Consider the following 69,698-nt stretch of genomic DNA (forward strand, 5'->3'; position numbering starts at 1 on the left):
TTGACAAGAAGGAATTTGAAGAGACCCAGTTCTCAGGGCTAGGAAGGAAGGTAGTTTCAGGTTTCTGTTAAGGGTGCTACAACGGAAAGTTGGAGGCTTGTCGCCCTTTTTTCTGTGTAAGTTGTAAGTAACACCACCCAACCCACTCTTTTTCCATTTTTTTTTTTTTTTTTTCAGAAATTTTATCTGCTTTTCTGTCTTATTTTGTCCGACTCCTTGTAATCACATACAAGGTCCTTTAACTTCCCATGACATTGAGCGACCTACTTTTGTCCCGCAGATATAGAAGTTCACAGCGGAGTCAAGAAATGGCAGCTTAAGGTTCATGTCCTTCAAAATTTAGAAAAGCCAACTTATTACAAGTCAAAACCATATGCATCCAAGAGTCGTAGAAAACGATGGCATAATTTGTTATGCCAGCTGCAGTCTGTGACATGGACACAAACACTAATTTTACGAAGAAATTTTAGGCTTGGGAAAACTCATCAAAGAAACTAGAAAAACGTGGTGAAAGAGAGGGTAGGGAAACAAATTAATAGTACGGTAAACATATTTGGTGTCTGATAGAGATTTTACCACATGTAAAAGTAGGGATAAAAATACTTGCAAGAGAACAAGGTTGTTGTAATATAAATGGCTCAAGTCGTTTTCTGCAAGGATTGAATGAATAATATGTATTTAAACTAATTCTTAGCTAATTATTTGAAAACAAAGATCGGAAAAGGTTGATTTTGAATTTAAAAATAATGAAAACAAATTTAATTAAAATGATTAAATAAATTGACACAAAAAAACTAAAGAAAATAGTTTTGAAAATAAAGTTAAAAGCCTAGGGTTCCGCCGTCCCCTTAAGAATCCTACGTAGTTTTACCAATTACTTTTGAATTACACATGCAACTTTGAAGGTTAGGTTTTCCTATACATATTCTTCTCGTGATATTCAAGCAAGAACATATATTTAACATGCAATCCGTCTGTGATATTCAGATCAAATATGAACATGTAAGACTCATTAAGTTTTATGAAAACCTTTTGAAAAACCATGCAACCCCTAAGAGCATGATATTCGCCTTAACTGAAATTACAATTATTAATCACAAGAAGTAATACTCAATCCTCCAATGATATTCCAACTGAATTGCATCTAATTACTTATCTAAACATCCTAATGGTAGCTAAGCATTAAGACATAGAGACAGTTCAAGCACAATGATTAATAATTCAAAGTAAACATGCATAATATCATAAGCAATTGAATAAAGACTACATATTTATGCTAAGACTAAATGCTTGGCCCTAGCAAACGGAAATTAGTTACGAACAACTATAAAAACTAAAGAAAATATATTAACTAGAAAAAGGATTGAAAACACTTTGTAGGTAAAAAGTCTAGAGTTCTCTAAAATAATGCGTGCCTTCTCCCCCCAAACCCTAATGGCTAAAAAGCCTTATTTATACTACTCCAAATTAAAACCCCATAGAAAAGGTTTTCTAAAAACTAGGAAATAAAATAGTAAAAGGATAATTAGGAATTACATTTCTATTATGACTAGGAAATAAAATAATAAAAGGATAATTAGGAATTACATTTATATTATGACTAGGAAATCTGCCTAACACAGAGATAGTCATGTTTCTAGACCTTCAGGACACCAAAACAGGCCCAAAATAACTCAAATAGGATCTCCTCTTCAAGTTCCAAGAAGAGCCCAAGTCCAAAATCCATCATCTTCCAACCGAAAAGTTGCAAATAAGCTTTGTAGCCCAATCTGCAGCACTGCACATTGGGCATAAATTAATTCGCCACGATCAAATGCTTCGGGATAAAATTATGAAATTTTGAGACAACCTTCTTGACAGATTCATGAACCCGCTTCAATTAGAATCACTCAAAAATTCCACAGTTTGATCACTTTATGCTCAAAACAAGTTCTCATATTCTACATTAAAAATACATAACAAAACATCAAAATCTCACCAAAATATACCAAGAATAGGAAATAATATATCGTATAAAATCGACTCATCAGTGACAAATCCAAGGGATAATTCCAAAGTGATGTATCGAAAGTCGACAAATAGCAGCTTAAGGTTTCAATGCCAATGTATTGATGATGATGTTTGCCCTTTGGATTGTAGTAACTAGCAAGATAAGTAAGTGACACTCACTAGCTAAATACCATCAGCAGCATCTTGTTAATTTGTGTTTACAATATAAAGAGCAGAAAAACTTCAGAACAACGGACTCCAACTCGAAAAGAAATACGAAAATATGGGTTCTTTCGGAGGTTTAGTAATCATTTTCGCAAGCTTTCTGTGTTTGTTTCTTATCTTAGGTCTAATCAAGATCCTTTACAAGATATGGTGGACTCCGACTCGCATTCGGAAGCTGATGGCTTCACAGGGGATCCGAGGCCCTCCTTACCGACTTATCCATGGAAACACCAAAGAAATCTCTGACATGAGAAAGGAAGTCATGGGAAGGCCACAGATTTTATCACACGACATACTTTCTGTTGTTCAACCTCACATGCACTCATGGATCAAGATATATGGTGACAAGCGAACTCTCGCGATTTTAGTTGACTACTACTGTTTTTGAATCTTAATTCCGTGGTAAATTTTGATCATTGTTTACATACTAATTACAGGGAAGAATTATCTTCAATGGCATGGTTCTACGGCTCAGTTGGTCATTACAGAACCCGAGTTGTGCAAAGAGATACTGAATAACAAAGATAGAGCTTATCCGAAAGCAGATACCCCAAACTTTTTTAATAAGTTACTGGGAGACGGCCTAGCGGCAACAACCGAAGCTGAAAAATGGGGAAAATTGCGTAAACTGGCCACCCATGCCTTCCATGGAGAGACTTTAAAAGTAAGTCTTCAAGGTTACTTGTACTTTAGTGTAATAAACTGAAGGAGAATCTGCTAATATCATGATGGTATTGTTTCACTAGAGTATGATTCCGGAAATGGTAGCTAGTGCTGAGGCAATGCTAGAAAGGTGGAAATTTTTTGAAGGAAAAGAGATTGAGGTGTATGAAGAGTTTAGATTGTTCACTTCGGAAGTGATTTCTAGAACAGCATTTGGCAGCAGCTATATAGAAGGAAAGAACATTTTTGACATGTTGATGAAGTTAAGCTCCCTGTTATTCAAAAATGCTTTCAAGGTCAGGGTTCCCGGCATCAGGTAATCCCTATTATTCTTTTTCGTTTACCCATCTGCTATGCAACGGTGGCCTACTCAATATTCACCACAAGATTTGTTGACAATTACTTCGGTCCTCACGGGTAGTCTTTTCATTTAATGCAGTATGTTCTTCAAAACCAGCGATGAGATCGAATCGGATAAACTTGAGAAAGAAGTACATGCCACCATAATAGAGATTGTCAAGAAAAGAGAAAACAAGGCAGGGACTGAAGAAAAGGACAGTTTTGGAAGTGATTTTCTTGGATTACTTTTGAAGGCTCGTCACAGTGCCAATGACAACCAGAGGATTTCGGTGGATGAGTTAATTGATGAGTGCAAGACGTTTTACTTTGCTGGACAAGAAACCACTAATACATTGCTTGGTTGGACCGTCTTTCTTCTAGCACTCAATACGGATTGGCAAGAGGAAGCAAGGAAGGAGGTCATACAATTATTTGGCAAACGAACTCCAAATCATGACGGCATTGCCAAAATGAGAACTGTAAGAATATCAAGAACTCTTTTTTTCTTTTGTCTGTTACAACGTTTGAAAAGTGATTATGTTATCAATTTTCCATTTCTATACAGATGAACATGATCATCAATGAGTGTCTGAGGTTATATACCCCTGCGGTTTACCTTACAAGGAAAGTTGAAAGGGAAGTGAAACTGGGAAAGCTCATCGTTCCTGCTAATCTTGAATTGTTTATCTCGACCATTCCACTTCACCATGATCCTCAAATCTGGGGGAAAGATGTCCACCTTTTCAAACCAGACAGATTCTCAGAAGGGGTTTTAAAAGCAACTAATAATAATGTAGGTGCATTCATACCCTTTGGACTGGGACCCCGAACTTGCGTGGGCTTGAATTTCTCGACAACTGAAGCGAAGATTGCTCTGTCGATGATTCTACAACGCTATTCCTTCACCCTTTCCCCGTCTTACGTCCACCTGCCCTTGCATTATGTTACTCTTCGTCCATATCATGGAGTTCAGGTGATTTTACACTCGCTTTGAACGGCGAAGAGCAGAGTTTCTCATGGTTCTTGCATTTGCGGTATCTGAATCACCTACACATTGATGCCTTTGATAAATACAATAAGTATAATAAAGAAATCTTGAACGTCATAAAAGTAGTTGTACACTCCCTTGTGAACTGCCCATGAATTCTGCACTAGGGCGTCAGGACTGTACGCAGCCTAATATGAGCACTGCAACATAAATAAAATAGGGGAAATTTTATTTAAACCCATGTAATATCTTTTTACACCCAACTTAAAATTTAAATGTTAATCGTCTATTTTACTCTATTGCATAATTAGTATTAAGTATAAAATGAAATTAATAATAAAACTCAAATTTATCAATAAACCCAAACACTATAATTAAACCCTACAATCACTCTTTGTTTATCCTACGTTCATTTTGGCTAAAACCCTAATAGGCTTCAACTCTTTAACATGTACATTCTTTAAATTTTATGTACTAAACTAGTATTTACGATTTAAAAGGTTGAGGGATTGTGTGAAGTTGCAGCTAAATTAAAAGATTGAACTAGACATGTATCATTTAATTCTTTCGAATTTTGAAATGTGTATTTGTTTGTTAATGCTTTTGTCAAGTTTGTTTCTTTTGTGTTCTTGGTTCAGTTTTTGAATAGGATTATAGGACTGATGAGAACTAAACTCAGTTTGCTATCTACAGTTGTGGGTTAGACTAGTTGGTTGGGACAGTGCTTCCACCTCCTTGTACCTAAGTTCAAATCTCCTCCCCGTAGATTATAGTAGTTTTAGATATATGGTTTGCTCCTGGCTCTAGTTTTGGTCACAGGCTCATAGTTGCTGTTATTGGAATCGGTTTTGTTGAAAAAAAAAATATTATTTATGGCTTAAGAAAGCAGAACTAGAGACATGCATGCTTGTTCTGTATGAGTTCAATTTCAAGGAGGAAGAAGAAGAAGAAAATAGTGTAATTAATCAATCTTAAGACTTAGTTTTAAAGAAATGGTGTTCAATATTCATCTCTCAGCTTGAAGAGATCATGATCAGAGCTTTTAATTGCCAAAATTCAATGGTTCTATAACTTAACTTGGGAGAGACCAACAATTATGGGTGTAAAAATAAATCTACATATTGAATTGGGTTTATGGGGGTATATTAGGCAGTAAATTAAGGTTTAAAGGGATATTAATAGTTTAGTTAAAAATCAAATGGGTTCAAAGAGAAGTTGAGTGTAGAAATATATTACATGGGTTTAAATAACACAGGCATCCGTTTCTTTTTAAAAGTTTTGTTCCTTTAAGTCAGAAATTTTTTTTTTTTGTCAAATTAGAAACTTTTATTAGTTGAAAAAGCTATTATATCTATATAGAAAGCCAATGGAAAATGTGAATAGTGATTTTGGTGTCACCAAGTTTCAACAAAAATATTTGGACAAAAATCTTCAAAGGCATCCCAAAATAATGCATCAAATAAGGCAGGATCATTTTCATCATTTTAACAGTATTTTTTTAATAATTAATTTTTTTGTGGTTTTTTCTTTTTTTAATTAGTACCTCACAATAGGCTAGCAATAATGTGATTCAATTTCTCTATTTTTAAACACGTTCAAAACATCCTAAGAGGTGTGTAATGCGGTTATAAAAAAGATCATTCGCACACGAATAATAACGTGATTAAATTAGTTATCAAATGATTATTTTTTATTTTTTAACAAACGATATTATCTACACTAAGGGGGAGTGGATGGGCTTAGCCTCACAATGGGCTAGATGTCACATCCCGACCGGGGTCCACCACATCCCGGGCTCGCTCCACCACCGTAACACGATATTGTCCGCTTTGAGCCCCGACCACGCCCTCACAGTTTTGTTTCTGGGAACTCACACGAAAACTTCCCAGTGGGTCACCCATCATGGGAGTGCTTTCGTGCGCTACTCGCTTAACTTCGGAGTTCCCATGGAACTCGAAGCCAGTGAGATCCCACATCGCCCAGGGGAGTGATCCTTATATGTATATTCTCATCCCTACCTAGTGATCTAAAATCAAAGCGTGCTAGCTGTCACGCCTTGATTTTAGATCGGGGTGTGTCACTAGGAATAATGTGATTCGATCAAATGTTTATTAAATGTTATTTTCTCTATTTTAAACACGTTTAAAACATCTTAAAGAGGTGTGTAATGCCAGTTATAAAAAAAAATCTTTAGCACGTGGATATAAATTAGTTGTCAAATGATTTTTTTTTTTTTAAACAAGCGAATTATCTACACTAAAGGGGAGGGGATGGACTTAGCCTCACAATGGGCTAGCAATAATGTGATTCAATCAGTTGTTTATTAAATATTATTTTCTCTATTTTTAAACCCATTCAAAACATCTTATAAGGTGTGTAATGCCGGTTATAAAAAAGGTCTTTCACACGCATAATAATGTGATTAAATTAGTTGTCAAATGATTGTCATTTTGTTTTAACGAATGATATTATCTACACTAAGGGGGGGTGGGCTTAGCCTCATAATAGGCTAGCAATAATGTGATTTAATCAGTTGTTTATTGAATATTATTTTCTCAATTTTTAAACACGTTCAAAATATCTTAAGTGTCACATCCCGGCTCGGGCCCCCTCACGAGCCTTACCCTGGCCGTGGTGTGCCGACGAGGACATCGGACCCCTAAGGGGGGTGGATTGTAAGATCCCACATTGCCCAGAGGAGTGGATCCTGTAAGCCTTATATGAATATTTCCATCCCTACCTAGCATGAGGCATTTTGAGAGCTCACTGGCTTCGAGTTCCATGGAAACTCCAAAGTTAAGCGAGTAGCACGCGAGAGCACTCCCATGATGGGTGACCCACTAGGAGGTTGCTCGTGAGTTCCCAGAAACAAAACCGTGAGGGCGTGGTTGGGGCCCAAAGCTGACAATATCGTGCTACGATGGAGTCGAGCTCGGGATGTGGTGCAGCCCCGGGCCAGGATGCAACATTAAGAGGTGTGTAATGCCGGTTATAAAAAAAGGTCTTTCGTACGTTGATAATAATGTGATTAAATTAGTTGTCAAATGATTATTATTATTATTATTTTTTAACAAATGATATTATCTACACTAAAAGGAAGGGGTGGGCTTAGCCTCACAATGGGTTTGCAATAATATGATTCTATTCAATATTATTTTCTCTATTCTTAATGTAAATTCTATAAAGATCGATTTTATTATGTGAATTTAGCTGCTTTAATTGGTTTATGAGGGTTTTCTTCTAGCTTGATCTAAGATTATTCATTTACTTCAGTTGTTTATTAGTTAGCTGCTTTCGCATGCAGATAATAATGTGATTAAATTAGTTGTAAAATGAATTTTTTTTTTTTAACAAGCGAATTATCTACACTAAGGGGGAGGGAATGGGCTTAGCCTCAATATGGGTTAGCAATAATGTGATTCAATTAGTTGTTTATTAAATATTATTTTTTTCTATTTTTAAACATGTTCAAAACATCTTAAGAGTCGTGTAATGCTGGCTATAAAAAAGGTATTTCGCACGCGGATAATAATGTGATTAAATTAGTTATCAAATGATTGTTTTTTTTTTTTTAACAAATGATATTATCTATACTAAAGGGGTGGGGGTGGGCTAATGTGATTCAATCAATTGTTTATTAAATATTATTTTCGCTATTCTTAATGTAAATTCTATAGAGACCGATTTTATTATGTGAATTCAGCTGTTTTAATTGGTTTATAAGGTGTTTCTTCTAGCATGATCTAAGATTATTCATTTACTTCAAATATTTGACTTTTCTTTTGTCAATTTACGTATATAAATACATTTAAAACGTGCAAGTCGTGCGTAGCACGCCGTAATTCAAAAAAATACATTCTGCACGCGCTTATGTGATTAAATTAGTTGTCAAATGATTGTTTTTTTTTTTTTTTAACAAACGATATTATCTACACTAAGGGTGAGGTTGGTGGGCTTAGCCTCACAATGGGCTAGCAATAATGTGATTTCATCAGTTGTTTATTAAATATTATTTTCTCTATATTTAAACACATTCAAAACATCTTAAGAGGCGTGTAATGCCGGTTATAAAAAAGGTATTTCGCAAGCGGATAATAATGTGTTAGTTGTCAAATGATTGTTTTTTTTTTTAACAAACGATATTATCTACACTAAAGGGAGGGGTGAGCTTAGCCTCATAATGGGCTAGCAATAATGTGATTCAATCAATTGTTTATTAAATATTATTTTCTCTATTCTTAATGTAAATTCTATATAGACCGATTTTATTATGTGAATTCAGCTGCTTTAATTGGTTTATGAGGGGTTTCTTCAAGCATGATCTAAGATTATTCATTTACTTCAAATATTTAACTTTCCTTTTGTCAATTTACGAATATAAATACATTTAAAACGTGCAAGTTGCATGTAGCACACCGTGATTCAAGTGCATGCATGAAGTATAGTGAAATAGAAAGTCCAAAGGTAGTTCAAATACAAACATAGCCTAAAAGAAAATACAACATAAATGCTCAAAAAGAGCAAGCCCACAAAAATAAAAACTTTAGATCTGAAAGATTGCTACCTCCATCACAGCAGTTGCGCCGCCATCGCTAACCCGCCGCCACCGCCAAGAAGACGAAGCCACGAACAAGCTGGACGAACAGAAATGGGGGTGAGCGAGCCACCCGCGCAAAAAACGCTCCCATAATCCTACCAATTAGTGCTAAAGCACTTTAACAACCACCCAACACCAAAGTGTGCGGCCAATGGAAGATAAGTGATGGATCGAGTAGCAAAGGTCGGTGGTGAAGAACTAACGACAGGGAGAAGCAACGAAAGAACATAATTAAACATTTCAGTTTCAATTAATGCATGATTGTTAGAAAATAATTAATTAATCTTGAATCTTCTTCATGATTGTAGCATGTAATATAGGAATGTAATTTTTAATTGTAATTTCTTTTTTTTTTTTTTGAACAAATGATAATATCTACACTAAAGGAGTGGGGAAGTGGGTTAAGCCTTACAAGGGTTTGCCATAATAATGTGGCTCAACTTTCCCCTTGATGATAATCGAACCTAAGACCTATTATTTACAAGTAAAGATGAATATTATTAAATCGTAATACTAAATGGCTTTCAATTGTAACTAGTGTAGGATTTGTACCTCAATAGTCAATAATATAACCCTACACATTGTACTATTTTCCGATTATTAATACAATTAGTCGTAATTCGACATGGCACCACGCGTTTAACTTTTTCTTTTGTCTTTTCTTTCATTCGAGTTCCGTCCTCAGCACGCACCTAATTTCAATTGCTGGTTGTTTGCCTGAGCCGGGGTCCTGTCGGAACTGGTGTGTCCTGGTCTTAGTCGACAAGATTACATGATACAATTGAGGTTGACTCTCAAATCAAATCATGTTTTTTCTTGTCTAACGAGAAGTAGGTTTATCTCCAAGTATTGTTCATGTCTAACGAGGAAGAGCCTTATTGAAAAGACGTTGAATATCTTTTACTTTTTCATAGAAGCACGAAACTGTTGATGTTGATCTCGAATAAACAAATTAATATAAATATATACCACTTCATTTTCGAATTCATTTTAATTGGAATATCAAAATTGAATTATTGGAGTTACATATTATGTTGTCATTATTTTTGTCATTCATTAACTGTAACTTATCATAATGTCAGAATTTTTTTTTTTTAAATTCACACAGATTCCACAACTTCCTCCTACTATTAAAATTCACAATTTTTTTTAAAGTTGGTGTGGGGGCTTAATAGCAGAAGTTGAGCTTGAATTCAATCATTCAAGGCTACCATCTGCAAATCTCCTCCCCACAGAAATTGCAGTGATCGAATCGATCAATTCATCATTATTCTCTCTCTCGGATTCATTCCTCCCGATGGAGTCCTCGTTCTGATGGGGATGAAAAGGAAGTGGAAAAGTAGCGGAAGAGAAGTCGCCGGAATTGCAGAGGCTGTAAAGGCCGCATTTTCAGAAAGAGAAGGGCTTTTTTTTTTTTTTTTTATTTGTGGGAGGAGGAAGGAAATGAGTTGATGTGCAATTAATCAATAGTTAGTGGTCATTCCAAATTTTCTTTTAGAAAATGGGTTTATTACATTTAGTTTTTTTTTTTTTTTTTTTTTGAACAAGTGATATTATCTCCATTAAGGGGAGGGGGTGTGCTTAGCCTCACAATGGGGTAGCAATAATATGATTCAAACTTGTCTTTGGCGAGAATCAAATCTAAGAACTTTCACTTATAAGTAAAGAAGAATATCATTACACCGTAGTACTAAGTGACACAAATTTAGTTTACTTAGCATTACTCTTTGTAAAAAAGGCTATTCCCTGTTTTTTTTCCTTATTTTTTATTTTTCAAAAGCAACCGTTGAAATATTTTTATTTATTAATTTTAAAAGTTAAATTCAGTATTACTAAGATTCGATAAATGGAGTGCTGTTGTAAACCAACTGACGCCTTCTCCCTTCTTTTTTCGGACTGCGGACCGGCATAAGAAATAAACTAACACGTGTGGGGTTAAAATAAGAATTTACTGTTGTATTATTAATTTGAAAAGCTGGCAGATGGCAGCCTAACATTCCAACGAGTCAGCATGGACGGCGATATTTGCCCTTCAGGTCGCATTAAATGGCAGTAGTACGAGAAGCGAAAGCAACAATCCAGTAGGGTCAAACGGACATTTTAATTATCTAACCTTTCTGCACACAACACGTTAAACAACAAAGCCGAAGTGAAAACTCAGCAGCTTCAGAGAAGAGAAAACCAATCAGTACCAAAAATGGTTACTCTGGCAGTGGGAGGGGTGGCAGTCACTCTCTCAAGCCTTCTGTGTGTGGTTCTCATCTCCGTTCTGGTGAAGGTCCTTCACAAGCTATGGTGCACTCCCACTCGAATCTCGAAGTTGATGGCGTCTCAGGGTATCAGAGGCCCTCCTTACAGATTCATCCATGGAAACACCAAACAAATCGCCACCATGAGAAAAGAAGCCATGAGCAAGCCGAAGGATTTATCCCACGACATACTTTCCGTTGTTCAACCGCACATGCACTCTTGGATCATGATTTATGGTAACGAAAAGCAGTTTTTTTTTTTTTATACTTTGGTTCGAGATTATTTTTGGTGATATTGGTATGGAATTGCTTACAGGGAAGAATTATCTACAGTGGCACGGTACTCGGGCTCAGTTTGTGATAACGGAGCCTGAGTTGTGCAAGGAGATACTGAATAACAAAGATAGAGCATATCCGAAAAGAGAGGTTCAGGGCTTTGTGAGGAAGCTGTTGGGGGATGGGCTTGTCTCAGCGACCGACGGTGAAAAATGGGGGAAACTGCGAAAGATCGCGAACCATGCCTTCCATGGAGAGAGCTTAAAAGTAAGTTTTTGCAGCTAATTGTAATGTGGTAAATGCTTGTGTTAAGTATTTGAATAGGAAAAAGGAGGGATTTGAGGTGAATTTGATGATGGGATGATGTCATTGTTTTACTAGAGCATGGTTTCGGAAATGGTCGCGAGTGCTGAGACGATGCTTGAAAGGTGGAAAGACTATGATGGAAAAGAGATTGAGGTGTTTGGAGAGTTTAAGCTGTTCAGTTCAGAAGTGATTTCAAGAACGGCGTTTGGAAGCAGCTATATTGAAGGAAAGAATATTTTCGAGATGTTGAATAATATCGGCTTCCTGATATTCAAAAATGCTCTCACAATCAGAATTCCCGGCATCAGGTAATTTCCTTTTAATTGAAATGATATCCATTTAGTCACTTCTCTTTAGTTATTGAATCTCTGATTGATTCGTTAGTGGGTTTTAAATCTTCGATGTTTTTTGTATCAAATGATCTTTTGATTGATCAATTGGAACTTTCAATTTGCTAGAGTCTGCTGATGGAACAGCATTAAAAATTGAATATGGGACAATACATTCTGTTCCTTGCGATGTTAACTAGCACATAATCATGTCTAAGCTGTTCTCACAACTTGATTTTCGGATGATTGCTTCTGTCCTTATCTGTAGTCTGTCATTCAATATGCAGCAAGTTTTTGAAAACTAGAGATGAGATTGAAGCAGAAAAACTTGAGAAAGCAGTACATGCCTCCATAGTAGAGATTGTTAAGAAAAGAGAAGAGAAGGCTATGACCGGAGGAGAAGACAGCTTCGGAAGTGATTTTCTTGGATTACTTGTAAAGGCTTATCATGATTCCAATGACGAACAGAGGATTTCAGTGGATGATTTGGTCGACGAGTGCAAGACCTTTTACTTTGCTGGACAGGAAACCGTTAATACTTCGCTCGCTTGGACTGTGTTTCTTCTGGCACTCCATACGGATTGGCAAGAGGAAGCAAGAAAGGAAGTCATACAGTTATTTGGCAAACAAACTCCGAATCACGATGGCATTGCAAAAATGAAAACGGTAAGAAAATCAAGAACGCAATCACATGTTTGTCTAAGTGGAAGAATCATGTCTTCGATTAAGCTTGAATTCCTGATTTATTGTCTATATCAATTTTCATGCAGATGAGTATGATCATCAATGAGTCTCTAAGGTTATATACCCCTCCAGTTTCAATTACAAGGAAAGTTGAAAGGAAAGTTAGACTTGGACAGCTCATTGTTCCTGCTAATGTTGATTTAGTTATCTCGATCATAGCAATTCACCATGATCCTCAAATCTGGGGGAAAGATGTACAACTCTTTAAACCAGACAGATTCTCGGAAGGGGTTGCAAAAGCAACTAACAATAACGTAGGCGCATTCATACCCTTTGGACTGGGACCTCGAACGTGTGTGGGCTTGAATTTTGCAACCACTGAAGCAAAGATTGCACTGTCGATGATTCTACAGCGTTACTCCTTCACCCTGTCTCCAGGTTACATCCACTCGCCCTTGCATTATCTGACATGTCGTCCACAACATGGAGTTCAGGTAATGCTGCACTCACTTTGAACTGCGAAGACCAGAATTTCCATGATTCTTGCACTAGGTGGATCGATCAAGCACCGAGACTAGTTACTAGCAGGAGCAAGCTTTTTGTGCACTTATCTTATTTGGTATTTTTAGTCTGAGCAATCTTCCATCCACTATCATTTAACGTCAACAGACTCAACACAACTATGTTAATCCGTTGTCATTTAAGCTTTTCAAGACAATTGTTCTCCTTTGTTTGCAGTATTTTTAAATAATCCAAAGCTTTAATCTTACAATTGTAAACATCTGTCCCAACAATGCTAACGTCGTAAGATAAGCAAGAATTGCTTATGAAGAATGGATGGATATCAACATAAAACAAGGAGAACTAAACCCCATAATTTTCAGTTTAACTCATCATCGAAGTATAACAAGTGTAAATAACGAAACAGAAAGCTTAACCACAATGGTAATTTTAATAACTTAACATAGATAGGGACACAACCGCGATGACTAGTACTACTACTCTTTATTCTATGTAAATTTTAACATCTCATGCAGTAGCGAGTGGTGAATAGCAGGAGTCGTTTATTTACGCAAATATTTGACATTGGCAGTAGGGTTGCTCTCAAAGCTGTCCTTGGAGATTGTAGCATCTCTTTCGGGTGCTTTCGTTGTTTTGTCTTCGGTACCAGTACTCCCTCCTGCTTTAGCTCCTCCAGCACCATCAGGTGCCACATTGGAGGAATAAACCTCAACCCCAGCATTTTGATTGTCTTCCACCGGGATATTAGTATTCGATTCTTTGCTGGCTTCCATTTTCTAGTCCAAACTTCTGGGTTTAGGTGTTTCGGGTTTAGTCAGATAATCCGTAGTGCTAGCTTTTCTGGTTGGTTTTGTAAGTTATTTGAAGGGTGCATGGCTATATCTATATAGATGGAAAGATAATGCAGTGCATTTATTTGGCTCTGGGAATTTGAAGAAATCATGCATCAAATAATTGAAGCATCGAACTGTACCGATATTGACTGTTTGTTCATTCACTTGACTCTTTTCAATTATGTTAAACTAACCCTTCTGCATGCGCATGTGTGTGCGAAAGGCTTTTTTACATCACAACGTGCTACACGTGACATACAGAGTTTTTATCCCTTCCACATTTATGCATGCATAAAAACATGTTTTCTTCATTTTACATGCATTGATTTTATATGTCCATAATTTCCATATTAAGGGATTGATAAAATTAATTTTGATTGGGGCCTATCTACTCTCCAACTTTTCCAAAGGTTGTTGCCAATAAGAATTTGTGTACTTCACGGCAGCAGAGTTGATAGCGGCCTCTTTAGCAGCCTATAAACTTCATTCCTACATGGCTTTATATTCTGGACAATGCAAAATGCAACTTAATAGAATATAAAACAGTAATTTTCTGCGAACATTGTCTGAAGTATCTAAGACAGTTGGAACTTTTGGCTGCCACATCCGTTCGGTATCAAAGTGAATAGTTGATTCTATACAACTACACAATTCCTCGCACAGAGTAAGGGAACATTATAAATTATCAAAAGAATATAAAGAGTTTTTATATGTGAAATAAGTGAAGAGACAGAGGAATCATGCATACTCCAATGAAAATAATGTACCATACAAATTAGTAAGCAAGTCAAGAAACTACCAATGAGAATAAAATGATTCCACTTTTATCTTCCAACATTCTGAGAACCTATAAAATAGAAGATAAATTTTCAAAATTGTTAGGAATACAAACTCCCAAACCTGTACATGCTGATTGAACCAACTCACTCAAACATTCGACTTTGATCGAATTTGGATCCTGATTTCTTCCTTTTGCTGCAACAATTTTCTCACCACGTTTTATATTCTTTCTAATTCCTTGTGCCAAAGAATCTTCCTGCAACACATTCGTTTATGGCTTCAAAAAGACGATTTAACGTAATCAAACCACATCTCTTGGTGTTCATGCTTCAAAGGTGCCTGTGCAATAGAATAGCATTAGAAATAAGTGAAGAGACAGAGGTAGATTGCCTACAGGCGGACAAACAAACATAAAGAAATCCAAAAACGATCATCCCAAACCTGCACTAACCGAAATAGAATTGAAATTAAAACTATGATTCTGATTCGACAGAGAACTGAGGAATAGCCAAGCTAGGAATACCATAAGTGCTCAACAGATAGTCGAATTGATGAAAACACAAACGAACAACATCAGTAACGAATCATGGTATTCTTTCGACTACAGATCAAAAGGATAGAAGACCACTCTTGTGTGAGAAGTGCTGAAGTGATAAGCAAATAATATAAGCAAGGGAGAATGGTTAAGTAAACCAAACTTAAGCAAAACTAAAGGATGCTGATCAGAAAGTCCAAGCAACAAATAACAAAATTTTCGAGCAGTGCAACCATGTAAATGAACTCTCCATCGACGTCCCTCCACCAACTACCCATTACAAAATATGCATAAAAAATAGATGCCGATCAAAAGTCCAAGCAACAAATGAGAAAATTTTCGAGCAGTGCAACCATGTAGAAAAAGAAAAAGACCATGATCAATTACTCTGCTGCTCCCTTTTTGTGATCCACTGAATTTTTCAGAGCTTCGACTTTGTAGTCCCAATCCTTTTCACGAATCTGCAAGAAACAAAGAAAATGAAAAGAGTGAAAAATTAGAACTGGACTTGGGGATTTTCTGTGGCTTTGTAGATGCCTAATCTCTTAATCTCACCCATTGCGTAAGATAGTCACCATTCGCAAATTAATGACAGACAAAAAAAAAAAAAAAAAAAAAAAACCCCTAGTTTTTTAAATTGGGAAGTTGGGTACCTGGAGAAGATGGCAATGAAGGCGCCGGGGCGTAGGTGGAGGAGAGAAAATTGCTAATATCACTTCTTGTTTTGGGTAGCAATATAAAAAAAAAACTTCAAATTTTGCGTCCAAAATATAATTTCCTGCACGAAAACAGAAAGATGAAAATTTAATGGACAGGAAATCTAGCAATGAAGGTAAACACAGACTCACAACTACACGTTTCTCACCAATACATTTAACCAAACACCCACTGTGCGACAGAGTAAGCAATTAATGTGATAGTCGACCTTCTCAATTCAATTAGTGTGATAGTCGACCTTTCTCAATTCTTCGAGCTTCTGCAATTTTCCCACAACAAAACTATTTCAGTTCGTTCAATTGAAAAAAAAAAAAAAAAAAAGGAATCACCAATCAAATATCCACAAAGATCCAACGATAATTAATTTGTATAAAATCAGTTGCAGATTGTCATAAAATATTAAAGGAAAAAAAGAAGTAAAGCAGTTACCTGTGACCTGAACAGCAAAGTAAGAATGAATGAATGTAAAACTGTCATCTGATTTTCAAATGTGCGGGACAACGACGCTTTCTTTTCCTTCCATTACGCGGGTTCTTCTTGCAAGATAGTGGGAAGAAAACTGCTTCTACTATTTTGTTAATTTAATTTTTTTTATCACAAAATTATCTCTGTTATTTTGTTTTTATTATTTTCAGCTAGTTGTGGATTTTTTTTTTGTTTGAGGAGCTTTATAGTCCAATTTTTTTTTGTGAAGCCTTGAGACACCAAACTCTTCTTTTGACTTTCTAATATTAAAGATAAATTTTGGACCAAAAAAAATTACTTTGGGTAAATATTTTACTTTGAACGTGGTACCTTCAGTCCCAAGTCTTAGCGCCATATTCTGAATGCAAATACTCAATTGGCATTTGTTAATTAGTAATTAGTTGGCATTTTATTTTCTTCAAAAATAAGATGCCTTACCTTGGGTTGATGTTTCATGAAGCCATTTGACCGATTCGATTGTGATAAATATGATGTAAATAAGACTAGCCTCTCTGCACGCACTAACGTGCGTGCGAGAGGCATTTTTGCATCACGGGCGCTACGCGCCCCTAAAGGTGTATTGTGTTAGTTTTTCCCATTGTAATTGTCAAGATATACTTTAAATGTATTGTGCAAAGAGGAACTTTTTTTTTTATCATGCACGTCCTAAAAAGTTATCATGTTTTTCGTTTTCACTTTGCGTAAAGTAATGATTTAAATGTTATTAATGCAATTGTCAAACAACATGGGATTTTGGATGCAAGTTCCTACCTAAAGTCCTATCACTTTGGCATCCTTGGGCCTAACTAACATAAAGCCCAATATTAAATATTAACCCAAACAGGAAGCAAGAAGTAACTTTAACTAATAAATCGCAACCATCTGGAATTCATCATCCATCATCCCAAATTGCACACTTTCGACAAAGATTGAAACTGTAGCCCACACAATTGGTACCTAGTGCCCGTACCTTCCAGTCTTTAAATATAATGAAACTGCAATGACTTGTTGCGCTATACATACATGCCTTTTTTCTGCTTCTTCAATACCGTAACCATTACTAATGGCCTCCGCTAGGATATCTCTGCAGTTCGGGAAAAACTGATGGAATGGCCTCTGCCTATCCTCCTCGGCAAGGCTATATGCAGTTTGAGAAAAACTTTGTAGACGTGGTTGAATTTGTCTCTTCCACGTTTGATTTCTAAATTGTACAATATTACTACTTTGTTGGGTAGTTGTTAATTATTTTCTCTATCAAAGTAAGAACATAAATGGAATATTAAAAGCATAGATATAGATTAAGCAAACCAGAAATCAAAACACACTTTGAGACGTTTTCGCAAACACTTTGTAAACTAATACAGTGATATGCAAATATGATATTATTCTCTTGCATGGAAACCAAATTAGAAATACATAGCACAACTCTATACTATATATCGTATTTGGCAGATCTATGAATAATCAAATAGCATCAATATGATCAGAAATGAATGATCGATGAGAAACAGTTAATTAATGGCAGTGAATTTGATTTGAAAAGAGACTAATAAACATACTGCTAAAGAAGCCGCACTTGTCGTTTATGGTGAGTGAAAGGCTACTTCAAGAAGCTGCAGTTGTTGATCACGGCGAGTGAAATGGGTCTTCCTGTAAAAGAAAACTAACATGAAGGCTTTCCTGTTTTCCTTCCTTCTTTGTTCCTGCGTTCTAAATTATCTGACAATTCACTTTGTGGATATAATAGTAGAAAAAGAGAATATTGGAGAAACCAAAAGTGTAGACGAAATACGTAAACGATGGCTTCGATTTTCTGCAAAAGGAGAGAAAACTGCATAAAAACGATCAAACAAACCTTACCTGAAGAAAAATTTAAATTAAGCAATAGATTCTTGGGCGTTACCTTTAAAAATGGCCATATGATGCTCCGCCTTCCTACAATGCACTTTGCACGGGAATAAACAGGAAAAAGATTGGGAAAAATAATGGATAAATAGAAGCGATCCCAGAATCTGAAATTAAAACGCAGGATAAAAAGGGAGATAGAAATCAAATGCCAAAGAAGACAAAAGAGAAGAAAAGGGTGGAAGCAAATACCTGAGAGATTGGCGATCAATTAAATGTGGAATCAAATGGCAACTGCCCATAGCAGTTTGAAATCTGATGCCACGTTCATTTTCTCCTCGTGTCAAGTTGCACGATGGTGTCGGTTTAATATATGCTTCAGATACAGTTTGAAACCGGGGGGACTACTGACAACTGCATATAACAGTTTTTCCTTCTTCACGTTCTAATTTCTTTCCTCATCTTTTTCTGCTTCCCACGTTTTTGTCATTCCTCACAATGTCTCGCTCACACATACACCATATCACATTTAACTTCACTGCCTGCACCGAATGCAAATGATTTGAAAACCTAATGGAAAAAGCCTGATAAATAATCGGAAAATGGATTAATATAAACAAAAACTCCCCAGAGCCAATAGTTTCCTTGTAAGCATAAGAAACTCACCAATGGGCACTTACATGGAGAAGAAACAAATCCAGTTTTTCACTCAAAAGAAAATAATCAACAATCATGCATGAAAACGGAAGGAAATTAAAAAGAATTTGATGAATAGTGGACAAACGCTGGAAGGAATACAAAGAAAATGGAGAATCAAGATTGACCTGCGATAAGAATTAGTCGATGTAGAGGAAGAGTCTTTGTCAATCTGTATCTTTGTTTCTCCCTCCCCTTGTTCTCTTCTCCTTGATTTATGCACGGTTACAAATAAACTACCGAAATTAATATGAAACTGAACTTACCTAATGAAATTTGAACACAATGAATTACTTCTCCAGTAGAGTTCACTTCCAAATCCTACTACTTCGAGAGGATTTTAAATGCCCGTTTTCTAAAAATTGGAATCTTTAATAACCGAAGAATCACATTATATAGTAAACAAATGCAAAAACTAAGTCATTTTAGGACCAAGAATCGCAACTCACATGGCCGTCTGGATTTCCAGACTGCTCCCAATAGATTGTGTGGATATCCGAAACCTTCAAAAACTGAAACTGTAGGACTCGCTCTCAAAGCCCACACTTTGCCAAGGCAAAACTAAATTCCGAGAATTCCTCTTCCCTGCATTCACAAACACGTCGTCAGTTTCCTGTCAATTTTGGATTTTAGAGAGAGCGAGCAATCGAGCGAGAGAGAGAGAGTGAAGAGAGAGAGAGAGAGACCAATGAGCTTGTTGGAAGAGAATGAGAGGATGGAAGGTGAGGGAGTGGACGTTTTTGATCTAGTTGGTAGTCGTAGAACGTGGGAGGGTGGTTGAATCCCATGTCACGGTTCTAATTCTTCATTCAGCAAAACTTTACGGTTATGATGCTTTATCTTTTTTCAGTGATGGTTTTTTACCAGTTTGTCCCCATTTCCCGATTTTTGTGGATTTGGATTGTGAAGAAAACAAAGGGGTTTTCTTGGTATTTCTGAATGCTTCACCAAACTGACATTCTCCCTTTATATATATAGATGATGATGGGAAAAATGGTCGTGTTTTTTTATTTCGAATTTCGTTCGACTTGTGGATTTATAAAATTGACCTCGAGAATTTGATCGTGAAAGTCACGTTATTGAACTTAATAAAATTGTGGATAAAATTTGAATGCATGTGGAATGCACTAAAAAACTATTAGTAATCTGTAGGCCCAAATAAAACACATTTGGAAAGAGAAAAGAATTGCAAGGCCCAAATAAAATGAAATCAAACAAAAGAAAGTCCAGGGTACGCAGGCTTAGAAAACAAAGATATCAAAGGCCCAAAGAATATTCCTCTTCATTTGTAATTTAATTTTTATTTTAAGGGTAAATTACCGATTTAGTTACCCAAATGAAAATTGGGTCCCTAAATTTTTTTTTTTTTTTTTTTTTTTTTTAGAAAAATCAGTCTTTAAACTAGTTCAAATCTGCCGATTACATCCCTAACATTAGATTCGAAACTATTCTATTCAATTTTTTGTTAATTTAAATCACTTGACTTACATATGATACATTTAAAGGGTAGATTGATAGTTTTTCATAGTTTTAGGACCTATTTTTTTCGAAGACCTAGTGTACGCAATAACTTTGGAGGGTAAATAAAATGTTATATTCACAACCTATATGCAATGTTAAGGTCTTATAGGCAAGAAAATAACATCATTATCCTCTACATGTGTCATGTGACTTAATTTGACGAAAAATTGGATAAAATAGCCTCCAATATAATATTAGAGATGAGATTAGTAGTTTTTATGAATTTAGGGACTTATTTTACTGAAAAATAATTCATGGACCTAATTTTTACTGAGGTGATAATTTAGGGACTAAAACGGCAGTTCATCCTTATTAAAGATCAACCTTATGTAATTTGATCTTTGATTTAAAGATGGTTCTTTATAGCCACCTAGTAATACGTTTAGTGGTATTCTTCTTTACTTATAAGATATGTCTTAAATTTAAATCTTGTGGATGAAGAGTTAAATGCCAATTCACCTTTTGTATCGTTGCATCAGATAAAGATGAGGCTTATTTAATACAGACGTAGATTTACAACATACTGAGGTAACCACTCGCTAGGCTCTTGCTAATCTTTCACTTCCTATACTTGTAATTAGAAGGATGTTGATATTGTATACAAATATACCACTTCAATAACACGTCTTGTATGTGTTTAGACATACATTTAGCAGCATCTACATGACATATGTTGGCTCAATTCATCAATAGTTTGCATGCTCGATTCATACGTCTTTCTTCTATATGTATTCTTTTAAATTTGTTTGAGTTAAATAGAAGGCGGTGAACGTAATTGACTTTTTCAAGTGCCCACGTAATTTGGTTTTCTAGGCAGTCAAGTTGAAAGGTATGCGTATGCATGATAAGGACAAGCACATTGAGTACGTCATGTCATTTATGAGGTTTTAGCTGCTCTAACTTGCAGTCACCATGTATGGAAAATAATGGATACACCACCAGAAATGTTGCTCACTTATTTGCAAGCCAAAAATCTTTTCACATGGAAATAATTTATATACTTTAATTTCCGAAAAGCTGGAGCTATATAAGGCGTGCAAGAATGTACCATTTCCCAACAAGGATAGCCATTGCTGACAAAGCAAGGAGATATACATTTCCAAATATAGAGCTCCATGACACTGATATGTGTTTTGATTCAGAAAATACTTGGCTCCTTCCGCGGACGAAATCCTAGCAGTTTCTGAGTGACGGTTCGTGCTATAAATACGAAAGAAATATACAGTAAGGAAACCTAAGTAGCTAGGAAACTTAAAACCACAGTAGCTAGGTTTAGAGAGCTATAAGAGAAAATTATGAGTTCTTTGGAGGGCTTTCTGTGCTTCTTCCTTGTCTCAGTTCTCATCAGCATCCTTCACAAACTATGGTGGAAGCCGGCTCGCATGCAGAAACTGATGGCTTCGCAGGGAATCAAAGGCCCTTCTTATAAACTCGTTTATGGAAACACGAAAGAAATATCCAGCATGAAAAAGGAAACAATGAGCAGTCCCAAGAGTTTGTCACATGACATATTATCTCATGTTCTACCTCATTTTCACTGGTGGACGAACGTATATGGTAACCAAAATCTTAACTCTTAACTTCATTCATTAATTATCTTATCGTTCTTGGTTAAATTTATTTAGTTCCGAATATTTAATGTTGGTCATTTTTTTGCACACAACAGGGAAGTATTTTCTTCAGTGGCATGGTTCTCAACCTCAGTTGGTGATTAGAGATCCTGAATTGTGCAAGGAAATACTCCAAAACAAAGATAGAGCTTATCCAAAATTAAAGATCAAAGACTATCCCAAGAAACTAGTTGGAGATAGCGTTCTGACAACACCCGAGTATGAAAAGTGGACAAAATTGCGAAAGCTCGCAAACCATGCCTTCCATGGAGAGAATTTAAAAGTAAGCTATTATTCCCTACAATTTGTGGAAACTCTGATACAATTTTTTGAATTGTGTGTGTGTATATATATATATATATATATATATATATTTTTTTTGTTTTTACTAGGGTATGCTTCCAGCAATGGTAGCTAGTGCCGAATCGATGCTAGAAAGGTGGAAAAACTATGAAGGCAAAGAAATTGAGGTGTTTGAAGAATTTAAGTTGATGACTTCAGAAGTGATTTCCAAAACAGCTTTTGGCAGCAGCTACTTAGAAGGAAAGCTCATTTTTGAGTTGTTAATGAAGCTATGCTTCTTTGCATTCAAGAACTTTTATACAGTCAGGTTTCCCGGTATGAGGTAAATAATATACTCTGTTCCCTAATCATCATATGTTTGGTCTAATTTTTATTTTTATTTTTTTTTAACAAACAATATTATTTATACTAAGGGGGAGGGGTTAGGCTTAGCCTCACAATAGGCTAGCAATAATTTGGTTCAAATTCATCTTTGGCGAGAGTCGAACCTAAGACCTCTCACTTAAGTACCACTAGACCGTCTAATTAATTTCACTCAAATATTACAGTAAGTTTTATAAAACCAGTGATGAAATAGAAACGGAGAAAATTGAGAAAGCACTGCACAACTCGGTAATGGAGATTATTAAGAAACGAGAAGAGAAGGCAATATTAAGGAACGGAGAAGAAGACAGGTTCGGGAGTGATTATCTTGGACTACTTTTGAAGGCTCATCATGATGCCGATGACAAGCAGAGGATATCGGTGGAAGATTTAATCAACGAGTGCAAGGCGTTTTACTTTGCTGGACAAGAAACCACTACTGTTTTGCTTGCTTGGACTGTCTTGCTTCTGGCTATCCATGCGGATTGGCAAGAGAAAGCAAGAAAGGAGGTCTTACAAATCTTTGGAGAACGAACACCGAACGCTGATGGCATTTCGAAACTAAAAACAGTAAGAAATTAAGAATTAACTAATGTCACACAATTTTTAGTTTCTTTTTTAATTGTCACAATATAATTTTATTTTTTCATGCATGCAGATGAGTATGATCCTCAACGAGTCTCTAAGGTTATATCCTCCCGTTGTTTCTATTTCAAGGACAGTTAACAAGGAATCTAGGTTGGGAAAGTTCATGGTTCCTGTCAATTTAGAGTTGGTTATTCCGATTCTAGCACTTCACCATGAGCCCGAATTCTGGGGACCTGACGCGCAACTTTTTAAACCAGATCGATTCTCAGACGGGGTTGCTAAAGCTACCAACAATAATATGGGTGCATTCATGCCCTTCGGAATTGGACCTCGAACTTGTGCAGGCATAAACTTTGTAGCCAACGAAGCGAAGGTTGCACTGTCGATGATTTTACAGCGGTACAGCTTCAGTCTCTCCCCTGCTTACATCCACTCGCCTTTTCAGCTTCTTACGCTTCGTCCGCGACATGGAGTTCAAGTAATTCTACATCCTCTTGTGGACTGCCCATAAACTTTTCCTGAACTTGGTGAATGGAGTACCGACTGCCGAGTACACAGATTTTAGTGTCTTCGATAAATATTCCAGCAATATATATGTATATTATAAAACGGGTATGAACTTAATAGATCCGATTGTTTGTGATGAACATGATCTAATGAGATGATAATGGAGAAATGGTCGGGTTTTTTTCCACTTTCATTCAACTTGGGGATTGATGAAGGGTGATATTATTCACACAAATGTTTTTACCTATTGTACACATTCTATTAATTTAGTTGATGTGGACAACACAAACGGGGTGACGTGGACCAAGTGTGGTCATTAGGCTTCACATGTGAGCCAACCTACTCTAATACCATAAATAAAGTTGAGGTTCCTCCATAAAACCAATTGGCAATATGGAGAGTAGTCCAACCTTTTATAAGTCCATGCAAGGTCCTTCATCTCATCAATGTGGGATTCATTTTCAGCACGCCCCTTATGTGTGGCGAATTTTTAAGTCTAACACGTTTGAAGTCAAACGGCCACAAGCGCTCCACGTCACCTGTTATGTTGTCCACGTGTTAGGCTTGAAAATTCGTCACATGTGAGGGAGCGTGTTGAGAATGAGTCTCACATTGATGGGAGAAGGAACATTGCATAAGCTTATAAAAGTTTGAGCTACTCTCTATATTGCCAAATGATTTTGCCAATTGGTGTTATAGCAACTTTCTTCATGGTATCAGAGCAGGTTGTCTCACGTGTGAAGCCTAACGGCCACACATGCTCCACTATGTTGTGTTGTTCACATGTTAGACTTGAAAATTTGCCACACGTGTTATTGAAAATGAATCTCACACTGATAGGAGGATAAACCTTGCATAGGCTTATAAGAGGTTGGGTTACTCTTCATATTGTCAATTGGTTTTATAGTAGAACCTCAACTTTCTTCACTTTTGATTCTTTTCAATTTATTCAATTTGAACAAAAGAAAATTGAGAGATGCGCGTGAAAAAAATAAAGGAAAAGAGTGTGAATAGCACGATGAAACTGAATGAAATTATGGATGAAAATTGAATGTATGTGGCATGTTAAGTCCAGGGGATTAATTGTAATCTTTATTTTATTTTGTCTGAGTGGTAAATGCACAAAAGTGAAAAAAGAGAAATGCATGTGGAATGTTGTCATCGTTAATTGATACAACTGAAAAGAGAAATGAACTACAAGGCCCATATCCCAGGCTACACAGGCCTAGAAAACAAGAATATCCAGGCTCAAAAAGCATAAAGAAAGCTATATGTCTGGCAATTGCCTTCTTTAGTTTGTCTTGTTTATTAATTTGAAAGATCAGCCTTTGCTGAAAGGGAAGTAGATGTACTAGAAAGTGAGGTAGCCACTATCTAAGCTTTAACTTCATACACTTAGAAGCACGAAATTGATGATGTTGATATTGTGTACAAATATACCACTTCAACATAAAAGAAGTAATCCCATATATATACTACTAATTAAGTATGCAATTAAATAACACGCTTTACACGTGTTTAGACCTAGAATTAGCCGTTTCAACGTGAAATTTATAGGCTCGGTTCATCAATAGTTTGTTTTCCCAATTCATATGTCTTTTTCCATATATATTCTTTCAAATTTGTCTAAGTTTAACAGAAGAAGACAAACGTAATTTACTTTTTTAGACGGTCATGTGCTGCCGTGGAGATTTGATAAGGACACACACATTGAGTAACTTGAATATATGGCTTTGTCATTTTTTTTGAGACTTTAGCTGCTCTAAATTGCAATCTCCATGCCCGAAATTGCTCGCTATTTTGCAAGGCCAAAATACCTTTTTTTACATGGAGGCTAAGCTTTGCCAGATATTTGACAGCTTTGGACTAGATTCCATGTACAAATTCTGGCAAAAAGGCCCAGTAGCATTTACCAAAGGCGGGCCGAATTGGACACGCGACCGGTAAAGAGCTGACATTGTAGGAAATATTTTTTATTTTTTATTTTTTTTTTATTAAACATTTTTGCTAGAAGAACTTTTATAAATATGTTGGAAATTTAGCAAAAAAATCCAAGTACTTCTTCAAGAATAAGCATTTCTGGTTATAAGTTCTTATTGATTTTCTTGAAGAATTTTTTTTTAAATTTTATTATTATTAATGTTCGAAATTATTATAATAATTTAGAGGCGAGGAAGTTTCAAACTCATGACGCATGAGTGTAAACCTTACACTCTATCCAAAAAGATATTAGACCACATGCAAGATTTCTTGAGGAATGAATGGTATGAGAATTTAGAAAATGAATTCATGAGAATTTGAGGAGGGGATGAAGATTGTCATGGCTCTATAATATCGCTACAATTCGGGAGTGCAATCAAACCATGGGAAAAGCTCCACTAGGGTAAGCACAGCAATCACTTGGTAGACAAAAAACTCAAGAGAAATGCTAAGGAAATTCTTTTAAAAGTTAGACTCTTCATAAGCTTTCTGTCACCTTATAGTTTAACATTAATCTCTTTGTACTAATATTCCAAATCATTGTGTCAAAAAAATAAGATGGCAAGAGAATCTATGAAAAATTTCAATTTCAAAAGAGTTTCCTTAACATTTCTCAAAACTCAAAGAACACGAAGACAAGTCTCAGCATGTTGGAAACTTGGCAGATGAACCCTCCAACAACTGCTACACAAGAAGACAAGTCTGTGCATGTAGAGAACGTGTTTGAGTGCTCGTAACTCATAGTTCATAAACCTTCATCACGTGTACACACACACACACACACACACACACACACATTTATCTAATCATCTGTTTTATATAATTTTCAGTTCCATTTACTAGCCAGATGAACCCTAGCCTTCAAGAAGTTTTGATGATGACTACTATTTCAAGCCTTCTGTGTCTGGTCCTTCTGGTTCTCTTAGCTCTCGTCAAAATCTTTCACAAACTATGGTGGACTCCGACTCGGATACAGAAATTCATGGCTCTGCAGGGAATCAAAGGCCCTCCTTACAGACTCGTCCATGGAAACACCAAAGAAATCTTGAGAATGCAGAAACAAAACTTGGGCAGCCCCAAAAAGTTGTCGCACGATATATTATGTGCGGTCCAGCCTCATGTTCACACATGGAGCAATATATACGGTCAGTGGTGTATCTAAAACTTTTTTTTTTAATATATTTTTATAAATGATAAATTAGGTTCACATCCTTCATTTTTCATTCACATTAATTAAAATCTTATTTATTTTTCATTTTTAATCCAGATCCCTTGACTTTTCGTCATGTCATTATTTGAATATTAAATTATTTACAAATCATTATACGTCAATTTAAAAATGAACAATTATTAATCATTTTCAAATATAATCTTTTTAGTATTTTTTTTCCATATATTTCTATTTATAATTTGTATCCTTTTTTTAATTTATACCAGTATTTTTAGTTTTAAAGTATACCCATAATTTTGAATTTTAATATGTACCCATATTTTCAATCTAATTTGTACCCATAGTTTTGAATTTTAATGTGTACCCATATTTTTAATTTAATTTGTACCAATATTTTTTTATAAACGTACCCATGCTAATTGACACACCCCGACCGGAATCTAGGCATGCTGGTCGTCACATGAAGGTGACGTAACCAAGTGCTCAACAGAAGTGATAGTAATAAGAAAATGTGAATAAATAAAAAAACCAAAGCTAAACTTATTTAACTAGAGATAATATATAAGTGTGCGAAAGTGATCAAGTATATGATACACACATATCAGAGTATAGGTAACATGAAAGTGCAATTGAACTAACTAAAAACTAATTATTCAAACCAGGAGAGGATCCCTACAATATTTAATGGAACGTCAGAACCGCCGTGTAGTCCTCGTGAGCCACCAAAGATGAACAGCTACCTAGCACCTGGAGGGGCGTAATACAGAAGGGTGAGTGGGCAAAAACAAGGCGTTTGAAAATGTATTTATCTTTATGAATATAATAACCCTTCTCCCTAAAACCCGTATAGTTTCCAGAAAATACTACTATGTAGGTATGAAAACCAATGCACAAGACCAGCGAAAACTGATGTGACATCCCACATCGTCCAGGGGAGTGATCCTTATATGTATATTCTCATCCCTACCTAGCACGAGGCCTTTTGGGAGCTCACTGGTTTCAGGTTCCATTGGAACTCCGAAGTTAAGCGAGAAGGGGGTTAGAGCACTCCCAGGATGGGTAACCTATCGAGAAGTTCTCGTATGAGTTCCCAGAAACAAAACTGTGAGGGCGTGGTCGGGGCCCAAAGCGGACAATATCGTGCTACAGTGGTGGAGCGGGCGTGGGAAACGATCCGCCCCGGGCCAGGATGTGACAACTGAGATATGCAATGTCATAATATTTCAGCACTAAAAGATGTAAACCAGATGTGCAACTAATATAAAATAGTATGCCAGTTGGAGTCACCTTGCATGACCTATACAATTGGATCTATAACTCATCAATCTAGGCTAGCACACAAGTCGAAGTCACCTAGTATGACCTGTACGACAAGCTAGGTATAAATATGTACACTTAAATGTTATGTTCACGTGAAGGTTGTGCGATAAATCATGGGTCACCTACGAGTCGAAACCACCTATTGTGGTATGTACGATAGGCTGGCACCAGACTTAGATCCAAGGTGAGCATGCGGTGCGGGAGGTGAACAATCACGTAAAGGTTGGCCCTGGCCCCGGGCGGGATCACTAATACCTAGGTGCAACCATGATGAGCTCTAAATAAATGTATGCATACCAATGCAATACAACCCATTCAATCACATAATACTCACCAAAAGCTTACATGAGTCTCTCCTCAGCATCACACAATACAATTCACAAGTGTAACAATGCAATATTTAAAATGTAACTTATTTACGACATGGTAAGCAAAACATAATTCCATATAACAAATGCCGTATATGTCTATATATATATATATATATATAACAAATGCCCACTCACTAATGAGAAGCAGGATTGTAGCCCCCTAGCTTTGCTTGTCCACGCTCGTCCTTGGGGTACGTCTCACATATATGCGATACAACTACTTTTACGTTACTTAATTAGCACATGTACGAAATCCAAAAATAACTCCTCATAGTTTGCTCAAATATAAGGTTTGAATATATGAACGTGATCTACTCGATGATACGAACCCACATAAATTTTTAGAAAAAATTTTGAACACCGAACGTGCCCTCACGCGCAGGCACATGCATGGCACACTGATGGAAACCCTAACGGTTTTAGGAATATTCTGTCAAAATAGGCGGAACATTCCGTTACATAGTAACGGCGTTACCTAACGCCATTAGAGTATTCCGTTAAAGTTAACGAAATATACCTTCTTCTTCTCCAGTCACCCGTCGGTCTCTGCCATCCACCGCCATCTGCACTTGCCAGTTTCTGAAAAAATTTCAAAGCTTTATATCTACTTCATTTCTTAACCAAAATCCATGAAATTTATATGGATTTGAAGGTCTCGAAGAGTAGAACACGTTCGTACCTATTGGAAGTCCAAAATCCAACGAAAAGCGATCGGAAAACTTCTTGGAAAGTCCGGCCAACTCTGCAACTTTTCGAACTCACCTATTCCGACATCCACTCCACTCCAAATCTACTCTAAAGTGCTAGGGAAGTTGCATAGAGACCATCCCGAGCCTCAAAAGCTTGTAAATCGTCCGTGATCATGCCGGAGAAACCTAGCTCCTCGTTAGAGCTTCTGGTTTCCGAGCTAAAACTCACCAAAACGGAAAACTAAGGGTATGGTGGTAATCGTGAAGTCGAGATCAGAAGAATGGTGATGGTTTCCCAAAGTTCGATCCGTGTAAGTTTGATGATGGTTGTGTGTGAGATGTCACGGGTGTACGAAGGGACAAGAGTCGAGAAGGAGAAAGAAAGGGAAAAGTGTATGCGTATGTGCGTACGTGATTGGGCAGAAGAAGAAAATTATATTTTCTGTTGCCGTGAGAGAGAGAGAAAGAGTTATATGTGTAATTGGCCCAAAGAAAAATAAAAATAAACTACCTGGTTGGGCCAAGGGAAAAACCCATCTCATTAGTTCAAAAATTACTCGTTATGCAATTAAATAATCGTAACTTTTTCGTTACGACTCCATTTCGGTTCTAACTCGCTTCAACGCACTCATGACGTCGAGTAGGATTTAATTACGACAGCGAGAAAGATAATTTAAATATGCATACATACATCCATGTCACTTGGCCAACGAGGGCATATTTGTCATTTTATACACTCAGGGAGAAAATTACATAACAAATTGGGACGGGTCGCCACACTAATTATATGTGTTTATTTTATATTTGAAAATATATCAATATTTTCATAATTTGTGGGATATTGAATGCATAAATGGATGAGTTAAATCTCTTAAATGATGCTAGGGACCTTGATCAAACTATATAAACATATAAAGTTTCATTCCAACAATTAGGTTGATTAGGAACCGAAGCCAAAATGACATTTTTTAAAGTTTAGTTTGAAGGTAAATTTTGGTAATTTTTGCATGGAATTGCAGGGAAGATTTATCTTCAATGGCATAATTCTCAAGCTCAGTTGGTAATTATGGAACCCGAGTTGTGCAAAGAGATACTCAATAACAAAGACAGAGCTTATCCGAAAAAGGAGTTCGGTAACTTTGAGAAGAAGATAGTAGGAGATGGCATGGCGACCGCATTAAATGTTGCGAAATGGATGAAGTTGCGAAAGATCGCAAACCATGCCTTCCATGGAGAGAGCTTGAAAGTAAGTTCTTCCTCATTAAGCTACTTTCTGGTAATAATCATATATTGTTGTGGTATTGTTGTTTTAATAAAAGGAAATAACTACGACGGATGGACAAGATGGTATCCTCTCGTGTCGTATTTTCGTGTCAATCGTATTTTCATGTGGTTATCCAATAATTCATCTTGTTAATTTAACATATTCTCGTGTCATATCGTATCCTCATGTCCGTGTCCATGCATCATAGGGAAAAAAATAAGAAAGAGTAAATTGCAAGGAAAATCTTCTGACAACATGATGGGATGTTTTGTTTTGGGATAGGTTAGTTGTGGTCCTGACCCCTAACTATTATAAACTCAAACCTTATGCATTTTAGATTTTAGATTGAAGTCTCTCTCCTGCCACACAGATGACATGATAACAAAAGAGATGCAATAATACCAATAAAGACTCAAACCGTTATTTTGCTTTCATTTACGCTACCAATTTAATTATTGAAATTTGCTTATGGGTTTCAACAAAAAAAAAATTGCTTATGGGTGCATTCTAGATTATAAAATATTTATATATATATATATATATCATTTTTTAAATATTTTCTATTAAATATGAGTACATTTATATAATAAATTTTGGGTACATCTTACTATAAAAAATTGGTACATTTATATAAAAATGTGGGTAAATTTCACATACAAAAAATTGGCACATTTTATATAAATTAAAGGGTATATTTTATATATAAAAAAAAAACAACGGGTACATTTTATATAAAAACAAACAATGGTATATTTTTAGATTAAAAAAATAAATAGAATTTACACTAAAAAATGAGTACATTTTACATTAAAAAAAAAGGTACTTACAAAACAAAAAATTAGTAAATTTTGTATATAACAAAGTGGTATATTTTTAAAGAAAAATGGGTACATTATGAATATAAGTACTGGAACAAATAAAAGTTTAAAAATATGGGGTCAAAAAGAAATTAATATATGGTACAAATTAAAACTGAAAAGAAAATTGGTACAATTTAAAGAAAAAAAAAAGGTTGAAAATTAAAAATAGGTACAAACTAAAAATAGAAATATATGATATAAAATTTGGCCATAAATATAAATATACCAAATGTAACGTTTCTAACATTCAATGAATATATTTAGAAATAAAATTTAATTATCTTGTCATGTAAATATTTTATTATTAAAATAATCAATGACGTTTATTAAAATCTAAGGATCTTGATTAAAAATTGAAAAGGAATAAGGTTTTAATCAGTAGAGTAGAAAAAAGAGGGATGGGAACCTAATTTCTCTGTTTTTCTAGAGTATGATTCCAACCATGGTCGCGTGTACTGAGATCATGTTAGAAAGGTGGAAAAATCATGAGGGCAAAGAGATTGAGGTGTTCGAAGAACTTAGGTTGTTTACTTCAGAAGTGATTGCAAAAACAGCATTTGGAAGCAACCATGGTGAAGGACAAAACATTTTTGAGATGTTGATGAAGTTGTTTTTCATAGCATTGAAAAACATTTTCACAATCCGGCCTCCCGGTATGATGAGGTAACCTATCTTCCTTTCAAGTGGGTAGCCATTATTTATATCTTAATCACTTATCATGTTTGGTGTTTCACTGAACAATGCAGTAAATTGTATAAAACAAGTGATGAGGCTGAAGCAGAGAGAATTGAGAAAAGAATGCACAAGTCCCTATTTGAGATTATTAAGAGAAGAGAAGAAAAGGCAACGACGGGAAACAATGACGGCTTTGGAAGTGATTATCTTGGATTACTTTTGAAGGCTCATCATGATGCCAATGAGAAGGAGAGGATATCCGTGGATGATATGATCGACGAGTGCAAGACGTTTTACTTTGCTGGACAAGAAACCACTAATATTGAGCTTGCTTGGATTGTCTTCCTTCTGGCAGTCCATACTGATTGGCAAGAGGAAGCAAGAAAGGAGGTTCTTGAATTATTTGGTAAACAAAATCCGAGTCCTGAGGGCATTGCCAAACTAAAAACAGTAAGAAAGTAAATCAAATAAGTGCTTCTAAGTTTGGAATCCCAATTTAATTTTCGTGTGTTGTCTAATTAGTTTTTCCTTTCATTGCATTCAGATGAGTATGATCATCAACGAGTCTCTAAGGCTATATCCTCCTGCTGTTTCCATTGAGAGGAAAGTTGATAGGGAGGTTAGATTGGGAAATTTCATTATTCCGGCTAATGTTGAACTGGTCATCCCAATTCTAGCGATCCACCATGAGCCTGAATTTTGGGGGCAAGACGCGCAACTGTTCAAACCCGAACGCTTCGCACGAGGAGTTGCTAAAGCTACTAACAGTAACATAGCCACATACATACCCTTTGGAATGGGACCTCGGACTTGTGTGGGTATGGATTTTGCAATCATTGAAGTGAAGATTGCTCTGTCAATGATTTTACAACGCTACAGCTTCACTCTTTCCCCTGCATATGTCCACTCGCACGTTCGGTTCATACTTCGCCCACAACATGGAGTTCAAATCATTCTACACCCTCTTGTGAACTGCCCATAAACCCTGCAGTTGGTGTATCCATATATTCGAGACATTTATGCCTTAATTTTCAATTAAAAACAAAAGACGCATCATCTGGTATAAGATGTAATTCTATGTAAAATCATGTCTTAGAGATGGCATAAAAAATTATGAGACGAAGGGAACCATCTGTTATACTATTTATTTTTAACAATAACAAAAGAACATAAAAATAAAAATAAAAAGAATAAAATGGGTTTCCTTCACAAGATATGGTGGACTCCGACTTGCATACGGAAGTTGATGGCTTTGCAGGGGATCAGACGCCCTTCCTACGTACTCAACCATGGAAATGCCAATGAAATCTCCAACATGGCGAAGGAAGTAATGAGCAGGCCGAAAAATTTATCGAACGGACATACCTCTGTACTTGAACCTCATATTCACGGATGGACCAAGATATATGGTATTTTTGAAGTAGCATAAATGTTATTAATTCAAGTACGAAAAGGATTACTTCTATTCGGTTTTTCATTTTGATGCAGATGAGTACGATCATCAACGAGTCTCCAAAGTTATATCCTCCCGCGGTTTCCCTTAGGAGGAAAGCTGGAAGGGAAGTTAAACTGGGAAAGCTCATCATTGCAGCTAATATTGATCTCATCTCATCATCCCATGTTTAGCACTTCACCTTGAGCCTGAATTTTGGGGACAAGATGTGCACTTTTTCAAACCAGAACGATTCTCACACGGGATTGCTAAAGCTACTAACACTAATATAGTCACATTATTACCCTTTGAGATGGGACCGCAGAGTTGTGTGGGCTTGAACTTTGCAAAAAATGAAGTAGAGATTGTTTTGCCGATGATTCTACAGTGCTACGCTTTCACCCTCTCCCCGACCTATGTCCTCGCCCTTTCGACAGCAAAAAGTTCTGCGACATGGTAGCTTCTTATTTATACAGAAGCGTCAGTAATCTTGCATTTGGTACCGATTACCAACCTAATGCCTTCGGACATGGTAGCGTCTTATTTATACAGAGTGCAATTTCTGCTGTGAGAAATGTTAAGGTGATTCTTTTAGCCGGAAACTTTAGAAAATAAACAGCTGCAATTTCATATGTGTAGAAATTTAGTTTTAAGTTTCTGGTATATTTGTTGCCTTGTGTGAATGTACAATAACACATATAAAGCAAAAGAGGACTGGTTACAACGATCCTTCCTTTAGACTAAACCCAAGAGACCGGATAAAGCTATACCCTAACAAGGATTCCCTAATTCAAGGGATTACATCAAACTCGAGGAGTAGATTGTCTGTCCTTCTATTTAGATGTTATTTTCATCCATTTCTATTTGTATGGTCATGATTAAATTATGCTAATATTTTTTATTTTTATTATTTTTTATTTTATTATTTCTAAAAAAAATTAATATAAAATGTTAACGTAACTTAACCGTGACCGTATAAAATAGAAAGGAATAAAAATAACACCCAAATAGGAGTGCAGAAAATCTGCCTTCCAAACACTTGGGTTTGGATCCTCTCCTGAGCTAATGGAGAGGATCCTCCTCATCAATCATCGTGAACGGTTGAATTTTTATCCAACAGCTACAAACAGGAGATCCCTTTAAAATTATAATGATTGTAACCATTGGATAAAAATCCAACGATCCACAATGATTGATGAGGATGATCCTCTCCATTAGCTCAAGAACCAAATCCTCCAAACACAATACTAAGAAGTGATCTGCACATTAATGGTGAGCAGCCAAAGTTGACAAATGGTGCCATGATTTCTGATTTCATATCTGTTAGGATTTGTAACTCTAATATTATGTTTTGAACGGTGAGAAATGCTAAGGTAACTTAAAAGTGAGATTTGCTATGTATTATCTGTCATCTTATATATTTTGTATAATATTTTATAATGTTAGAATCAAGATTAACATAAAATTATTAGATTACAAAGAACCTATAAAGAATTTTACTTTAATAAAGTCTATACAACATTATAAGATTAGAAAGAATCTATAAAGAATTTTACTTTAATAAAGTCTATACAGCATTATAAGATTACAAAGAATAGAATTTTACTTTAATAAAGTCTATACAGCATTTATCTTTGAACTGATTCACGAATGCCACTCTGATTTTCATTAAGTCACCATGACGATTAGGTAAAGTGGTCAGTAATGACAGCTGGTTTATGATATAATAGATTTGGATCCTCTACTGAGCCCAAGGAGAGGATTCTTATGACTAAGGATTGTGGACCGTTGAATTTTTATCCAACAGTTATAAACAGAAGATCATTTTAAAGTTATAATAATTACAGTCGTATACTTGAAATTTAATCTAGTATCAGAGCAAAGGGACAGGCCCGTACATCCACGTGAACGGATGGGTCCCCTTTGACCCTGCATGAACAGGTGAGCCCCGACTTGGCTCCATGTAAGCCAAGAGGCAAGAGATGCCACGTGAATGGGTGGGTTCCCATTGGCCCCACGCGAACGGGTGAGTCTCAGCTTGGCTCCACATGGTTGCAGATGTGTGGAACTTCACGTGTGACCCATAAAATGGAGCCTCACGTGCAGGGAAGTGTTAGAATTCCTCTGTCCCACATCTGCCAGAAGGCTTGAGAACAAGCCCTTTAAATAGAATTACCTCACTCTAACTAATATCGAGGTCTTCTGTGTTAAAATCTCACACCTGACGGATTGAGCAGATGATCAAATAAGGACAACATTGGAGTGGACCCATGGCCTCTCTACCAGAAATTTAACAACTGCCACATGTATCCAATTTAATAATTATATTAAGAGGACTGAGCAAAATACTTAAATGGTGGAGTGTGTCGAAAAGCTCAGAATGTAGGTTCAGAAATAAGACTAATCATGAGTTGGTTTGGAGATCCAAACGTCATTCTTTCAATCTCTCTGTGTCTGTTTTTGCTTCTCTTGGTTCTCATCAAGGAGTTTTACAAACTATGGTGGATTCCGATTCGAGTTCAGAATCGGATGACCTCGCAGGGAATCAAAGGCCCGTCTTACAGATTTATCCACGGAAACAACAAAGAAGTTGCCAGCATGAGAAAGGAAGCCATGAGCAGGCCCAAAAGTTTGTCACATGATGTATTTTCCATTGTTCTACCTCAGATGCACTCATGGACCAAGATATATGGTAACGAACTCTTTAACTGACTTCAGTTTTCTTTTTAAATCTTGTTCCGAGATTAATTTTGGTCGTTTTCTGTAATGTTAGGGAAGAATTTTCTCTACTGGTATGGTCATCAACCTCGGTTGGTCGTTACGGAAACTGAACTGTGCAAAGAGATACTGATGAACAAAAATGGAGCTTATCAGAAAAGCAAGGCCCTAGGCAGTGTAGAGAAGCTGTTAGGAGATGGTCTCGTGACAACAAATGATGGTGAAAAATGGTCGAAACTGCGAAAGCTGGCCAACCATGCCTTCAATGGAGAGAGCTTAAAAGTAAGTTTATAACTTATAAGACTTGTGTTAATTATATTTATTGAAGGGATCTGTTTATTGCATATTGCTATTGTTTCACTAGAGTATGCATTCGGAGATGATAGCTAGTACTGAGACAATGCTAGAAAGGTGGAAAATTCATGAAGGCGAGGAGGTTGAGGTGTTTGAAGAATTTCGGTTGTTAACTTCAGAAGTGATTTCAAGGACAGCTTTTGGTAGCAGCTACGTAGAAGGGAAGAACATTTTTGACATGTTATTGAAGTCATCTGCCTTATCATTTTCAAGTTCATTCAAACCCGGGTTTCCTGGCATCAGGTGACTTCCTTTTACCGGGACCTCAATCCTCATTACTAGTGAAAATAAAAAATATTTCCTGGCATTGGGTAACGTTTAGTAAATCAATATTGCAGGAAGTTTGTTAAAAGCAGCAGTGAGATTGAATTTCAGAAGCTTGAGAAAGGAATAAGGGACTCCGTAATGGAGATTATTAAAAGAAGAGAAAGGAACCCAATAAATCGAGAAGCAAACAAATTTGGGAGTGATTTCCTTGGACAACTTTTAAAGGCTCATCACGATACCAATGACAACCAAAGGATTTCAATGGAAGATTTGGTTGACGAGTGCAAAACATTTTACTTGGCTGGACACGAAAGTACTGGCACAATGCTAGCTTGGACAGTCTTTCTTTTGGCACTCCATCCGGAATGGCAGGAGAAAGCAAGAAAGGAGGTCCAGCAATTTATCGGCAAACGAACTCCAGATCCCAATGGCATTTCCAATCTCAAAACTGTAAGAAAGTCAAGAATTCAATGAATTGCTTTTCTAAGTGCAGAAATGCTTAATTTAAGTTTCAAATCCTGATTTCTTCATTTTCATGAGTGCAGATGACTATGATCGTGAACGAGTCTCTGAGGTTGTATCCTCCTGTTCTTTCCGTTGTCGATAGGAAAGTTGACAAGGAAACTAGGCTGGGAAGGCTTGTTCTTCCTGCTAACCTCCACTTGATGATCCCAATTTCACCACTTCACTATGATCCTCAGCTGTGGGGACAGGACGTGCAACTTTTCAAACCAGAGCGGTTCTCAGAAGGAGTTGCTAAAGCTACTAATGATAACATCGCCGCATTCTTACCCTTTGGAATGGGACCTCGAGTTTGTGCAGGCTCAAACTTTGCCACCACTGAAGCAAAGATTGCCCTTTCAATGATTCTACAACGCTACACATTCACTCTTTCCCCGACCTATACTCACTCGCCCTCTGTATTCATTACAGTCCGTCCACAACACGGAGTTCAAATAATGCTACACGCACTGTGAACTGTGAAGACCATATTAGTTCCTGTTCTTGCAGTTCTGCAGCTTGTTTTTTATTTTCTCTCATACGCGAAGACTACATTATGAAATGCTTAGTAGTTAAGTTGAATAACAGTGTCATTGGTTTCAGCAATCTTCTACTCACTATACGCAGCTGTTTTATCCGTAGAGTAGGAATGGTTCAAGAAACAGGATGCCATTTTCTGTACAATAAATCGTACGATCTACTCTGTCTTGCTCCAATCTAATTGCAGACGTGAGCAACCATAGAATATTTAACAAATTAGCCAATCTGCGTGGTGATCATTTCCCTTTGGAAGCTAATACAATCTGGATAATGTGGATATCTATGGACAAGAGTCGCATCTTGAACGTGTCACGATGGTTTACCAAAAATCTCCCACTTGATCAATAATAAGTAAGCAGCAGGAAAACTTCACTTGGGGAGGGAGTCAGTAGGTTGGGAGGTACAGCAAAAAAGAAGCAAAAGGTAACGAAAATGAGTTGGTTCATACCCTTTGGAATGTGACCTCGAACTTGTGTGGGCATGAACTTCGCACTTATTGAAGCAAAGATTACTCTGTCAATGATTCTGCAGCGCTACCATTTCACCCTTTCCCCGGGTTACGTAAACTCACCCATTCAGTTTCTGACAGTTCGCCCACAACATGGAGTTCCAGTGATACTACGCCCACTGTGAACAGTGAAAACCAGAGCTTCCAATAAAGTTGCATTAGTATGAGAACCTATTTAAGTTGATTCCATTCATGTATTCATTTATTTTTACTACATGCTGTATTCGTTTTATTTACCGTGTGAATTGTTATAAATTTATCTTTGTACAATTTTCTCCCCCTTTTGATATTGTTTTCAGTTTTTGTATATCATTCCCACGGCATGAAGGATTGTGCTTATGTTCATTACAAAGTTGTCCAAGAGATGCAGCGCAATCATGGTTTTGTTTGGAAATTTTTGTAGCCAACTGTAGTGACAGATACGGAGACTTCTTTGTGAAATATGTAACATTTTTATAATAGCCGAACCAAATCGAAACCTAACGGCACAACTAAATCAAAAAAGTCAAGTGAAAAATAACAAAGACAAAAGTTACGCCAAACAAAGCAAGAGAAACACAACCAAGTCCTATTTGGCATCTCCGGGCGGCCTGCAGTGAGAACATTTGGCGGTATATGAATATGGCATCTCAATGGCAGCGAAGCCAGGAAAAAGGATATATGATTTTAACTTTGTTGCCGAAAAGAAGCATCCAAGAAGAACATAAGATATGATTTTTTTAACTTTGTTATCCAAAATTGATTCGAGAATAAATAAGTATGAGTTCAAAGCTACAACTGGAGAGAAAAACTTACCGAAAAATGAGTTGTTTGGGTCCAGTAGTCATTTTTTCTAGCATTCTGTGTCTGTTCATTCTCTTAGCTCTCATCAAGGCCTTTCACAAACTATGGTGGACTCCAACTCGGATACAGAAACGTATGGCTTTTCAGGGAATCAAGGGTCCTTCTTACAGATTTTTCCATGGAAACACCAAAGAAATCATGAGCATGAAAATGGAAACTATGGGCAGGCCCGGAGACTTATCTGTGAACGTATTTTCTGCAGTTCAACCTCATATTCACACATGGACCAAGATATATGGTATTCACAAGCTCTTCATTGACTATGTTTTCTGAATCTTTTTCTTAACACACTTTCTAAATCGTTTAGTTGCAAACTAAATTTGGTCATCTCTATAATCGATTGCAGGGAAGATTTATCTTCAATGGCATGGTTCTCAAGCTCAGTTGGTCGTTATGGAACCCGAGTTGTGCAAGGAGATACTACATAACAAAGATGGAGCTTATCCAAAAAGGAAGCTCCAAGGCTTTGTCAAGAAGCTAGTAGGAGATAGCATGGGGACAAGTACAACTGAGGGGGGGAAATGGGGGAAACTGAAAAAGCTGGCCAACCATGCCTTTCATGGAGGAAGCTTAAAAGTAAGTTCGTCGTATCTCAAAGAATTATATAGTTGAGGTGGTGTCATAAATTGAAGACAAATTTTGTAATAGAAAGATGGTATCTTTTTACTAGAGTATGATCCCAGCAATGATAGCTAGTGCCGAGATGATGTTAGAAGAGTGGAAAAATCATGAAGGAAAAGAGATTGAAGTTTATGAACAATTTAGGTTGTTCACTTCAGAAGTGATTTCCAGGACGGCATTTGGCAGCAGTTACGTAGAAGGAAAGAACTTTTTTGACAATTTGACGAAGTTATCATCTTTATTAGTCAAAAATTCTTTAACAGTCAGGTTTCCAGGCATCAGGTTTTCATCTTATCTATGTTTGTAGTATCACTCAATATTGCGTATTCTGTTGTCACTTCTTATGTATGCATAGTCACACTAAACGTCTTGCAGTAAATTTTTTAAAACACAAGATGAGATTGAGTCAGAGAAGTTTGACAAAGCAATGCGCGATTCCATAACAGAGATTATTAAGAAAAGAGAAAAGAAGGCAATGGCGGGCGAAGAAAACTTTGGGAGTGATTATCTTGGATTACTTGTAAAGGCTCATCTAGATACCAATGATAGCCAGAAGATTTGGGTGGATGATTTGGTTAATGAGTGCAAGACGTTTTACTTTGCCGGACAAGAAACCACTAATGGTGTGCTTGCTTGGATTGTCTTTCTCCTGGCACTTCATACAGATTGGCAAGTGAAAGCAAGAAAGGAAGTCCTACAATTATTCGGAAAACAAAATCCGACTCACGATGACATTGCCAAGCTAAAAACAGTAAGAAACTCAACAACTCACCCTATCTACCGCTTGTCCAAGTGTTAAAAATGGATTAAAAAAAATCTTTATTTTCATGCAGATGAGTATGATCATCAATGAGGCTCTGAGGTTATATCCTCCTGTTCTTAACATTGATAGGAGAGTTAAAAGGGAAGTTAAACTGGGAAAGTATATTGTTCCTGCTAATGTTGAATTGATCATCCCATGTCTAGCACTTCACCATGAGACTGAATTCTGGGGGCAAGATGCGCAACTTTTTAAACCAAATCGATTCTCGGAAGGTGTTTCTAAATCTACCATTGATAATATACCCGCATTTTTACCCTTTGGAATGGGACCTCGAAGTTGTGTTGGTTTAAACTTTGCGGCCAATGAAGCAAAGATTGTTCTGTCGATGATTCTACAACGCTACCGCTTTACCCTTTCCCCGGGTTACGTCCACTCACCCTGTGATTATCTTTCAATTCGTCCACAACATGGAATTCAAGTTATTCTACACGCACTGTGAGCTATGAAGCACAGAAACTACAGCTACTCTTTTATACCAGACAATCAGCACTTTGCGTTTGTTTTTCCTGAAACTAGTGTAGTTCATGACTTTTTTCTGCGAAAATACTACAACAGACTGGTGTAAGTACATTGATTGAACGCCTAGTGCATTCCATACACCAATGTATTGTAGGAAGTCTTTTTATGTCCCCTTTCTTCGCATAATTATAAATTTAGTACTGCAATAAGCACGATGTTGAATTTGGGCTCTAATTGAAATGTTCACGTTTTGTGGCTTTTACTAGGCCATGTTACATAAATCTTTGGGCTCTTTTAAGCCGTGTCTTTTTGAAGTGCATTGAGTGCACTTCAATTGGATAGCTATTTTTCTTAATGCACCGAGAGCGCCATTTGAGGAAGAGAGAGATCTGAGAGCAATGTGAGGAGAAAAATCGTATGTGGGTGTCTCACCCTTGGTACATTTGTATTAGCTTTCTTGGATGGTCTGTGTAAGATCCCACATCGTTCAGGGTTGAGGATCCTATAAGCTTCATATGTATATTCACATCTCTACCTAGCACGAGGTCTTTTGAGAGCTCGTTGGCTTCGGGTTCCGTAAGAACTCCGAAGTTAAGCGAGTTCGCGCAAGAGCAATCCCAGGAGAAGTGATCCACTGGGAAGTTCTCGTGTGAATTCCTAGAAACAAAACCGTGAGGGCGTGGTAGGGGCCCAAAGCAGACAATATCGTGCTACGGTAGAGTCGAGGTAGGGGCCCAAAGCAGACAATATCGTGTTACGGTGGAGTCGAGCTCAGGATGGGGTGGGGGTCCGGGTTGAGATGTGACAAATTGGTATCAGAGCCAATCTTTGGCCGAAAGTGTGCCGACGAGGACATCGGGCCCTTAAGGGGAGTGGATTGTAAGATCCCACATTGCCCAGAAGTGAGGATCATGTAAGTCTTATATGTATATTCTCATCTCTACCTAGCACAAGACCTTTTGGGAGCTCACTGGCTTCGGGTTCCGTAAGAACTCCGAAGTTAAGCGAGTTCACGCGAGAGCAATCCCAGGACGAGTGACCCACTAAGAAGTTCTCGTGTGAGTTCCCAGAAACAAAACCGTGAGGGAGTGGTTGGGGCCCAAAAAGGACAATATCGTTCTACAATGGAGTCGAACTCAGGATGTGGTGAGGGCCAAAATGTGACAGTCTGTGTGAGAGTGACTCGATCGGGTGTATGTGGGATTTGAGTTTCTATGAGTTAAGCTCATTTGTAATCTTTTTTGATATTGTTAACGTAGGCTAACGATGAATCAGAACAAATTCCTTCTGTCAGTTGTTATTGCTTGGATTTATCCATTTGTCATGTTTTACCTTGCTAGATTATTGATATCTACAAGTTAGATGGTGACTTGAAAATTAAAAATCCATTAAACGCTACATCATCATTTAAGGATGAAACTGACAAACAATGTAGTGAACGTGTAATGTGAAATAAATTCACAAAATAGAATATAACGCTGCATCTTGGATGGGTTAAAAATATGGTAAAACCATTGAATGGTCAGCTGTCAGCTGGTATGTTTAACTTGTCCTGCGCAGCCTTGTTTGATTTTCTTCGTCCATGTCATGAACTTAGTGCAAGGCTCTAGTGTTGTTAAGCACCCTATATACAGGAATGTATGTTGTACGTTTTATATCACCCATTCCAGCTCTGTTATTCAGTTAGTGAGAGTGGAGGCTGAAAATCAAACTATTGAGAGTGGTCGAGAGGTGTGTTCAAACTTACATACCAAAAAGAAAAAAAAATTGGAGAATGAGTTGGTTGGGATTCGAAATGCCTGTAATTACTACTTCAAGCTTTCTGTGTCTGTTCCTAGTAATTCTTTTAGCTCTCATAAAAAACTTTCAGAAACTATGGTGGACTCCAAATCGCATACAGAATCGGATGGCTGCCCAGGGAGTCCATGGCCCTTCGTACAAATTTATCCATGGAAACACCAAAGAAATATTCAGCATGAAAAGGGAAACGATGGGCAGGCCTAGAAGTTTATACCCATGACATATTCTCTGCAGTACAACCTCATATTCATGCATGGAGCAAGTTCTTTGGTAACAAACTCTTCATTAACTATGCATGCACACACACACACACACACACACACACACACACATATATATTTATGTATATATTTCTATGTTCAAATATATGATTAAATTTGGTCATTTTATTGCAACAGGGAAGAATTTTCTTCAGTGGTATGGTGTTCAACCACAAATGATCATTGCGGAACCCGAGTTGTGCAAAGAGGTACTAAACAACAAAGATAGAAACTGTCGGAAACAAAGGTCCCAACTCAAGGCTATGTCAAGAAGCTATTAGGAGACAGCATTTCGATGGCAGAAGGTGAAAAGTGGGTGAAACTAAGAAAGTTGGCGCATCTTGCCTTTCATGGAGAAAGCTTAAAAGTAATTAACTTCTTGCAATGGATCAATTGTTTATAAGAAAATCATACGTTCTCGACCAAAAAAAAATAGAAAATTCATACGTTTAACGTAAATTATCTAATTGCATGTTGGTATTATTACTGTAGAGTTCTGAGACAATGGTACAAAGGTGGAAAACTTATGAAGGCAAGGAGATTGAGGTGAATGAAGAATTTAGGTTTTTCACCTCAGAAGTGATTTCTAGGACAGCATTTGGCAGCAGCTTCTTAGAAGGAAGGGACATTTTTGAAATCTTGAGGGAGTTAACCTCCTTAATATTCAGAAATACTTTCAAACTCAGGCTCCCTGGCATCAGGTACTTTCTTACCAATGCCATGTTCCTTTTATCTGTAGATTTCTTTGAACTGATCATTATGTAAAATAATAGTAAAGAACAAGGTCACCTGAATATTAAAGAATTCTTATGATGTACGTTGTACATTAATAAATTAACTCTATGCAACTAGGTGTGTCAATTATGTGTCATTGTCACTTCATATGTCTAATTAGTCTGTGATTCAAACTTGCAGTATGTTCTATAAAACCAGTGATGAGATAAAATCAGAGAAGCTCGAGAAGGGAATACACGACATCATAACAGAGATTGTTCGGAAAAGAGAAAAGACGGCAATGACTGGAGAAGCAGACGGTTTTGGAAGTGATTATCTTGGAATCCTTTTAAAGGCTCATCATGATGCCAACGAGAAGCAGCGGATTTCAGTGGACGATTTAGTCGACGAGTGCAAGACGTTTTACTTTGCTGGACAAGAAACCACTAACTCTTTGCTCGCTTGGACCGTCTTTCTTCTGGCTCTTCATACAGATTGGCAAGAGGATGCTAGAAAGAAGGTGCTAGAATTGTTTGGTAAAGATGAAACTCCAGACTCAGATGGCCTCAACAAACTAAAAACGGTAAGAAGATCAATCCCAAGGGCTTACTAAGCACATTAAAAATTTATGTACTTCTCGATCGATGCGTTATCAAACTTTGATTTTTATATTTATTGATGCATGCAGATGGGTATGATCATCAATGAGTCTCTAAGGTTATATCCTCCTGTTGTGTCCCTTACTAGGGAATCTCTAAAGGAAGTTAGACTAGGACAGGTCGTTGTTCCAGCTAATGTTGAGTTGCACGTCACAAATCTGGCACTTCACCATGAACCTAAATATTGGGGAAAAGACGTGCAACTTTTCAAACCGGAGAGATTCTCAGAAGGGGTTGCGAAAGCTACTAACAACAACGCAGTCGCATTCATGCCCTTTGGAATGGGACCTCGAACTTGTGTGAGCATGAACTTCGCAGTCATTGGAGCAAAGATTGCTTTGTCGATGATTCTGCAACGCTACAGTTTCACTCTTTCCCCGGGTTATGTGCACTCTCCCATTCAGTTTCTGACAGTTTGCCCGCAACATGGAGTTCAAGTGATCCTACACCCAGTGTGAATGAGCTCTGAAGACAAGAACTGCAAATAAATCCAGCACTTGTTGTAATGTGCTAAAATTCTTCCGGGCGAAATGTTAAGACCTTAAAAGGTCAGCGAACCGTTGTTCTTCTACGTAGGGGTTCCCTCCTTGGCTGCCTTTCTTTCCCCTGCCCCTGCCCTGCCCTATATCGTACATAGAAGAATGATTGGAAAAGTACACGCCCCCGCAGTCCTCAGAATTCAGAAACAGAAAGCAGTTACTAAAAATTCTTGCCCAGAAAAACCTCTCGGGGCCAAATGGCATTACAAAAGCAGAGGTACTTGTATTTCCACATTTGAAACAATCGTTTCTCCGGCCACCTACAAGAAACTACAACTGATTTACAATATAGATCTTCGTTACCTGCTAAAATCAGGTTGAAAAAAAAATGACAACTGATACAAAACGAGGAATCAGAAACCTTGCGGCAGGAGCCAAAAAAAACCCTAATCTGTTGCCATTGGAAAATTGATCAATTTTGAAGAAAATTTACAACTATGTATTCAGTAACATGAAGTCGGTAGAAGTTTTTCCTTCATGCGTGATATAAGCTTAAACTTCTCCTCAGCTTCAACTTGCTGGCGTATGTCACTTCTTGATGCCCGGTCTGGGTGAAATTTGAGCAGTGCCCGTTTATACGCTGCATGCACCTGAAATTTCCATTAAGATAGTGTTCATCAAATTTGAACCCATCGAACCATAAACTACAAAGGAATCTAAATCATCTTCAATAACTTATTTTAACTTACCTCATTGGGCAAAGGACGGAAATCAGCCCCCACTTGTATGCCTAAGCCACGAAGCAAAGAAGCCATATCTATGCATGTCAATTCCAATCTTTTAAGCTCCTTCCTTACTTCAGCACGAAGTTGGTCTTTCAAATTTAAATTTTCTTCATCCTAAATATGACACACTTAACAAGTCAGTGATATAAATAAAAAATTAAAAAAAAAAAAAAAAAAACAAGTCAGTGATATACAATCAATTGAACTTGATCTTAAAACCAAACAGATTGTCTTTTAAACTTGAAAGTAAATAAGTTGAGAACTGTTGTACGGGGAGGGGAGAGGAAGGGAGGGAGTCAAGAGAGGATGAGAAGCAACATTCAGAGTAAAAAATAAGATGCGATAAATATTGAATACTTGAATCCAGACCTTCTTTTGCGTCTCTCTTACTTCTTCCACACGTTGCTTTTGCCTTCTCTGCATATCCAATAAACGCATGCTTTCTGCCTTTCTCCTTTTCCGTAATCTTTGTGCCTCTTCTGCCTGAAAAAATTAAAGTACACTTGATGTCAGGTCAAGTGGTCACCTACAAGCTACAGAACACCTTTCAAGTTCAACTTCTACCTAACCAAGCCATTGAAATGAACAAAGACTAGAAGTTACAGAAGTGTATGCATGGACTATTAAAAAAAAGATACAGAATTTTTGACAGAGGGTATAACAAATAAAAGATAGGGCACCAAACTGAGATTAATGAGCATGTATAATATCGTGCATATGACATATTTTAAATTATTGATCAGAGCTTGCAAAAAATCCTGTAACAAATCATACTATGAACTCCATAAATAAAAAATAAATAGCACAAAGCCCAAGTGGTGAAGAAGGGATCATAATGACTCTTGTTGTGTAGCCTATAGTCCCAATGTGCCTAATGTAGACCACAATAAATAAATATAACATTTACTTTGCTGAAAATGTAAAACAAAAAAGGTAATGTACACATGTTGAAAACCTGAATTTGTAAGACTCGCTTCCTGGATTCCATTTCTTCTTCTATTGCTCGCTTGTATTCAGCAGTCTCCTTGTGCTTTTCTCGATCAGTGATTATATCACTTCCAACAATGGCTGTATCTCTTTGAACAGGACTCACATAGCCATCCTCGGCAGGTAACCGATCCCTCAAATCACATGATTCTTTCCCTCTTGCTGAATCAAATCCCCCCTGATAACTAGTTCCCTGACATGAGGTGTTGCCCAAAGATACTTCCTCAAAGTTAGCACTAGCTTTATCCTGGGAATAAGTTTTTTTATGAACAGCGCCAAGTTTGTCTTCGGAAGGAGCACGCCCACTATCCATCTGCATTTCATCAAATTGTTGACCAGAAACTGCATTATCTTTTTCCTCAGAACTAGAAGGAGCATCATGAAATTCATCAACCTTGCCCCTTCGTTCAACTCTATCGTTGTCACTAGGCATTTCATCACAAAGTTGGTTCTTGCCAACAGATTCTTCCTTATTCAAAACAGTAGCTTTTCTTTGATCATCATTGGTTTCACCCCCAAATTGCCCGTTATCCATAAAACAAGTCCCTGGATGTTTAGGTCGTTTACCGCCTAGTTCTGATGACAAGGGATGCTCTTCAGGAGTTTGTTCTCCTTCATTCCATAAACCAGCCATGCCATCAGTTTGGAAACCCTGCCACTCATAAATAAGAGGATCTTCTTTAGCGGCATTCTGATTGGATTCAACAAAAGGACCATCCATTTGGGGATCCAAAGAACTACCCTCAGTGTTGCCATCATGAGTACCCATAAAGTCTGGAAGGTTTTCCTTTTCATAATTTCCATTTTTTGAACTTGAACAAACAGGGACATCTCCAGGTGCTGCCCTATTCTCTGCTTCAGCATTAGCATGGGTTTCACTATGAGATCCAGATCCACTAAATTGACCATCTGAACCAGACTGGCCATTATGAACAACATGTTTTCTCTTTTGGGAAACTTTTTCCCAATGTTGATGAAGCTTCCCATAAGAATCTTCTATTAGCTCGCAATCAGAATAATCACTATCAGATGAACAACTCTCAGATTCAAAACCGAAACCATAACAATTCCTGCTAGGAGCTCCACCAGAGTGGGTTTGCTTGCACCTTGACCCCTTTACTGGAGAAACCTTTTCCTGGACACCCCGACATTCATCACCATCTGAGGTTACAGAACTCTTCCTAGAACCAAGAAAAGAACTTTTGCTTGAGGTGGCATCACTATCAAGGTCCCCAACATCCTCAACAGTGATTACAGGACTTGCAATATTATCTTCATCATCATCTATATATATGAAACTACTAGACTTAAATTCTCTGTCTTTTCTCAATGTACTGGAACCTCGTGACTTTGCCTGCAAAGACTCAAGATAATCGATGTCGATGACATCTTCACACTCAAGATCAATGAACACAAATTTATCAGCATCCCTTTTAGCCTTGCAACTTTCAACAGTTTTCTTCCCAGAACAACTTCTAAGTTCAGAAAATTCTCTTGATGGCCCTCTCCTTCTCATCTAGTTCTGCATCAAATTAATGCATATATCAATAAACACAACAGAAAGTTGAGTTCTCACCACAGATATTTCGGCCTCTAGAGACAATAAAGTAATCCAAAATATATATATATATACAAATCAACTCATACAAGTCCGTAAATGAACCTGAACTGCAAAAGCATAACACGGAATGGAAAAATCCTAATGTACAACGGTAATAATCTTGTAGTTTAAGTTTGCATGCCAGTATTGATATAGAGTACATAGATATCATTATTGGCATACCCTACATATTGCTTCTAGCATGTGTTCGTGTTTGTGTCTGTAATTATAATGAAATTGGTTCACAATAACAAACATTAGTCTTTAACCCATACACATGCTAAACGCGTAATTTCGAAATACATAAATTCCTCACCAAAAAACCTGTTAAAGTTTATATTCAGCCAAACCCAATATATTACAGGTGACGAACATCAATGGATTCTCGAACACCCAATCAAAGCAACACCACCCGAATTAAATTCCAGCAACAATTACTAGAAACCCTAACTTAAGAAATCAAATTTCAATAACTTAAAGACAGCCGAAGAGAATTGGATACCGATTTAACCCTAACTTGAATTAAAAACACTCGGATAACCATAATTGAATAAAACCCATTAGCAGAAACCGATCAATCCACCAGTAAACACAACCAAAACAGATGAATTGAAAGAATCATACTCGAAAAATGAAAACTTCACAAAATATACAGAAGATCAAACCTGACCTTTCAAGGAAAAGAAAAGGGGGAAAACCCTAACTCTTCGTAGACGAAGACGAAGACGAAGACGAAGACGAAGCCAGCAGGCAGCGATGTTGAGAGAGAGAGAGAGAGAGAGCTTCCAGAGGAAGATTAACGAGGATTGGCGAGGTCAATATTTCGCGAGGGTTTTGAAAATTGAAACCCAAAAACGTTTTGGCACCAAACGTAATGCACCAAAAAGTAGAACAGTCGAAACAGAAATGGAAAAAAATTAAATAAATAAAAGTAGATAATAAATTAAATTAAAACGTTGAAATAATGAAAGATGTGCCGACTGTTGTTAAGTTACGTCAGCCGTGAGGTATTGAGCGTCGCGGACGAACCCACATCACAATTTGTAGTTGACGAGTCGTAGGCAATAAGATGATTGGTCTGTGATTTTCTACAAGTTTAACGGTAAATTTTAGCATCCGGGGATTTATTGTTTTGGAAAAAATATTATTATGACCGAAATACAGAGAATATACCATATGTTTTTGTTTAATTGGCGAAAAATTTTATTTTTTAAGTTATTAACTTTTTAACACACATATCCTATCATTTGTAGAGTAACACGTAATGTACCACTCCGTATACCGATCATATTGAAAAACTTCTCGTTGTTTTAACTTTTGACTGCGGTTTGGATGCGTGGTTTTGTGGTATATCCTTGTGTGATCAAAGGCTTTAGATTTGATCAATAACAATGCAAAAAGACCCAACCCTTAGATTGGTAACACAATTTAGACCATATCAGAAGTTGTAACCTAATTTAGATCATATTAGAAGCTGCAAGTGTGAAGATCCAAGAGTTAGAGTTGTGGGAGGGTACTATTATGGTAGCGAATGAAGTACCATTTTGTGCGCACATCACGTATTTGTAATGATTTTCGTTATTGGTTTTTGATCTCTAAATTGATCTTTTGCTTGAGGAGGGTCTCTCTTTTGTGTAACTGATCCCTTTACGTGTTTCTCTCTTCGGCCTTTTTGCTCTTTGAATAAAACTCTGCCGTTGATTTTCAAAAAAAAAAAAAAAAAAAAAAAAAAGGTTAAGTATTCACTCAATACTGATACATATTTGACAGTTAAAATATGATACAGTGTGTGCCTTATGAATATTGTAATGATGTGGACAGAGACCAATATATTTGAGTTCTCAAAGCCCCTATTGCAACAACATTGGGCTTATAAGTTACAACACTCTAGAGTTGGGCCTATTTGCATATATATATATATATATATTATATTTTTGTGTTTTCAAATTGCAAATTCATAGAACAATAGGGCTTCTCGAATTTCCACATGAACTATATTTTGATTTCTTAATCACGACTTAAATTTTCTCTTTGTAAAATCGATATTTAGAGAAGGTGTGGCTTGAAACCAACACTCTAATCGCGAACAAAAAACTACTCTTAATTAATAAACTACAAATCTTTTTCTTCAGATCATAATTTAGTTAATATAGCACGCATCAACAAGTTAACAACAAAATTCCTAGAAGTCTGATTTGTTATGCTTCGCTTTTCCCAACACATTGCATTCTCATATGTGGATGGTGAAATCGTTCCCACATTACCGTAGATATAAAATGTACCGAAATTTACAAGGGAATTGTTATTAGCACTCCAAAAATCTCATTCTACACTTCAAACTTTCTATATTAGGAAAGAAAAATGCACTTGTGACAAGTGTAGAATGAGATTTTTGGAGTGCCAATAACATTTCCCATTTACAAAGCCATATATATATATATATATCATATAGGAGATAACATTTTGCCAAAGTACATAAACCTTCTAAAATTGAGCAACTTTTTCTGGAACCAATCAAGGCAACAACACCAGAGGAGAAAGTAGGGGAATGGGATCTTTGCTCTGATAGAACGAACTCAACGAAGAAGAAGAAGAAGAATTTGAACTGCTCGCCGCGGAGTTTTGCATACCACTGCAACCAGAAGAGGCATTTTTATTAGGGTTCAGCTGTAGAGGACATGGAGCTCGTCGTTGCAGCCGGCTCAAATGCCTTCTGAACACATTGTTGTCATCTTTGTGAGCACAAGTTTGGAAGCCAGGAAACTCTGGACCAGCAGTATCCCCCATTGTGTTTTACTGGCCTCTATTTCTAAGTCATTTGGATCTCCCTATATAAAACTTCGAAAGAGATCGTAAGCATTATTTAATTTAGGTATGAATCATGCCACATCTTATAAGGTTATCGTTAACCAGCTATGGTGGACTTTTTTTATGTTCAACAATTGTCATTCATGAATAATGAGCTAATCTGTTATAATATAATGGAGACTAAGTGTCGGTAGACTCAATAATTATGGACAAGGGCATTGAACTTTAGAAAATAGAAAAGATATTAAAGAATGTAAGAATCCCGCATCGAAACTTGTCTCTAAAAAAGTAAGGGAGTACTATTTTTACATAACGAATAGTCACTGCTAAATATAAAGAAGAATTTTGTGACTAAACTCTACATGTGTGCTATTAAGTGTTTAATACATGTTAGGGACGATGAAAGCGTTGATTAGTAGTGGATTGTTGTTCTATTTCTCTGAAATCTTTAACGTGCTACTCGAGCACGTTGATTGAGCACAAATGGGTCTCCATCTATTAGTTGTATTCATATCAGTGTTTGCACTTGAACGAAATTCATCACTAACTCATGTAGAAATAGAGTGTATCCACGATGTTGATTAATAGTGAGCCACTCTTCCATCTCTTTTTGAACCCTTAAACATAAAAAAAAAAAAAACTAGGGTTTGTGCCATTTGGCAGACGAGGATTTGCCCATCTAATTTCTAGTGAGGGCCCACAACTAGTTGCTAAATGTGGATGAAGATCCTCTTTGAATCCTCTTTATGGGGATCCTAGAGATCCTCACATTCTAACCGTTCATCGTATATTAAGCGATTAGTTTTCTTTAGTTACTATTTATGTTTAATTTTAAATAATAAAATTCAAATAATTTTTAACCGTACGATATACGATGAATGACTAAGATATGATGATTCTTATTCCCACAATTAGGGTCCGGATGGGATCCAAATCCGCTAAATATTGCTAGAGAATGGGACATCATGTGCAGTTGTGCAGAATTAGCACCAAAGTTGCTGCATTGTTGAATGCTGCACGTAATAAAATATGAAAAGGTCAGCTGAGACTGGGGCATTCATGTGAGGGCAGGTTTTGCTTGGTTGTTTTGGTTCTAAGAAAACTTGGAATTTGCCCAGATCATGCAACGCCCACTTTCTGTCATGTGAGGAGGAATAACTGCACACCTTCAAAAGCTCATGGTTTTCAGTGCCAGAAATTTCAGTGGCACATGATACTGTAATGAATTTTAAAACATATTGGGTAGTGTGATCTGGATTTTTATTAATTTTTATTTTAACAAAATATTTAAAATAATATCTCCAGGTTTGCAGATGAATTTCACCATCGATTTGTGGTTCAAGCAATCACTGTTAAATTCATATTTTATCTAGTTTTTTATGGTCATAATTTTACGATGATTGTCATGCCAACCTAGCTGATCAAATTAACCTAGGGTTTATGGACTTTTTCTGTCATAAAAAATCCGATTTTTTTACAGGATAATTATTTTACTGTAATATACATAAACTAATCCAAAAGTAATTCAAATTCGGTGCATAAAAAAATCGTACCGGTTTAAATTAATCAACGTGGATACTGATATTTTTTAAAGGGAGATAACAACTTGCAAACAAAGTCGACATGTTAGTGGAGTTGCCTGTTGACCGGTCCAAGCACAAGACAGAAGAAGCAGTAGGGCATCTGTTTCTTTGAAAATTGGTGTTTCTTTGTCTTGCAGGATGCATATATATATGTGAAATATATCAGAGTTTAAAACATATAAAGAAAAAGGAAATGGAGGGGAGTGTTAGACTTGAAGAAACAGAGAAGCACATTGGTCAATTAAATACGGGGAGCATATATAGCATGGAGAGGAAATTCGAATAATTGCAGTGCTGTGCTGCAGAATGCAGCATGGCACTTAATACTTGCATGCTTTGTTCTGACTTCCATATTGTGTGCATATTTTGGAAAGCAAGTGTATTTACTTTCCCATGATCCCAAATTCATCCAAATCATAGCTCAAAATATGATTTTATTAAGAGCTCCTAGGTAGAAATTGCTCTCAAAAAGGGGCTTCTCTCGTTAGCTCACTCTATTGACATTAGTCTAGCGATGATCATTTTGTAACTCGCTAATATGTTCAGTCGCACGTAATATCAACTCTCTTAATCCAGTATACAAGCCGCTCCCTTCATGTAGTTTGGGCCGAGTTGCACGGTCAAACTAGACTCTTGTACTAAATGTTACAAGGGCTTGTGGATATATTTTTTTCATTAAAAACTAGCATACTTGAACCAGATATACTATTTCTACAATGCGAGTCAATTGTGTTTCAAAATAAAATTATAATTTATGGTATTGTCTCATTTTCACATTATGTATTGTATAACCAAAATCAATCAAGTAAATACGCAGTACCTTACATACCATGAATTAGATTGACAATGACAACCAAAGGCAGTCAACAAAAACAAATTGGCCACAATCAAACACAACTATATACATCATTTCTTAATAAAATACCAAGAGAGTATTAAGAAGACTCTCAAAATAGAACTTTTTCTGAACTCTTTATTACTTCACGTTTTTATCATAATGCTTTGTAATATAGGAAAACTAATGAAAAATATTTGAAAACTTTGAGTTTTAACGATAATGATAAAATAAAGGGTAAAATAAATAGTACGAGGAATGACTTTTTAATGTAAAAAATGTGATTTTTCGTTAAAATAAACAGTATTTTTCGTTAAAACTTCATTGTAATATTATCAGGAATTTTGCCAAAAATAATAAAATGACAGAGAATCCCCGAAAAATCTCTCTCTCACTTCAACTCCAGTATCCTTCTACTTTTGCATTTTACTTATCCATGTTTTTTGGTCAACAAGATTACTTATCAGGCCTGGATTTCTCCTTGATCAGCCAAGTGGCTGCACCCTGCATGATTACTGCGCGCCAGCCAATAATGTTGGCTCCTATCACAATGACAACAGAAATGAATCCTCGTCGAATTCTTTTTTTGTGGAAATCTAAGAATTTCATGATCGTGATTGTTTATTGTATATCGTGCGATCAGAAATTATTTCAAATTTTAAAATTTAAAATTAAATATAAATAGTATCTAACGAAAATTGATCGCACGATATACAATGAACTGTCACAATGGCAAGATCCTAGAATCTCTAGTGCGAGGATCCTTTTCCCAAAGACAACGACCAAAATTATACAATATTTTTAAAATTAGCATAGAAAGTAGCCTACAAAACTTCAAAAGATGGCGCGTTTCCTCCTGCTTTTTTTTCTTTTTTCCATATATTTTGGCTTTTTGGGGGGCGGGGGTGCTTTGTGCTTTCATCACACGCTTCCTTCTTCCTCAGCTCAGCATTTGGTGAAAAATGAAAGTTAAAAAAATTGGACTGCGAAAATTCCAAGTTCAAACCAATGCGTAATGCAAACGTGAAGAAAGTCCCAATCTGTTTCCTTGAATTCTAGCCCAATTTCTTGGAATTGTCTGGAAAGTTTTACCACCAAAGATTCAAATCCCGCAAATTTGAATGAGTTTCTGTCGTCGTCTGATAATGATTGAATGCATAAACTAAGTTGGAAAACTCCTGTCCAATTGGGAATTCAGAGGTCAATGTTTGGCACCCTTCAAACCAAACTTTGAATGAAAACTTTTGTCACCAACCAGAGAAAATGTTGCTGACGTGAGTAACAGTTTTTTACGTTAGTGTATTAGTCCCTTTGCATCAAAATTTAAAATTCTCTATTTATAGATCGAGTAATTTAGATTGGCGATAGTATAAAAACAAATACCAATAAAATGGAAGTTGATGGTAAATTACTAAATATAAAAGCTACCATAAGATTCAAACTTCTCCCCTGCCCAATTGGGAATTTATAGGTCAATGTTTGGCACCCTCAAAACCAAACTTTGAATGAAAACTTAGCCAACAACCAGAGAAAATTTAGTTGACGTGAATTAAGACATTTCTTTACGTGTATCCGTCTGTTTGAACTAAAACTCAAAATTCTCTCTTCATAATTAGAGTAATTAGATTAGTGGTAGTATAAAAAAAAAACTCAATTAAATGGAAGTTGATGGTAAATACAAAAGCTACCATAAACTTTGAATAGAGAAATATTATGTACAAAGCTTAAAACCCTAAAACTGACTTTCTCTGAACATTACACAAACCAGACGATCCTTCCTTGCTTTCATGATCCAACCCAAGGTTGGATCACAGTAACAAATGAAGGCTAAACGCAGAAGCTGAAAAGGGGAGATATATACAAGCACTTCACACTTCTATGGCTTTTCCTTCAATAGTGGCTGCTTTTGTTTTCCTAAACTCAAGTGAATAATTAAACCACTAAAACGGTCTAATTTGGTGAAGTTTTCGACTAAGACGGGTTCTTATGTACAAGATCTGACCGATGTCTCAAGGATACGATCTGATCAGCTTGAAGTTGACGAAAGATCTGGACTTGAAGAGACCGCCAAAGAGGAACCTTGTTGGAGATTCCTCAGAACCAGTTTTTGCGTCTTCAGTGTTGCCTTTTACTTTGAGTATAGTCTGCCCGATTGCTTGCCGGATGGACTCTATGGTCTTGGAGTCAACCGGATAGCCTGATGCATCGCGAACATAAAATGTATTCACGGCTTTGCCTGCTTTCGTTGCAACTTCTGCTCTTGTTACGGTGAGGCTGTTCTCTCGAAAGATCCGAGTGACATCAGATAGCAGCCCTACTCTGTCAGTAGTGCAGAGTTCTAGCTTCAAGTCCTGAACAAGGAAGAAACAAGATTAGTTGTCCATAATTCAACGGAGCCTCTCAAGAAAAGCGAATTAAAAAACGAAACAGAATCAAACAGAGGACTGCAATGGAACATAATGAGACAAAAGGATCGACGTCCATGGATTTAAAACTACAATTTGACTCGAAATTATACGGTTACAATGACTAGGTTACAACATAGGAAAATCAAAATTTCTCACTCCTCATGAATTGGAGATATTAATAATCTCAAATGTGTACTTTGCAGCCAAAGAGACTGAGACAAGCAAAAGTTTTTGCAATAACATAGTCCAACTAACCTCAGATACTCTTCTCTCAATAGCCGCTTCGAGACATTGTATCACTCTTTGTCTCTCTGCATCTGATTTCACAGGGGATCCATCTACATGTTTGATATAGTATTCCTACACGCGAATCAAAAAAAAGTAATTAGGCAAGTTACTTAAGGATAGTCACACCGCACGTCCCAAAAACACGATCATATTCAAGTTGAAAAAGCAAAAGTCGCAAACCTGATAAGCTTCCGGACCCTCAGCATCAATACTAGCATGAAAAACCACATATTGCATGTCTGTCAAAGTGCAAACCGTGTCGAAGAGAAGCTTTGGCCTGTCTTTGCTCCGAATAGTGACCACCGAGTAGTCTTTGTCATGCAAATTAACAACACTCACATCCGGTCTTTGCTTGTCATCCAAGACATCATCATCAACTCGTTCGTAATCCCTATCTGCAAACATCATTTGGTGAAGCCTCCTATCAGTGTGCGTAACAGCGTGAGAGACAACAGTCCTTGCTCCTCTGGTTTTGTTGCTGCCTTTTAGCACATTGCATAATAATTCCTTAATCCTAGCCAACCTCTGAGAGTCGGTAATTGCCAATCCCGTCTCCTCATCGGTGACGCGCATCACAGATGCAGCCCTTGTGTTGTGCGTCCAGACTTCCGCGCTCACTACATTGCACTTGAGATTGGTTAGGACAGCGCTCACTTCGGAGAGTAATCCCGGTCTGTCGCTTCCAGTGAGCTCAATTACAGTACTGTCCATTGATTGTTTCACACCAACAGATCTCATCGAAGATGCAAAGCGTGCCTCCGGACCAAGAGACTGAAAATCAAGCGAGTAATTAGTATCTTTTCACATAGAAACAGCGGAAACAAATATCAACACAAATTACCTTATGAATATACTCCAAAACCTCCTCATCTGCAACCTTGTTTCCATCTTGATCAGTGACATTAAAAACTGATTTCAAAGCCAAATCACAGAATCAGTTTCTACATCGAGCAAAAACGGACACGATTTTCACAGCAATAACAAAGCCCGTAATCAAAGGACTCTTACCATCCATGAACCAGCCACCATCCGAAGATATGTAAGCTTTCGTGACGATAAGGTCGAGATCAGTAAGTACTTGTACAACTTCCAGAAGTATTCCATGTTTGTTTGCACTATCCACCTGCAACCACAGTAACAGATTAAGCACCAAAACTTCCGTACCAATAAGAACACAAAAAAGACACATAGCAAGAAGGACATACCCTTATCACCGTTGCATTCTTGCAGGCTTCGTTATCGATTACAACCCTGAGACAAAACAACATCGGATGAAGAGACGGGATAGGGTAAATAATTGCAGTAACTTTTGAGGAATTTAAGGTATATTTGGCATATACCTTGGTGGGTTCATTCTCCGGATGAGTTTCTCGTACTCATCATCCATGTCATGTGAAAAGCTCATGTTAACTTCTGCAGAAAGCCACCCAAAAAAAATCAAAAATAAAATTAGACAAAAAGGTTAGACAGAATTTAAAAGAAAAAAAAAAACCAATCGGAGAGATGAACAGAACCATTGTAACCAATCGGGAAAAGAGACTTGTAAATTCCAGGAAATAAAAGAGAAATTTAAAAAATTGAAAAAGCCATCATTTCAAATCCTAACTTTCTCGGAAAACCATCGCCCCAACACCGGAAAATAAAAATCACGAAGCAACCCGGAAGCAGGCAGACAACAGAAATCAAAGAACGGAACACGAGAACCAAAACGTTAAAAACAGCACTTACGCATGTCGATTTGCTGAGGATTGGTGATCTCCTGATCTCCTGATCTCCAACACCAAAAAGCTTGTTCCTGTCTTCTAGGTTGTCTCAAGACAGAGTAAGAACAAGGGCTAGAGAGAGAGGGGGGAGGAGAGAGGGAGGAGAAGTGGAGGTTATATGTGTGTGTATATATACAGAAAGAAGATCTTAGAATCTTAGGATTTCCTGTTCTTGACCTCTCTCACTAAGGAAACAAATAAACTATAATAATTCAGAAATTTAAAAACCAACCCATTAAAACACTCCCCGGAACCAGACACCCCCGACACAATACTCCAAAAACCTGCAGCTCCAAAAAGTACCACTCAACACACTCGCACAGCTTTCCCTCCTCTTTCTCTCTCTCTAACCTCTCTGTAATCTCTCTCTCTCTCTCTCTCTCTCTCTCTCTCTCTCTCTCTCTAATCTCTGTGGCTTACGAAATTCACTCTCTCTCTCTCTCTCTCTAATCTCTGTGGCTTACGAAATTCACTCTCTCTCTCTCTCTCTCTCTCTCTCTCTCTCTCTCTCTCTAAAAAGGGGACTTAAAGAGGAAGTTTTCAAAAAATACGGAGTTGGGGGATGGCTTGATCGCGGGGGCTTTGACTCTTTGAATCCAATGAACCAACTACACCCGCGCACTTTAGCAAGGACCTCCGACTTTGCGCGGCTGATGACGTGTCACCGTGCTAAAATGCGCAGGGGGGTTGATTTGAGAAGCAAACGGTAGAAAAGTCAAAAAATAATCATGGACTCCAACTCCGAGGTTTGTGGAGCGCACCAACTGAACCAATTGGGTCGCAGTCAACGTTGGACCACTGTCTGGTCTGTCGACTTTTACTAACGGTTTGTCCCCATCGCCTCAGAACGCGGGTAAATTTTGCCAAACGCACCGTTTCGGTCAATCTCTTGTGCCAACTTTTTATAACTTTCTTTTTAGTTAATGCTCACGAATTAATGGTTATTTATTTGACTTTTTAATTCTTTACTTAGTGAAAACGGTTAATGATGTGGAATCTGAATCTGCATCTTTTGTTTTTTGAGTTATGAAATGATATTTAGTTGTTTAAGAGCGGCACACGTTAGAATCCCATATTTGTTTGTTTTTTATTTGGTTATTGGGGAGTCCCTTTTTCTCGTTCTAAAACCGTTAACTCATTTCTTTAAATTTTTGTCGCGTGTTTTTTTTGAGAAAAAAACAACATATTAAATAGAGTGATTACAATTACAAAATGTTTCTGGACAATCAAATAAATGGTAAATTAAACAATATGTATGTTGATGATTGAATTATTTTGATTAACATACTTATTTCTTATTAGTAACATATCATTTAGTTTGAATTTAAGTCTACAAATTTAGTCTCTCTAACATTACCCTCAAATAAATAGGTCTTTTTGGCCGTGGAAGGTAGTGATCCACCCATTGCATGAAAATTACTGAAATAGAACCCAGTATTAGTAATCGCATCTGCAAAAAAAAATTGCCTCTCTAAAAAAGTGAGTCCAAAAAATAGCCAGCCATTTGATGTCTTCGATGATGGTTTTTAATGGCCATATAATATTACAAGAGCATTTGATCGCATCAATCACTAACTTTGAGTGAATTAACATAAAACTTAAACATTTATATTTTCATCATTACCCCATCAATTCAAAAAATTGATTCAATTCGTAATTGATTGCAACGACAATTACCAACCCACCCGTATTCGTTGTTAAAACTCACCGTCCCCAACCCAACCGACGGGTCGACGACAGCCACAGCCACAGACAAGCCTCTTAACATTCTAAACCCTCATCTCAAACCCAAAAGTTTTAATGCTCTCTTCAAAGAAAGGGGGGCGACAAATTATGGGAAGATTGAAGAAGGGAAGGGGAAATAATGATTTGAAGAGCAGAAAGGGAAAATAATGATTGCTATCAGTTATGAATTAATGATAATTAATAAAGAATGTGAAAATGGTAAGCTCCTTTGCTTAATTAATTCAATTATTATTGTTTCTCATAAGTTTTAAATTAAATAGAAAAGCTTACTATGGTTGGTGTTTAGATATGGAATTGAGATCCTCTCCGAATCTCTTTGTCCAAAGCTAATAGATTCGGAAATCCATCCACTCAATTTAAATCATACGGCCCCATTAGCTCATTTCACCAATACACCTCACACAAACCAAGCTTTTGAACGGCCTAGATCTCTCTCTCTCTTCAACAACCTGGATTCCTAGGTAGATTTGGAGAGGGTCTCAATTCTTATACACGTAACATGATTCTTTTTTTTAGCAATCAATATTATCTAAACTATGGGGAGGGGGTGGGCTTAGCCTCACAATGTGCTAGCAATAATGTGGTTTAAATTCGCATTTAGCAAGAATCAAATTTAAAACCTCTCACTTGCCAACGTGATTCTAGATGGTAAGGATGACAATTACCTCGAGCTAGGAGGTGAACAAAAACAGACTCGCTCTTGGGGTAGGCCATGAGGCAAAATCTCCAAGTTTCACCCCACTTTCATCAATGTTTGTGAGTCTTAATTAATATTTAGTGGCATTAACTAATATGAAAACACGTTGCATACATACGTCCTTGTATATCAAAAAAGTTTCCTTAACATTTCTCATTAGATATAGTACACAGTTGTATGATCGTTATCTTGTTCCATTTTTTTAAACATTGAACAATGAACAATTAACTGGTTTGTCATTTATTTATCTTTGTTACATGTTGCATGTCTACAAATAGTTGGCATTTTGTATATGCAATAATATTCAACTGAAACAGTATCACTGTCAAATCGCAATTTCTGATGTTGTTTGGGTTGGTTTCACTGCACAAGCCACTAAACTAACTCCATAACGTTGCCATGATCTTCATTATATAATGCCCACCTCAATACATAAATGGTCAATTAAGTTTATAAGTGTTGAGTAATTCTTATACTAATCGTATACAAACATAATTAGAGATTCAGAATCAATTAACTGTGTCACGATTCATTACAATCCACGATTAATGAGCGGTGTCCCATGCATGTATTCGTTAATCAAATCAGTTAAGTTAATTATACATTAGCATTTGCTTACACACTTTGTGTGTATGAACACATTTTTTTAGAAAATGAGAAGGGGAGAGAGAGAGAGAGAGAGAGAGAGAGAGAGAGAAAGAGAACGTGGGAGGAGTGAGATGTTTTTGTTTTTTTGTTTTTATTTTAATATTGGAAGTATTTTAACATCACCGGTAGGTGATGCTTAATAAAAAACAATAAAATTTGGACTTGTGAAATTACATTATTGGTCATCAAATTTTTTTTTTTAGTGCGATAGAAGACTAAGTAGTCTTTTCATCATCTTTTGGTTGACAAAGAGAATTTCATTAATTAATAGAGATTATATATGTAATAGAAGAACTCAGTCTAATTAAGCCGTCGAAATTCCATATATTCATATTTCTCTAAATCATAGGTCAATGTTTTCAGTGGATATGAGCGTCCCACGTCCACACCCCAATCCCACATGATTAGGCAAATTGCAAGCAAACCATATTATAACAAACAAAAAAAAATGTCAGTTATCAATTAAGTATATCATATACTAGAATAGAACAGTGGTCAAGTGTAAATACCATTCTCCTTTGGCTCTTTGTTTGGAGAGGTTTTTCAATGTACCAAAACACGGTACGAAATAACATATGTTATTATACAATTGAAAGAATTTTTTTTTAAATGTTTCTCTAATTATATAATGATACCTAATGTTACACTACACACTTTGGGACAAATCTCTCTTTTGCTTAAATAATAATATTGCTGATTAATATATTTGAGTAAAAAAAATATTAGGAAAACTAACGAAAAAAAAAAACTTTAGTTTTAATGAAAAATGACAAATAAAGGTATAGTGAATAATACTAGGAAAAGATAAAAATGTAATTTTTCGTTAAAAATGAATAACATTGAGAATATTTCGTTAAAACTCTCAAAAATATTTGGTGCGCGCACACATAAGAACAGTTCCACCGCTGTTCTTTTGGCCGGCACCGGCACCCAGGCCAAAAAATGGACCGGTTCCCTTCAATTTGCTCCACCCCAGCCCTTTAAGCGTGTCTTGTGGTTCATGCCGGCCTCCTGCCCACCCTCGCACGCCGCCCTAGCTCTGCTCCTTCTTTAGGGTTAGGGCATACAGGGTAACCCTCACTATAATAGTCCAGTCCCATCCCATCTCATCTCATCATCCTCCATTATCCCGTCCCACGAATTCCTCCGACCAAAATTACCCTCTAGCAGTAAAAAAATGCCTCGATTTATTTGTATGTGTTGGATGAAATTTATAATTACAGGTTCCCATTTTTCAGGAATGTGACGTTAACTTAATCCGATATAATTATTTCAACGATGACGTTGGAAATTTGGTTCGATATAATTATTCCGATGTTGACAATGGAAATTTGGTGTGAGTTTGGTGTCTTCCATTGCAGGGTAATGGAAAGATTGGGTGGCCTGAGACTGAGAGGTTGAGGTGGTGGAAGTGGTGCTACATCTATTACCACGGCCACTTGACTTATTGGCAATTGGCCTGATTTCTACGCAAGAGGCCAACTGGCCTAGGGCACATCACAACAGAAAACTTACCAAGAAGGGCATTAGCCATTTGTCTCTTAAAATGTCCACCAAATTTTTCTGCGGAGATGATACAGAGAAATAACTTACTTGTAACATAAATGTTAAAGTGATGATGTTTTAAATTAATCATATGACGATAATGTAAATAAATTAAAACATTTAACAGCACACACCGTCATCTTAACATCATCATGTGAGGTAATTTCTGCGTAGCTGTAGAGCTTAGGGACACACAGAAAACCTAATTGAGACCAACCGTTAAGTCTCGGACTTTGTCTTTCTGCCATACACTGACCCCACTACGGGCACTATGTGTTGTTCCCCATTTGAACGGGTAAAAAAACCACGTCCATGAATCGAAATTCGAAACCCTACTCAAAATGCAAATGGTGTCCTAATCAGCCACCCTTTGTTTTCTTCTAGGAAATGTATGGCATATGTAGTTTCAAGGCCAAAAAGGGTACGTATCATGGAAGGTCCTAATCAGCCACCCTTTTTTTCAATTGTCCTTAATAATTGAGTAGAGGTCTTTCTTAAACTAAGTCTTAATTTGGAGCTATTCGGAGAATAATTGATCAATTTTTTTTTTTTCTAATGAGATATCTGTTAAATCAAGAATCTAAGTCAATACATGCTAATTCATTTATACGCCAAAACCGTTCGAAATTTCAGATAAACTCAAGATCGAACAAGTATAATTGTGAAAAATAAGAGTTGATTGAGATGAAAACTATACAATAACTCGGTCCATATATATAACATGAACGGAAGGACTATCAAACGGCTTACTATCCTTTTGTCCATAAAAGGAAAATTCTGAATCAAATCTTTATCATATCAACTTAGATTTTAAGATAATAAACGATAATTTTGTGCCCAAAAAAAAAAAAAAAAAAAGTACGCGATAATATTTATTCCTCCTAATGATATTTGCTTTTTAGACGTGCACCAACTAAAATTTATGATAATCATTAGACTTCGGGTCGGTGTACCCAAACAACAATTTTATATAACAATTGCTTGTCTTTGAATCAGGATTTAGATTCTCTCCGAATCTTCTCATCGAGGAATAGGAGGATCAATTAATATCAATCGTTCATATAAGATCGTGCGGTCATAATTAAATGATTTTTATATTTTTCAAAAGTAAAACAACCTTGTTTTATGTGAAAAAAAAAAAAAAAAAAAGAAACATTGTGACTATACAATATTTGATAAACAGTTGTTATTAATTGATTTCCAGAATCTCTAATAAAAGAATCTGAAAAGGATCTAATTCCTTTGAATCAAATCCAAGTGAATAAGACTAGCATTTTATTCATTTTTATACGACTATCTCCAAATCCGTATCATCATGATTCATCAGTACACACAGTTAACTACTAACTAGCATTCTAACCGTCTCCAATCCCATGAAAATATTCAATACATCGAAATCATAATTACGAAAAATATTTTTTAGGTGTAAGTAACATAATTTGGTACACTAAGCTTAATAATATAACTCGTTATATTTTTTTTTAATTTTCAAACAATCATATTAATTATATGTTATTTATTAGATCGTAATTTCGACACACTAAAAAGTATGGGCTTACCTAGGTGATATAGGTGGTTTCCCACTAGTAGTATTGGTCAACGGTCAAACAACCTATAGCTATGGTATGCATTATGCATAAACAGATAAGGATCTTCACTGGATTTTTTTTCTAAGATTCCGTGATCATGATCATTAATTGTATATCGTGCGATCAGTTTTTATTAAGTACTATTTATATTTAATTTAAAATTTAAAATAATTTCTGATCGTACGATGGACGATAATCGATGTCTGCATGAACAAGCACCGACCACTTTTGTAAAAGAAAAAATGTATATTTTTGTCTTTAAATAAAAAGACCTTTTTGGGTGGCCGTACAAAGCACGTGACAAGAGGCAGACCAGTCTGCAGGTTTACACATGGAGCTGGCATGTCAGTCACGCACGTAACACGTGCATGTCATTATCCCTCAGTATTTTACCCTTTTTAATTAATTAAATTTTTTTTTCTTTTAAGAAATTAGTAAATGGCTTTAAGTGTCCTCTAGTACGTGCCAGTTCCAGTCCACGTCAGAAAAGCCGTGAAAAAAGGAAGTGGTCCGAATCCGATTCCTAAACATCTGCTAACCCGATCTGTTTTATCTTGTTAGCTTCTTTCTGGTTCGCGTAAACCGGGTTCGGGTAAAATGTGGCTGTGTGGGCTACTGAGCCGGTTTGGAGTTGGGAGCTGTGACCCCTTTTTTAAGGAACGGTGTGTTTGCTAATTCTATATAAGTTTTTTTTAAACAATGTAGTTTATATAGTTGACAAAAGTTTTGAAAATAGGGTCATTGATAATTTGAAAATGAATAATTCTCGAGGAGAAATGCTAAGGGACGCTCCAATTCATAGATTTTCTATAACCTCATGTTTTTGACACAATTGTTTGTAATGCTTAAACGAAAATTGACATTAAACAGGTGGTAGCGAGTTCATGAAAAGTCATACTTTTAAAATAGTCCTCTTAACATTCCTCATTCTGGAGATTTACTTGATCCCTCCTGTATCAAGCAAAAGAGTGTACGAGCTCAAGTGGAATCATATACCACGTTAAAAGAACTCGATACAAATTTCTTTTCTGAAAATATAATTTGACACTCCTTATTGTTCAGAAAAAACATAACGCATTTAGGAACGCATGATAACATTTTTAGTGTAGATCAATCTTAATATTTAGAAACCATTTTCCCCATAACTGATAGGGGTGTGATATTCACACATCACATTTTACTTCTCAAATACTCTTCTAATTTTCGGTCGTCGGATCAGATGAATTAAAGAAGATCAACAAACAGAAATTAACAAGAAATGTGTGAGAAGTAATTTGGGGTGTGTGAATAGCACATCCCAATTGATATATAAGAAGTATACTAATCGAAAAGGGGCTTTGATCACCAATGCTTATTACAAGATTTTAGTGCACGTACTTCAAAGTCAAGTCAATGAAGTGAAACATTTCTTAGATGAAATATTTCTTAGCTCAATAAAGATAAACAAATTTTAATTTTTTAGTCATTTTATATTACATTATGTGGTAACTTATCCATGTGAAAATGAAGTTAGGGGAGACATCCACGGATATTTTGTCATTTTTATATTTTTGGAAGTTTCAAAGGAGTCGAGAATGCAACTTGGACTGATATTATTTGTTACCAAACTTGATTTGTTCAATAAGTTATTGAACAATCTCCAATTAAACTGATGTTTTTCATTTTTAAATTGTGATTAAAAGAAATGAATGACTCTGATAATAATATGCGTACAAAATTTATTAACAACGATCAAATGGAGTATAAGTGCACCTAAATATATGCGCGCGCGCACGCGCACACATACATGAGGATGAATATGTGATACAACTTTTTTATACACGTTTTTATGGAGGTTACTTCGTAATGTATTTCTAGAATTTGAACCGTCTATCTTTTAGATATTCTCTCAAAGATCAAGTCTACCGAAAATGCCCAAATATGAAACTATATGACCATTAGATTACAGGTTTAGGGTTTCTTTATATAATCTTATTCGTTCATTTTCTACACTACAAATGAATGTCTAAATGTTTTTCAAATTGTGTGACTTTTTGCAAAAATGATCTATGAATAATGTCTAAAAGATAGCCGATTTAGATCTTTCAAATACATTATGTAATGACTTCCATAAAACCGTGTGTAAAAAAATTGTGTAAAAAAAGTAATGTTACAAATCTTTTCCTATATATATTTTACCGCCTAGGGAATCAAATTTTGTACTTGAGAATCAGATGGAATAGGCAGTTGCCTCTCATGTCTATAAGATCATTCGGCGTTTGTTGAGTTGTGATTGACAATACTATTGCTAGTTCCAAAGTGGAAAACCGGATGTCCTAAAAGCCGAGGGCTACCTGTCTAGACTGTACACGTTTCGAACGTAGAACACCTCTTACACATAATCTACGAAGAGTTGGGCATGCCCTCTTTGGTCCCAACATGAACGTGTATATGGTCCACTTCCACCCTGTAATTTCAATAGAGGAGAGGGTACCCTACAGCCAGAGGGGCAACAGAACGACAGGGAACCACGTTCCCAGAGGCCAGAGCCCAATGCTGATTGATAGAACCTCCCTCCTCCTGCTGTCTCTCTGTTGCTAGATGTGGCTGCATCCGGATTCCTCTACCACCGAACTGTAGTACTATTGTACTATTGCTTGTCATTTCGGAAAATACTATGCGAAGAGGTTATGTTTTCTCCCGTCCATAATCGAATTTAAAGAAATAATATATGTAATGTGATCTTCATATGTGTTTGGATTTGTAATTAAAAATTGTGGACGACTGACTTTAGTAATATATAAGTGTTAAGAGCGACCTAATTTTAATAATTGATGCATGAAAAATTGTGAGCAATTGACTTTAAGAATACTCCTTTCACTACACAAAAAAGGTGCCGAACAGGATATTAAATGAATATGTGACAGGTAACTACCAAATAAGAAAAATTGAACAACATCGATTATAAAATCAAGAAACTCTTCAAATCTTAACTGTCCGAACTCAACAATAAATCCACACTTGGCTAAACGATGAGTGACTTTAATTAAGTAATAGCCCGTAGTGAAAGACGGTAGGAGGATTTGAGAGCACGTCATGCCGCATGCATGCATATCGTGGCAAAAGAAAACAATAGCCGATATGCCATAGCCAGCTAAGAAACAAACGTAGTCCCCTTCCCTTGCATTACATCTGTGAGTAGATATGACTATTTGGTACCACCTAACTCGCTGACTAATTATGTTTAAACTAGCATTCATTGCTCTTAAATGTTTGCTTTGTAAATAAGCCATATTTTATGTGTGTAAGATCCTCATAAGTTGTATAGTAAGATTTGTTATTTGAACGATTATTGTTATGGGGACCAATAGGTCGCTTTGTCACAGCAATCTATCTTTTAGGAGCCAAGAAGAATAACAGAGGTATTTCAGCTTCTCCCTGGCTACCATCTTGTGATTCACTAGTATTAAGAATTGAACTCATAGTGTACTGTGTGAAATATGAGTCTGATATTCGTCTCTAACCAACCACTAAACCACCTCACCATGGTTAATTAAGTTTCATAATTTAATTTGCTAACAACTGTAGTGTGCAACCAACAACAAATATGGTGTCGACGATAACATGATATGTCTCCTGACTCTCCTCATCGACATGTTACCTTTGAAAAAGACCAAATAACTCATCATGCGTTCCAATTTCTTTTGATTACGTAAATCACAAACTATTAGTTTAGTGGACCTGCTTAATCATATGTACTATCTTTAACAACTAGAAATTTCTAACATGGATAACACGTTTGCATGGATTCTTTGATGAATTTTTACTCCAATTAATAATGCCTAAAGTTTTCTTCCATCGGTATATAAAACCATCACCATAATCGCATCGGTCTCAAGAGAGATTTATTAGTGTATCAGAAATATGATTCGGTACATCAAATGTAACAAAACAATTAGTTAGATAACTAAAAAAATAAACTTTCAACCAATTATTTTGTAACACTTGATTTACAAGGCTATATTCCTGATACACTGAAAATGTTCTCCCCGAAGTGGACAACATGAGGAACATAAATATGGTACGTAAATATAGAAACCAAAGTACGGATTTTTTTATACTTTGATGGCCTATAAATATCGTAATTGCAATTTAAAGCATCATCTAATCTTTTGGTGGAACGTACTACTTGAGTTTATCAAATGGAAGAGGATTTGTTCTTATTGGTTGGGAGTTAATTTGACAACCAAAAGATTTGGTAGCAAACATAAACTATTTAATTAATAGTAATATTACAGCTAATGCTATAACATTTGCTGCCCAACTTTACAAAGTTGTCCAATTAAAATTAGTTGTAATTAATTATAAATTCTGGCATAGTGGGCAAGTTTTTTGAGACGTATATTAATATTGAGAAGCACAAGTCCAACTCCTAAAATAGAAATGTCAATGATCGATTGATTTAATGGAAGAAGAAAAAAAATAAGATGAGATAAAAAAATAAAAAACAAACAATAATAAGATTGTAAGTTTGTAACTATGACCATCAAGGCATGTTTTTTAAATCAAGCAATGCATTATTAAGTATTAAGTATTATTAGGGTGTTTCTCTCTTTTCGGACGGACCGGCGGCCTATGAGGATTTTTTGTCCTTCTTTATTTAGATGTTGTTCAGGCTGGATTTTGGATATGGTCCTTTGCACAACTCCTTAGGGAGATGGCTTTCTCTTGCCTGTCAAGCAAGATCTTGCTGCTTGGTGTGCTGCATGACGAGTTTGTAGTTAGTTTGAAAGGTGCTTTTGTGGGGCTTTTGGTGTAGGCCTTAAGACTCACAATCAAAATTAACAAAGATCTGAGCGTGCCACTGTTATCTTTGTATAACAGATTGTTGAATGGAAGTGAATTAAGTTGGTTACTTGCGCCACAAGTTACTTAGACTTCTTGTTTATCAAGGGATTGTTACAAATGGGTTAAGTCTGCATTAAGTTCTTTTCTTGCCTTGTAAACAAGGACTTTTAATTCATAGTTTTGTATGTCCAAAATGAAGGGAGTCCAGGGCCCTTCCAACCATTTCCTCGATCAAAGTTCACTTTAATGAAAACAGGCTTAATAACTTGACCAGATTCGAATGCAAATGAAACTCTTAAGTAGAAAACAATTGAAAATGACTTAAATACATGAAGGAAAGTACATTAAATG

The 69,698-nt window shown here is 36.5% G+C and overlaps 9 protein-coding genes across 10 annotated transcripts; 7 read left to right on the plus strand and 2 right to left on the minus strand.

The window, feature by feature from the left end:
- Window positions 1–2,272: 2,272 nt before the first annotated feature.
- On the plus strand, window positions 2,273–4,210 carry LOC137736474 (cytochrome P450 CYP749A22-like). The gene is made up of 5 exons (XM_068475738.1): window positions 2,273–2,555; window positions 2,652–2,878; window positions 2,961–3,193; window positions 3,317–3,695; window positions 3,782–4,210. The coding sequence occupies exons 1-5, from the start codon at window positions 2,273–2,275 to the stop codon at window positions 4,208–4,210; spliced, it is 1,551 nt and encodes a 516-aa protein (XP_068331839.1).
- A 6,673-nt stretch (window positions 4,211–10,883) lies between these two features.
- On the plus strand, window positions 10,884–13,417 carry LOC137737151 (cytochrome P450 CYP749A22-like). The gene is made up of 5 exons (XM_068476542.1): window positions 10,884–11,287; window positions 11,367–11,593; window positions 11,708–11,940; window positions 12,249–12,627; window positions 12,732–13,417. Exons 1-5 carry the CDS (start codon window positions 10,999–11,001, stop codon window positions 13,158–13,160), a joined length of 1,557 nt encoding a protein of 518 aa, XP_068332643.1. The 5' UTR covers window positions 10,884–10,998; the 3' UTR covers window positions 13,161–13,417.
- Window positions 13,418–21,831: 8,414 nt separating this feature from the next.
- On the plus strand, window positions 21,832–24,217 carry LOC137738358 (cytochrome P450 CYP749A22-like). The gene is made up of 5 exons (XM_068477995.1): window positions 21,832–22,116; window positions 22,226–22,452; window positions 22,562–22,794; window positions 23,021–23,405; window positions 23,494–24,217. Exons 1-5 carry the CDS (start codon window positions 21,855–21,857, stop codon window positions 23,932–23,934), a joined length of 1,548 nt encoding a protein of 515 aa, XP_068334096.1. The 5' UTR covers window positions 21,832–21,854; the 3' UTR covers window positions 23,935–24,217.
- Window positions 24,218–26,787: 2,570 nt separating this feature from the next.
- LOC137736462 (cytochrome P450 CYP749A22-like) lies at window positions 26,788–33,267 on the plus strand. Its single transcript, XM_068475728.1, has 5 exons — window positions 26,788–27,055; window positions 30,481–30,707; window positions 32,013–32,248; window positions 32,332–32,710; window positions 32,805–33,267. Exons 1-5 carry the CDS (start codon window positions 26,788–26,790, stop codon window positions 33,240–33,242), a joined length of 1,548 nt encoding a protein of 515 aa, XP_068331829.1. The 3' UTR covers window positions 33,243–33,267.
- Window positions 33,268–36,038: 2,771 nt separating this feature from the next.
- On the plus strand, window positions 36,039–38,134 carry LOC137737629 (cytochrome P450 CYP749A22-like). The gene is made up of 5 exons (XM_068477164.1): window positions 36,039–36,384; window positions 36,466–36,692; window positions 36,775–37,007; window positions 37,103–37,481; window positions 37,577–38,134. Exons 1-5 carry the CDS (start codon window positions 36,099–36,101, stop codon window positions 38,006–38,008), a joined length of 1,557 nt encoding a protein of 518 aa, XP_068333265.1. The 5' UTR covers window positions 36,039–36,098; the 3' UTR covers window positions 38,009–38,134.
- A 1,247-nt stretch (window positions 38,135–39,381) lies between these two features.
- On the plus strand, window positions 39,382–41,306 carry LOC137736464 (cytochrome P450 CYP749A22-like). Its single transcript, XM_068475729.1, has 5 exons — window positions 39,382–39,661; window positions 39,770–39,999; window positions 40,094–40,326; window positions 40,420–40,795; window positions 40,878–41,306. The coding sequence occupies exons 1-5, from the start codon at window positions 39,382–39,384 to the stop codon at window positions 41,304–41,306; spliced, it is 1,548 nt and encodes a 515-aa protein (XP_068331830.1).
- Window positions 41,307–42,828: 1,522 nt separating this feature from the next.
- On the plus strand, window positions 42,829–45,299 carry LOC137736335 (cytochrome P450 CYP749A22-like). Its single transcript, XM_068475619.1, has 5 exons — window positions 42,829–42,862; window positions 43,525–43,595; window positions 43,879–44,087; window positions 44,302–44,683; window positions 44,789–45,299. The coding sequence occupies exons 1-5, from the start codon at window positions 42,829–42,831 to the stop codon at window positions 45,215–45,217; spliced, it is 1,125 nt and encodes a 374-aa protein (XP_068331720.1). The 3' UTR covers window positions 45,218–45,299.
- Window positions 45,300–45,501: 202 nt separating this feature from the next.
- LOC137737223 (uncharacterized) lies at window positions 45,502–49,499 on the minus strand. 2 transcript variants are annotated; one of them, XM_068476647.1, is made up of 5 exons: window positions 49,281–49,499; window positions 46,979–48,532; window positions 46,393–46,506; window positions 45,988–46,137; window positions 45,502–45,888 (listed from the first exon to the last, which is right to left on the minus strand). In XM_068476647.1, exons 2-5 carry the CDS (start codon window positions 48,524–48,526, stop codon window positions 45,742–45,744), a joined length of 1,959 nt encoding a protein of 652 aa, XP_068332748.1. In that variant the 5' UTR covers window positions 48,527–48,532; window positions 49,281–49,499; the 3' UTR covers window positions 45,502–45,741. The 2 variants fall into 2 exon arrangements, with proteins under 2 accessions (XP_068332748.1, XP_068332749.1); XM_068476648.1 differs by having other exon boundaries at window positions 49,276–49,499.
- Window positions 49,500–55,445: 5,946 nt separating this feature from the next.
- Window positions 55,446–58,746, minus strand: LOC137737587 (ACT domain-containing protein ACR4-like). Its single transcript, XM_068477119.1, has 8 exons — window positions 58,261–58,746; window positions 57,873–57,945; window positions 57,738–57,783; window positions 57,541–57,655; window positions 57,374–57,441; window positions 56,713–57,303; window positions 56,500–56,604; window positions 55,446–56,187 (listed from the first exon to the last, which is right to left on the minus strand). Exons 1-8 carry the CDS (start codon window positions 58,262–58,264, stop codon window positions 55,846–55,848), a joined length of 1,344 nt encoding a protein of 447 aa, XP_068333220.1. The 5' UTR covers window positions 58,265–58,746; the 3' UTR covers window positions 55,446–55,845.
- Between the last annotated feature and the right edge of the window lie 10,952 nt (window positions 58,747–69,698).

The sequence above is a fragment of the Pyrus communis genome, chromosome 6 (genome assembly GCF_963583255.1).
Source record: "Pyrus communis chromosome 6, drPyrComm1.1, whole genome shotgun sequence".
Taxonomy (NCBI): domain Eukaryota; kingdom Viridiplantae; phylum Streptophyta; class Magnoliopsida; order Rosales; family Rosaceae; genus Pyrus; species Pyrus communis.

Bases quoted from the DNA above. Each gene is read 5' to 3' on its own strand.
- LOC137736474 (XM_068475738.1), top strand. From the start codon at position 2,273: ATGGGTTCTTTCGGAGGTTTAGTAATCATTTTCGCAAGCTTTCTGTGT. The intron at 2,556-2,651 runs GTGACAAGCGAA...TACTAATTACAG, and splicing joins CTCATGGATCAAGATATATG to GGAAGAATTATCTTCAATGG. The intron at 3,194-3,316 runs GTAATCCCTATT...CATTTAATGCAG, and splicing joins GTCAGGGTTCCCGGCATCAG to TATGTTCTTCAAAACCAGCG.
- LOC137737151 (XM_068476542.1), top strand. From the start codon at position 10,999: ATGGTTACTCTGGCAGTGGGAGGGGTGGCAGTCACTCTCTCAAGCCTT. The intron at 11,594-11,707 runs GTAAGTTTTTGC...TTGTTTTACTAG, and splicing joins TCCATGGAGAGAGCTTAAAA to AGCATGGTTTCGGAAATGGT. The intron at 11,941-12,248 runs GTAATTTCCTTT...TTCAATATGCAG, and splicing joins ATCAGAATTCCCGGCATCAG to CAAGTTTTTGAAAACTAGAG.
- LOC137738358 (XM_068477995.1), top strand. From the start codon at position 21,855: ATGAGTTCTTTGGAGGGCTTTCTGTGCTTCTTCCTTGTCTCAGTTCTC. The intron at 22,795-23,020 runs GTAAATAATATA...CAAATATTACAG, and splicing joins GTCAGGTTTCCCGGTATGAG to TAAGTTTTATAAAACCAGTG. The intron at 23,406-23,493 runs GTAAGAAATTAA...TCATGCATGCAG, and splicing joins GCATTTCGAAACTAAAAACA to ATGAGTATGATCCTCAACGA.
- LOC137736462 (XM_068475728.1), top strand. From the start codon at position 26,788: ATGACTACTATTTCAAGCCTTCTGTGTCTGGTCCTTCTGGTTCTCTTA. The intron at 27,056-30,480 runs GTCAGTGGTGTA...ATGGAATTGCAG, and splicing joins CACATGGAGCAATATATACG to GGAAGATTTATCTTCAATGG. The intron at 32,711-32,804 runs GTAAGAAAGTAA...CATTGCATTCAG, and splicing joins GCATTGCCAAACTAAAAACA to ATGAGTATGATCATCAACGA.
- LOC137737629 (XM_068477164.1), top strand. From the start codon at position 36,099: ATGAGTTGGTTTGGAGATCCAAACGTCATTCTTTCAATCTCTCTGTGT. The intron at 37,008-37,102 runs GTGACTTCCTTT...TCAATATTGCAG, and splicing joins CCCGGGTTTCCTGGCATCAG to GAAGTTTGTTAAAAGCAGCA. The intron at 37,482-37,576 runs GTAAGAAAGTCA...TCATGAGTGCAG, and splicing joins GCATTTCCAATCTCAAAACT to ATGACTATGATCGTGAACGA.
- LOC137736464 (XM_068475729.1), top strand. From the start codon at position 39,382: ATGAGTTGTTTGGGTCCAGTAGTCATTTTTTCTAGCATTCTGTGTCTG. The intron at 40,327-40,419 runs GTTTTCATCTTA...AACGTCTTGCAG, and splicing joins GTCAGGTTTCCAGGCATCAG to TAAATTTTTTAAAACACAAG. The intron at 40,796-40,877 runs GTAAGAAACTCA...ATTTTCATGCAG, and splicing joins ACATTGCCAAGCTAAAAACA to ATGAGTATGATCATCAATGA.
- LOC137736335 (XM_068475619.1), top strand. From the start codon at position 42,829: ATGGTAAAACCATTGAATGGTCAGCTGTCAGCTG. The intron at 43,596-43,878 runs GTACTAAACAAC...TTATTACTGTAG, and splicing joins AACCCGAGTTGTGCAAAGAG to AGTTCTGAGACAATGGTACA. The intron at 44,088-44,301 runs GTACTTTCTTAC...TCAAACTTGCAG, and splicing joins CTCAGGCTCCCTGGCATCAG to TATGTTCTATAAAACCAGTG.
- LOC137737223 (XM_068476647.1), bottom strand. From the start codon at position 48,526: ATGAGAAGGAGAGGGCCATCAAGAGAATTTTCTGAACTTAGAAGTTGT. The intron at 46,507-46,978 runs GTTTTCAACATG...TAATTTTTTCAG, and splicing joins AGCGAGTCTTACAAATTCAG to GCAGAAGAGGCACAAAGATT. The intron at 45,889-45,987 runs GTAAGTTAAAAT...TGGAAATTTCAG, and splicing joins TCCGTCCTTTGCCCAATGAG to GTGCATGCAGCGTATAAACG.
- LOC137737587 (XM_068477119.1), bottom strand. The intron at 57,442-57,540 runs GTAAGAGTCCTT...CTTTGAAATCAG, and splicing joins TGGTGGCTGGTTCATGGATG to TTTTTAATGTCACTGATCAA. The intron at 56,605-56,712 runs GTTTGCGACTTT...ATTCGCGTGTAG, and splicing joins AGGGTCCGGAAGCTTATCAG to GAATACTATATCAAACATGT.